At 40.0% G+C, this 72,089-nt stretch overlaps 2 protein-coding genes across 3 annotated transcripts; both read left to right on the top strand.

Annotated features, from left to right (window-relative positions):
- Nucleotides 1-19,556: 19,556 nt before the first annotated feature.
- On the top strand, nucleotides 19,557-26,065 carry LOC131524374 (extracellular calcium-sensing receptor-like). 2 transcript variants are annotated; one of them, XM_058751465.1, is made up of 7 exons: nucleotides 19,557-20,446; nucleotides 22,796-22,943; nucleotides 23,160-23,451; nucleotides 23,578-24,381; nucleotides 24,473-24,700; nucleotides 24,868-24,991; nucleotides 25,076-26,065. In XM_058751465.1, exons 2-7 carry the CDS (start codon nucleotides 22,834-22,836, stop codon nucleotides 25,987-25,989), a joined length of 2,472 nt encoding a protein of 823 aa, XP_058607448.1. In that variant the 5' UTR covers nucleotides 19,557-20,446; nucleotides 22,796-22,833; the 3' UTR covers nucleotides 25,990-26,065. The 2 variants fall into 2 exon arrangements, with proteins under 2 accessions (XP_058607448.1, XP_058607447.1); XM_058751464.1 differs by lacking the exon at nucleotides 19,557-20,446 and having other exon boundaries at nucleotides 21,799-22,943.
- Nucleotides 26,066-45,219: 19,154 nt separating this feature from the next.
- Nucleotides 45,220-49,341, top strand: LOC131524421 (extracellular calcium-sensing receptor-like). Its single transcript, XM_058751543.1, has 6 exons — nucleotides 45,220-45,937; nucleotides 46,303-46,594; nucleotides 46,841-47,668; nucleotides 47,803-48,030; nucleotides 48,191-48,314; nucleotides 48,405-49,341. Exons 1-6 carry the CDS (start codon nucleotides 45,720-45,722, stop codon nucleotides 49,316-49,318), a joined length of 2,604 nt encoding a protein of 867 aa, XP_058607526.1. The 5' UTR covers nucleotides 45,220-45,719; the 3' UTR covers nucleotides 49,319-49,341.
- The last annotated feature ends 22,748 nt before the right edge of the window (nucleotides 49,342-72,089 follow it).

Below are 72,089 nucleotides of genomic sequence, written 5' to 3'. Positions count from 1 at the left end.
AAATATATTTGTGTTGTTTTAACAAAAAATATCAGTGGCACAAAACCATTTTTTTGAGTGTGTGTGTCAGCCAGTGTTGGGTAAGTTACTTTAAAAAAGTAATTAATTACAGTTACTAATTACATCATCAATATTGTATTTAAATTACTTTACTGGTTACTCTGTCTGAAAAGTAACTTAGTTACTCAATAAGTAATTATTCAAATCGCTAATTAGGCTACATCTTAAAATCCCTATAAACCTTAATAGAAATTAAACTGTTTATTCTTTCAATTTGAGTAAAACATAGAATAGTTTAGCCTTTTAGCTTTAACACAACTTTAATACTTAAACATTTTTATAAAAAATGTTAACCTTCTTTGGTTAACAAATATAAATACTCTGCAAAATATCTGAATAACAAAAAAGCTTAAAAGTTAAACAATACATTTCAGTTTAGTAAGATGTTCATGAAAAGCCCAAAATGTCACGGTTCATAGATCCAATGTCTCTCTCTAGTCTCGTGCTTTGTTGTTTACATGTGAGTGGGTGTGTCCGGATCGTTACCGTTGATCAGTATCCAGCTGCAATCACTCTTCGTCACCAGCTGCCACTCATCTCACCTCCTATAAATACTTACCACCTTCTCATCTCCTTTGTCAGATCGTTTTCATGAAGTCTATGTTGTCTGAGCCTGTTTCCGTGCTTCGTGTCCCTCTTCAGTTCCTGTGTTCGGTTTCACGTCTTGTTGGATCGTCTATGTGTCTGGTTCCCGTCATCCGTCATCAGAGCACGCTGCACTTCATCCATCACGCCACGTCTGACCATCAAAGTCCCTGTGCCACCGCCTGCATCACCCGGATCTATCTCATTCCATTTTGACTTTCAATAAACAGTTTACTTGCAGATTGTATCCTCGTTCTTTACGTAACAGAACGATCTGACCAAGAATGGATACAGCGAGTACATCAGCGCCAACCATGGAGGACTGTTTGAGCAACAGCATGGCTCGTTTGGACATTCAAGAAAAGAATTTACACGATACTGGTCGCGCTGTTCAGGCGTTAGTGGCGCAGGTGTCCGAGCTCACCCAGCAGATCCAACAGCTACGAGTTCCCACTGCGCCGCCAACACCGGCCGCTCCCCCTACACCATCGGAGAGCCCATCCCAGTCGGAGCCACGCCTACCAACCCCAGAGCCCTATTCAGGTGATCCAAAATTTTGCAGAGCCTTTCTAACCCGGTGTTCCATGCATTTTTCTCTCCAACCCAAGACTTTCCAGACCGAGCGATCCAAAGTCGCTTTTGTACTCACCCTCCTGACTGGGAAAGCGGCGTTATGGGGAACGGCGGTGTGGGAGAATGAAGATCCGTGCTGCGTCTCGTTCCAGGAGCTCTCCGCTGAGATGAAAAGAGTTTTCGACCGGGCAGCCGGCGGAAGAGAAGCTGCAAGAATGCTGGCTGATTTACGGCAAGGAGAGAGGTCAGTGTCAGACTTTTCAATAGAGTTCCGGACCCTAGCAGCGGAGAGCAAATGGAACGAGGAGGCGCAGTGGGACATGTTCCTGCATGGGCTGGCTGACCGCGTCCAGAGAGAGATCTATGCTTTGGACCTGCCTCAATCTCTTAATGAACTCATTGCCTTAGCCCTCAGAGTTGATGCTCGACTAGCCCGAGTGGGAGGTCACGCTACGAGTAGACGCCTCTGGCAGGTGCCGAGGGTCCACGATTTGGAGGCGGGACGCGGTCAGCCCGTCGGCGATCACGAGCCCATGCAGGTTGGTCGAGCTCGGCTTTCCCGGGAGGAGAGGGAAAGGCGGAGGTCCCAGGGCCTTTGCTTATACTGTGGAGGGGCCGGACACTATGCTAACAACTGTCCGGTAAAAGGCCAAGCCCGATAGTAAGTATGAGGCTACTGTCGGGTGGGATCTCTGCTGAGAAGACCTCATCAACATCTACCCTTCTCCCGGTAAGACTGAGATGGTCAACACTCACTCACGACTGTCAAGCACTCTTGGACTCCGGGCAGAAGGTAATTTCATGGACCACTCATTCGCACGCCAATTCAAGATTCCCTCAAACCCCTCACACATCAGATTGCTGTACACGCACTCAATGGACAAGAACTTCCCACCATCACTTTTGCCACAGAAGACATCACCCTCATCACATCAGGCAACCACACTGAAATCATCTCTTTCTATATCCTGGACACTCCCCTTGCACCCATTGTCCTTGGTCACCCTTGGCTCACCCGTCACAACCCTAAAGTGGACTGGCAGCTTAAGTCTGTGTCTTCGTGGAGTAACCAGTGTCATAAGTCTTGTCTATTGTCTGCCTGTCCGTCTGTTTCTGTCCCTGTGTTGCAGGAGGAGGCAGTGGATCTGTCTAACGTGCCCACGGAGTACCTGGACCTGAAGGAGGTGTTCAGTAAGTCTCGGGCTGCTTCTCTCCCTCCGCATCGTCCCTATGACTGTGCCATAGATTTATTACCAGGTACGGCCCGCCCAAGGGCAAGTTATATTCACTCTCGACACCAGAGAGGGAGGCTATGGAGAAATATATTTCTGATTCTCTAGCAACAGGGTTCATTCGCCCTTCCTCTTCTCCAGCGGGGGCGGGGTTTTTTTTTGTGGGGAAGAAGGACGGATCTCTGCGACCTTGTATTGACTACCGGGGGTTGAACAACATCACGGTAAAGAATACTTATCCTTTGTCGTTGATGTCTTCAGCCTTGAGAGGTTGCAAGGAGCATCCATCTTCACAAAATTAGACTTACGTAATGCTTATCATTTGGTCCGCATCAGGGAGGGGATGAGTGGAAGACCGCGTTTAACACCCCAGAGGACATTTTGAATACTTGGTTATGCCTTCGGCTTTCCAATAGTCCAGCGGTCTTCCAGGCACTCGTCAATGATGTGCTGCGAGATATGATAGATCAGTTCATTTATGTCTACCTGGACGACATACTGATTTTTCTTCTTCTCTCCAGGAACACGTGCAGCACGTCCGACGAGTGCTTCAGAGGTTGCTAGAGAATGGGCTTTTGTCAAGGCGGAGAAATGCGATTTTCATGCACAGTCTGTTCCATTCCTAGGGTACATCGTGTCGGTTGAGGGAATGCGCATGGATCCTGAGAAGATCAAGGCTGTGGTAGAGTGGCCAAGTCCAGAGTCTCGTAAGGCCCTACTGAGATTTCTGGGGTTCGCCAATTTCTACCGGCGTTTATTCGCAACTTCAGCCAACTAGCCGCACCTCTGACCGCCTTGACCTCCCCAGAACGACGTTCAGGTGGTCAGACGCAGCCGAGGCTGCGTTTGCCAAACTGAAGGGTTGCTTCGTTTCAGCCCCCATTCTGATAACCCCTGATTCATCACGCCAGTTCGTGGTGGAGGTCGATGCATCAGAGGTGGGGGTAGGAGCAGTGTTATCCCAACGCCTCTCTCAGACGACAAGATGCATCCTTGTGCGTTTTGTCTCATCGTCTATCTCCTGCCGAGCATAATTATGACATTGGGAACAGAGAGTTGTTGGCAGTCAAGTTAGCATTGGAGGAGTGGCGGCACTGGTTAGAAGGGTCGGGGTACCTTTTATCGCTTGGACCGATCACAAGAACTTAGAATACATTCGGACGGCTAAAAGATTGAACTCCAGGCAGGCTCGGTGGGCACTTTTTTTTTCGGTCGTTTCGATTTTACTCTCTCGTACCGCCGGGCTCCAAAAACATCAAACCCGATTCTTTATCGCGCATTTTTGATCGTTCGAACGCCCGTCTACTCGAGTGCATTTTACCGGAGACTCTATTCATCTCCACACTTGTATGGGAGGTCGAATCGAAGGTCAAGAAGGCCTTAGAAGGGGTAACGCCCGGTCGGTTGCCCACCGAATCGCTTATTTGTGCCTGAGGGTCTGAGGTCCAGCGTCATTCAGTGGGGGCATTCTTCCAATGTGGCTTGTCATCCAGGAGTTACTCGCACTAGATTTTTAGTCAAGCAACGATTCTGGTGGCCGCTCATGGCTCGTGACATTCACAATTTTGTTTTGGCTTGCTCAGTTTGTGCCACTGGTAAGACTTCCAATCGACCCCAGATGGGGTACTCCAACCGCTGCCGGTCCCTTCGAGACCCTGGTCCCACATCGCGCTAGATTTTGTTACCGCCTCCCCTCTCAGGGTCACATGGTAGTTTTGACCGTGGTGGACCGGTTCTCGAAGGCGGCTCATTTCATTCCCTTGCCCAAATTACCCTCAGCCAAGGAGACAGCGATGATTGTCGTTGACCATGTCTTTCGGTTACATGGCCTCCCGACGGACGTGGTCTCTGACAGAGGACCCCAATTTGTGTCCAAATTTTGGCGAGAATTTTGTAAGCTTCTGGGGCGACTGTCAGTCTGTCCTCAGGGTTCCACCCCAGAGCAATGGCCAAACTGAGAGAGCCAACCAGGATTTGGAAAGAACGTTACGATGTTTGGTTTCCAAGAATCCTTCCTCATGGAGTCAACAACTTTCTATGGTGGAGTACGCCCACAACACGTTGCCAGTGTCATCTACGGGCCTATCTCCGTTTGAGTGTAGCGAGGGTACCAGCCACCAATTTTTCCTAGTCTGGAATCCGGTCGCGGTCCCTCCGCTCACGCCTTCGTCCAGAGGTGTCATCGCACATGGACTAGAGCCCGTGAGACTCTACTCCAGGTGGGGTTGCGCACCAAGGCCAAAGCCGATCGCCACCGGTCTAGGCCTCCCGTATCGTCGCTGGTCAAAAAGTGTGGCTTTCTACCAAGAACATTCCTCTCCGCTCCGTGTCTAATAAACTTGCTCCCAAATTCATTGGCCCATTTACTGTCACCAAGATCATTAGTCCGGTGGCAGTCCGCCTCAACCTGCCTCCAGTGTACAGGAGGATTCACCCCGTCTTTCATGTATCCAAAATTAAACCCGTATTTCATTCTCGTATTAATCCGCCAACACCGGTTCCTCCCCCGCCGCGACTCGTAGATGGAGAACCCACTTATTCGGTCAATCGTGTGCTGGACTCAAGGCGGAGGGGACGCGGATTCCAGTACTTGGTGGACTGGGAAGGTTACGGTCCAGAGGAGAGAAGTTGGGTACCCGCTAGAGACATTCTGGATCACTCCCTTATCGATGATTACAATCGACAGGTAAGGGGCCCTGGGAACGCCATGAGGCGTTCCTAGGGGGAGGGGTACTGTCACGGTTCATAGATCCAATGTCTCTCTCTAGTCTCGTGCTTTGTTGTTTACATGTGAGTGGGTGTGTCCGGATCGTTACCGTTGATCAGTATCCAGCTGCAATCACTCTTCGTCACCAGCTGCCACTCATCTCACCTCCTATAAATACTTACCACCTTCTCATCTCCTTTGTCAGATCGTTTTCATGAAGTCTATGTTGTCTGAGCCTGTTTCCGTGCTTCGTGTCCCGTCTTCAGTTCCTGTGTTCCGGTTTCACGTCTTGTTGGATCGTCTATGTGTCTGGTTCCCGTCATCCGTCATCAGAGCACGCTGCACTTCATCCATCACGCCACGGCTGACCATCAAAGTCCCTGTGCCACCGCCTGCATCACCCGGATCTATCTCATTCCATTTTGACTTTCAATAAACAGTTTACTTGCAGATTGTATCCTCGTTCTTTACGTAACACAAAATCCATACAGGTATGTAAAAAATAACACGTTAACTAATGTAGGTAAGAATAAATTACAGAAATTATATTCTTTTTTTTCATTAAGTTAATTTAGAAAAACTTTTGGAGTATTTTTGTTCGTTAAAGTTTTATATAATGTATAACGACCAAGCGGCCAGCAGCATACAGTGAGCTGATCATAGCCTATGTTTGATCAATTTAGCCTTCTCAAATCATCTCGACTTTCCTAAAATAAAATCTATAGATATACTAAAACAGTTCAAGCATATAACAATGTTTAAACATTAAACCTGCGCTATAATAATGATGTGTGCTAGCCTATATCCAAGTTTGTGCGGAGAGTGGAAGCTAAAGCGCGCTCTGCAGGACATGGAGGCACCAGTTCAAACACTTGCATTTTTTCAGTGGAAACAACTTAAAATAGCCTACGCGGTCTTTTTTTTTTTTTCTAATAAAGGTAAGAGTAATACATCATTCGGAACTGTAAAGGGTCTACTTTTATTTGTGTGCACTCACAATATCAACAAAAGGTTGTGCTTTTATTAAACAAAGAAAACAAACATGATGCGTTTTCTGCCGTCTCGTCTTGAACAGGAGCGCTTCACAAAAATGAACCGAAGTTGAGCGAATACATGCCTCACAGACATGATAAATATATCATTAGAAAGCTTTAAATTATCACGTAACGAAAAATAAAATAAAAAATAAAAAAACTAACTTTTATTATAATCTTAATCATAATCAATAAAGATGCATTTCTCTCTAAAGGCGCGTCTAATGAGGAGACTGCTAGTCAGGATCAGCAACTTCATCCTTGCGACACGGACTCAGAAAACATAGTTTATTAAATAATTAAAATATGTCCTTACTATTACCCGCGGACACATTCATGGTCATGTTTGCTGGGGCTTTGCGGCAAGCTGCAGCCTATTGCGTGCATTTGAACGCAGGTCACTTGCTCTCGCTGCTGCTGCGGGACACTAAACACCGCGGCAGCACGGTCTCGGCTAATACGGGGCGGTTGGCAACCCTACTTATATGTATCTGAGTATTTAAGGCTTCTTTGTGAATCAGGAAAATCTGAAAGTGAACGAACCGGCGAGCGGAGGGTTAACTCTGCTGCATTCAATTTTATCTTTAGATGGTAACTTTAGATTTCAAATTCAATATTGATTTTAGAACTGTTTAAATTATTTAGTGTATGTAACGCAAGTACTTTATAAGTAACTGTAATTAAATTACCTAAAAATGAACAGTAATCCCTTACTTTACTTCTTCAGTGGATAAGTAATTTAATTACAGTAACGCGTTACTTAGTAACGCATTACACCCAACACTGTTAGCCCTGCCTTGTCTTGCACTGTTTGAGTTTTATTAAAGACTGTTATCCTCATCTCCGTGTTCCTCGTTCCTCCCCGCTGTGTGCACTGTGACAGAAGACCAGACCAAATCCATAAGCGGCGCCCCTTTTCACCGTTTTGTTTTTCGTTTTTGAAAGTCTTTTGTTTTGTTCATATTTTGTTTGTGTTCCCCCGCGGCATGGAAATCGCCGCTCGTTTTCCTGCTCTAGCACGCGGATGATGCGTGGGAGTTCGGCCCCAGATAGCACACGTACGTTTGCAAGATGTCTGTTAAAGATCTCTTGATCTGGAAAGCATCTGCTGTCTACAAACGTCTGACAGACGTCTTTCAGATGTCAGTTTTACATACATTCTAAATCATAAACATCTTAAAGACATCTAATAGACGTCTATTTGGCATCTAAAAGGAAACGTCCTATAGACGTCCTGCAGATGAGCAAACACCCTAAAAAATACATCTTGCAGATGTAAATGCAAACATCAAATAGATGTCTCTGAGATGTACGTTTGCTATCAGGGGCGGGATCTCCGCGAGCGCTGCGAGTCCGCCGGCCGTTCGTCTGTCCAGCCTGCCAGCTGTGGCTAACCCAAGCCCGCCGGCCGTTCATCAGTCAAGTTCGCTGGCTGTTTTGATGAAAAGCCCGCCGGTCGCGGCTCTCTCCAGCCCGCCGCCATCCGCGGCTCCCTCAAGACCACTATCTGTGGGGAAATCGACGCCACCGACCGTGGCTCACCCAAGCCTGCCTGCAGTTCATGTGGCAAGCCCGCCTCAAGCCCGGCTTTCTCAAGCCCACCGGCCCCTGCCGTTGATAGTATAGTCTGAGGCAAACGCTCATTGATACCGTTCTCGCGGAGGTATTAACAAAGCGGATCTGTACGATCTATTCGTCACCCTGCAAATCAGCCAACCTCACTTCCAAATCCACTCCAGCCGCCAAGGTGGCCAATAGATCGAGCAAGCCCCGAACTCACCTCGCTCGACACCACCATTGTCAAGACCTGTCTCTCCGCGAGCATCGGGTCACAGCAGCAGGCCTTCAACGAGCCTGGGCCTCGCCCCCGTTCTCACCGCAGCAAATAAGCCTGACTCGCTTCCCAGTTCGGTTCAGCCTTTCATTGTGGCTTTTCCAGCCACAGCGCCATAAGCAGCCGGCCCTAACTTCTGTTTCCAGATGCTAACGCGAAGCTGCCTCCGCTAGCAGCGCAGGCCACCAGTGTTGCCAAATAATTTTCAGGTAAAAATCGCTAAAGGCAGATCACTTGTTGCTAAAAGTTGTTAAATGATGTCACGATATCATTGGATGTTGATGTCATTATGTAACCATGACGCAAGTGCTTAGAATACACACTGAAATCACTCAAACTTTCTGTATTTTTCACCAGCATTTTACCTGTATTTAATTTACACTTTGCATTTCGATGTAATGATAGATAAGTCGGATAAGATTAATTTTTGTTTCATGGTTAAGATCAACAGTGGAAGAGAAGTTTCACTGTTGATCACAGTGGACCAACAGTAAATGATTAACAATCATAAGTACAAACTTAAAAAAAATATATAATAATAAAATACAATGGGACAAAAAAATAAATAAATAAAGGCGTATCATAAATAAACAATTATTGAACAAGTACAACCTGAAACTTAATTCATATGTGAAGTGCTGCTAGGCACCTCTCAAAGTGACTTAACATTACCAGCCGATGTGCCGCTTGGCTAGCTAGCTGCTTCAATACTTTCTTCCTTTGTGGTTAAGAGAAAGATGCATGCCTTGTATCACTTTAAAGGTTGCCAATTAAATTTTTAAAATGGCTACATCTGTTGATAGTTGCTTTGAAAAACAAGTTGCTAGGGTAGTCTGAGAAACTGCTAAATCTAGCAACAAAATTACAGTTGGCAACACTGCAGGCTACCCGGACATTTCAGCATGTCCCGCCAAAGTCACAAACCACTCCCCATTTTTCTGCAGGCTACAGCTACAGCAGCAGAAGCAAGCATGTGGCTGCCTCTGCTTAAGTTCCTGTTCCTGTCTGTCGTGCTTCTGAGAGGTTTGCGATTGTAGCTCCATGTAGTTTTGCTTTTCTATTGAATCTCTCTTACTTTCACTCTCTGTTGTTTAAAGTGATAATATATAACTTAATTCCCACCGTATTTCTGGTGTTTTCTATCATACTAATTAGATCGTTTGCTTTTTAAAACCGCGAGTGCAGCGCGCGTTAGCATTCGTTAGCTGGTTAGCTTGTCACTTGCGGTTCCATTCGCGTTTCTATTTGCACCTATTATTGTTTTTTTTTTTTTTTCTTGCTCAGTTTAATTTCTCTCTCGCTCCGTTTTTCACGAGTTCATCAAACAACAGTGGTAAGTGAATCATTATTCAATCACGATGAGTAATGGCTTCTTCTCCTGCTATTGTTGTTTGCACTGTTTGCCACAGGTACAGTTTATCTCTCTCTGTCAGCAACTAGGGATTGACAAGTGATAAATGTAGGGAAATAGTTAGGCTGACAGAGAAGATTTCAGAATTAGAGACATGCATCCAGACTTTAGTTGAGGACAGTAAGAGTGTGAGGGCTGTAGATACTGCTTTGGATGCAACTAGCTCAGGGAGTCCTGTACATTGTTCGATTCCGGTATTAGAGCCCGTGCAGCAGGGTGAGGCAGCCTAGTGACTGTGAGGCGGCCTAGTCTTGGATCAAAACACCGCTCTTCCATTCCAATCAAAACATCAAACAGGTTCACCCCAATCAGTGATGCACCCACTGAGAAACCTGTTGAAAGTGCTCTAGTTATTGGCGATTATATTGTACGGAATGTGAAAATAGAGACACCAGCCACCATAGTCCAATGTTTACCGGGAGCCAGAGCGCCTGACGTCTTGGCAAATTTAAAAGTGCTGGCTAATGCTAAACGTAAATTCAGTAAAAATCACTAAAAATAATGTTAAAGAGGTGCGTGAACTTGCAAGTACGATGTCACACACTGTAATATCGTCACCTTGGAATTATAAGGTTCTATCTGACATTTTTGTCAAAATTGAGTTATTCACATATTCTTATTCTGTGACAACTTATTTACATTATGTGATGTTTTTTTTAAAGTTCTGTACATTTTAGGACTTTTTATTTAGAAAACAAAAAGGTTCTATCTACAAAGTCGAACTCTAACTTGGTTCTGTAAGGTTCTATCTGCGAATCAGCCAATCAGTACTTTGAATGCTCGCAAGAGGACCAATCAGGATCAACGTTCTTTGGCATGTCGCCGGACTGCTCCGTAACAGCAGGAAAGATTAAACATTAAACAACAATAATTACGTGTCTGCATAATCAATAAGTGCAATTCACCTTTATTCCACAAAGTGGCACTGTTTAAAACATAATGATGTGATTTTTCACTCATTATGATGCTGAAAACGATAGTTTTGAGAATATATTGAGATCGTGAATTTGAGCCAGATGTTGAATGGGGAAATGTGCTCTGACGATGGCAGTGATGGTAAAATCTGCTCAAATCGAACCCTTCTAAGTTTCAAAAGGTAAGGAAGTATGCTTATTTTATTCTTTTTATTGTTATTTTATGTTCTTAACATATCAGGAGAGTCTGCTATTGCAGCAATTAGAGATCCATCCGTGCTGGATAAGTCTGGGTTGCTAAAGACCCGAATATGTAATGATTGGCGAAATATTCATGCAGTTTAAAGTCTTAAAATATCTTAAATTTTAAAACAATAAGCCTTAAATATCAAATAGTCAACAATTTAAATGATGGGGTCTTAATTACAACAATAAACGTCAGCATGTTATCTCGGCCATACTGATTTAAAAAGAATACCATTTTCCCTGTCCTGCTTTCTGTGGAATAAAGTCTTGGTCAGATGGATTAGAGTAACTTTAGCTGTTCCCTCAATAATGTGTATAATTACCCACTATAATCCAGCTAAAATTAACATTAGCACTGGAATATTTAGTAAAAAATATTTAGTATTGCCCTTCTGTTACAGGTGCTAGCTAAATAAATGCACGATGAAGGAGTGTAAACCAAAACAGAGTATTTTAATAAAATTCCAAACAGAGATAATCCAGGAGCGTCCCAGCGCTGACAAAAACAGTGCAACAGAGGAGGGAGGGTGGGGGTTCTGGAGGTGGGCATGGAGCAGGAGAAGGGCAGGCAATGGGGAAGGGACAAAGTTCATAGGGACAGGGTGGAGTCGATGGAGGAAGGAGCCAGGGAGGAGCCCGGAGCAGGAGGAGCCAGGTGGCAATCCAGAGACCAGCTAGGATGGCGGCCCACGGTGGAGTTGACAGCAGGAGGACCAATGGTGGAGAAGGGGCCGACGACACCAGGAGGCCGACTGATGGAGAATGAGCTGTTGGAGGTAGAGACCCAGGTGGAACGGGGCAGACGGAGAGCCGGGGCGAAACTGAGCATCCGGAAGGCCAAGTCGGAGCTGAAGGCTCAGGCGGAGGTGGAGGCGGGGATCTGGAAGACTGCGGTGGAGCCGGTGCGACTGAGGATGAAGGTGGAGCTGGAGGGAAGGAGGAGCTTGACAGAGCCGGAGGGATGGGGTGACGAGGCAAAGCCAGAGGAGTGGAGTTCCGAGGCGGCGGATGGTCAACAGCTGACCAAGGCGGAGCCGGAGGGACGAGGGAGCCCAGTGGAGCCAGTGGGATGACGGTCAACGGTGGAGACGAGGGAGCTAGGAGCTGAGGCGGAGCTGATGGGTCGGAGGACCAAAGTGTAGTCCAAGGCTAGGAGGCTGGAAGTGGAGACAGGGGATCCACATGTCTGGGCGGAGCTGGAGACTGGAAGTCCCGAGGTGGCGGAACAGAGCGCATGGCAGGCGCTGACTGAGGGTGAGCTGAGGGACTGACAGGCATCAGCGGAGCTGGAGGCGAGGAACTAGCTGGTTTGAGGGGAGGCGGGAGAGGGAGGCTGGGAGGGACCACAGGAGGACTTGAGCTGGATGGAACCAGCGGAGACACAGGAGATTCAGGGCTGGATGGAACCAGCGGAGACGTAGGAGATTCAGGAGATTCTCCAAACCAGTCTATCAGGTCCATCTGGAAGATGTCCATCAGTTCCTCTTCATAACTCCCAGAAACTAGATGCAGCTCACCCTCAGTCATAGGAGTGTGGGCAGGGCTTCCCTCCCAGTCCTCGTACACCACCAAAACTCTCTCGAAGATGGACGATGTTGCCGGTTCACGCACTTGGTCAGAGGATGGTTGAGGCTCAGTCGCAGCGGGCTCAGGCTCTCCGTCTGCAGTGGCTCAGGCAGTATCTCCGTATAGCGGGGTGACGGCTGGCTGGTCTCTGGTTCGGGAGTGGGGCTGGAGATATCCTCCTCTGAGGGGCTGACGCAGAAAAACAGTCCATTATTCTCCAGCACCCACTCCACACAAGCAGCGAAATCCCTCTTTGGGACCGTTCGCTGGCAGGCGTGCCTTACACTGCTTGCTCAAGCTGGTGATGTAGAAGACGCATAGAGAGCGGTCAGGGAAGTGGAAGTGTAAACCAAAACAGTCTTTTAATAAAATTCCAAACAGAGATAATCCAGGAGCGAGGGGTAGCAAATAATCAAATAATAGCAGACAAATAAACAAGGATGAACACAGGCTTTAAATACAAAACGTAATCAAGGGGAAACAGAAACAGGTGAGGAGCTAATTAACTAATGAGGAGAACTAAGGAAACTGGGTCAACATGTGACACCTTCGTGCCTAACTTAACCAAGAAAAAATTATTTCTCCTAAAATATGGAATAAATGTGATAAAGCATTAAATTTACCTCTCTCATACATGTTGACACATTGTTACAACACTAATTTTATGTTTTAAAACAAATTATTAAAAAAAAAACAGTTTCTTTTTCTTGAAAATGATTGCTTCAGTTAATGTTTTGCCAGATAGAACCTTATAATTCCAAGCGGAAAATGACTTTTTAGAATTAGAAGGTTCTATCTGCATTTGACCTGTTCCAAAAATCCCCATTTAAAAATTTGAGAGGATTTTGATATTGTACATTTAGAATAAATTTAGAGTCTCTGTCATTTTCATGTAGGAAAGAGACTTGTTCCCCATATAATTTTTGCTATATGTAATGAAAAAACTTTGAAGCTCAATATCTCAAAACCACACAGAACGCAGATAGAACCTTATAATTCCAAGGCGACGATATGCTCTGGTCCCTTCTCTGCTTACCGGGGTGATGAGATTCTGTCGCCATTCAATGGCTGGATGTCTAAGTGGTGCCTGCAGAATAACATAGGTTTTATAGACAATTGGAAGAATTTTTGGGGCAGACCTGACCTGTTGAAAAGAGATGGTATTCATCCCTCCTGGGGTGGTGCCGCTCTTCTCTCTAGAAATATGGCACATAGTCTTAGAGTTCGTACTTGACTAACTGGGGACCAGGTCAGGAAGCAGACAGACTGGCTAAACCGACCATCTGCTAGCCGCCTCACGTCACAGAAGTCAGTTAATTCTCACCACATAGAGACTCCTTCACCTAGATATCACACTATAGAGACTATGTCTGTTCCCCGAACTAGAAAATACAGAAAACATCCAAACCAAAGTAAGAGTAACAATTTAATTGATGTTCAACTAATAAAAAAACATATAATACAAATAAACAATGATAAAGCTTGGCTTATTGAATATTAGATCCCTTTCTACAAAAGCACGTTTTGTAAATGATATGATCACTGACTGTAAACTAGATGTGCTTTGTTTGACAGAAACCTGGCTAAAACCAGATGATTACATTACTTTAAACGAGTCTACCCCCAAGATTACAGTTACAAACATGAACTGCATCCAAAAGGTAAAGGGGGAGGTGTTGCTACAATTTATAGCAATATTTTCAATATTTCTCAGAGGTCAAGTTTCAAGTATAATTTGTTCGAAGTAATGGTGCTTCATATAACATTATCTAAAGAAACAAGTGTCAATGATAAATTCCCTGTGATGTTTGTACTGGTTACTGTATACAGGCCACCAGGGCACCATACTGACTTTATTAAAGGATTTACTGACTTTCCATCTGAGTTAGTGCTGGCTGCAGATAAAATCCTAATTGCTGGTGATTTTAAATATCCATGTTGATAATGAAAAATATTTGTTGGATCAGCATTTATAGACATTCTAAACTCTATTGGTGTTAAACAACACGTGTCAGGACCTACTCATTGTCGGAATCATACTCTAGATTTAATACTGTCATATGGAATTGATGTTAGTGGTGTTGAAATTTTGCAGCAGAGCGACGATATCTCAGATCATTATCTAGTTCCATGTCTATTCCATATAGCTAAAGCTGTAAAGCCAACTCCTTGTTACAAATATGGTAGAACCCTCATTTCTACCACAAAACACTGCTTTATAAATAACCTTCCTGACTTATCTCAGTTCCTCAGCATATCCAATAGCTCAGAACAACTTGATGATGTAACAAACTATGGACTCTCTATTTTCTAGCACTTTAGATACTGTTGCTCCTTTACGCTTAAGGAAGATTAAGGAAAAGAGTCCAACACCGTGGTATAATGAGCACACTCGGGCCCTAAAGAGAGCAGGCCGGAAAATGGAGCGCAGCTGGAGAAAAACAAAATTAGAGGTATTTCGTATTGCTTGGCGGGAAAATACTCTCTCTTACAAGAAAGCCTTAAAAACTGCTAGATCTGATTACTTTACCTCTCTTTTAGAAAAAAACAAACACAACCCCAAGTATTTATTCAATACAGTGGTTAAATTAACAAAAAATATAACATCAGCAGGTGCAGACATTACCCAGCAGCACAGTAGTAATGACTTTATGAACTACTTTACTTCCAAGATCGAAACTATTAGAGATAAAATTGTAACCATGCAGCTGTCAGCCACAGTATCGCATCAGATTGTTACGAATCCTGGGCCTGCTCTTCTGTCCGACTGCCACAAGAGGTCGCCCTGCCATCATATTGACTATCACACGCACACAGCTGTATCCAATCAGACACTCTTTATAAGCCTTGGACTTTCTCTCCCTCTCTGCCGAGGACTGTATGCATTATCGCTGCCCTACAGAGCCTTGTTAGTTTCCCTAGTCTTGCCTTTTTCGGATTGTGTTTTCCCCTGCCTGGACTCTCGCTTACGTTTTGGATTACCTCTCTTGTCAAGCCCTTTTGATACTGTTCGCCGAACGTCGACCCACGCTTGTCTTTGTTTACTCTTTGTCTCGCCCATGTTATACCTGTTTGCCACTGTTCGACCCTGCCTTTTATGACAACGTCTCTGCTCATTAAAAAGCTTGCATATGGATCCGCACGTCTCATGTCTCGTCAGTCCCATAACACAGATAGATCCGCTGAGGAACAATTCCACTCATTCTTTTCTATTGGAAATTAAGAATTATATAAACTTGTTAAATCATCTAAACCAACAACCTGTATGTTAGACCCTATTCCATCTAAGCTCCTAAAAGTAATAGATGCTTCCAGAAGTAATCGATCCTCTTCTGAATATTAACTCATCATTGTCATTAGGATATGTCCCAAAAGCCTTCAAACTGGCTGTTATTAAGCCTCTCATTAAAAACCATAACTTGACCCCAAATAATTAATTAATTGCAGACCGATCTCGAATCTCCCTTTTCTGTCAAAGATATTAGAAAAGGTAGTATCATCACAACTATGTTCCTTCTTAGAGAAAAAATTATATATGTGAGGATTTCCAGTCAGGTTTTAGACCATATCATAGTACTGAGATTCCTCTCATTAGAGTTACAAACAATCTGATTTTATCATCTGATCGTGGTTGTATCTCTCTATTAGTGTTACTGGATATTAGTGCTGCGTTTGACACTATCGACCACAACATTCTTTTAAATAGACTAGAAAATGATGGTGGCATTAGAGGAAGTGCACTGGCATGGCTCAAATCATACTAATCTGACCGCCATCAATTTGTGGCAGTAAATAAAGAGGTATCATACCAATCATAAGTGCAGTATGGAGTACCTCAAGGCTCAGTACTTGGCCCCTTACTTTTCATACTTTACATGTTACCTTTGGGAGGTATCATTAGGAAACATGGTGTTAGCTTTCACTGTTATGCTGATGATACCCAGCTCTATATTTCTTCGCAACCTGATGAAACTTACCAATTTGCAAAACTAATGGAATGTATAGTTGATATCAAAAACTGAATGACTAGCAATTTCTTACTGCTAAAATCTGAAAAAAAACAGAGGTGTTAATTATTGGACCAAAAACTTTTGTATGTTATAACCTAGATGACTGTCTAATACATGGTGGCTGCTCTGTAAATTCTTCGTCATCAGCTAGGAACCTAGGCGTACTTTTTGATAGCAATATTTCCTTTGAAAAACATGTTTCAAGCATTTGTAAAACTGCATTTTTCCATCTTAAAAATATATCTAAATTATGACCTATGCTCTCAATGTCAAATGCAGAAACATTAATTCATGCATTCATGACCTCGAGACTAGATTATTGGGTAACACTTTATAATAACTACACGCTATGAATCATTAGGCAAGCATTAGTAAATAGTCAGTTCATCCATAAAGCATTGTCCCAACATTAATAGTCATTAGTAAGCAGTTTATAAATGCAGCTATAGATGCTTTATTCTTGATTTATAAGCATATCTATTACAAAGGAGATTTAAAGGCTCAGTTATCTTCCTAACGGAAAAAAAAAATAAAATAAACAAACACAACACAGAGGGATACAGAATTCAGAAATATTTATTTCAAGATGCAAAAAATGAAACTGTACAACTGTACACTCGGATTTTTATTTTATTAATTTTTTCTATGACTCTTGTACAGTTTCATTTTTTTTGCATCTTGAAAACATATTTCTGTGTTCTGTATCCCTCTGTGTTGTGTTTATTTAACTTTTCTGTTTGAAAGATAAATGAGCCTTTAAATATGCTTAGTAAATGCTTTATAAGGTATAAATAGTCCTCACTTTAGATGAGCTCACAAAAATAGATGACTGGCAACTACTAAATGTTTTATAACTACCTGACTTAATCATGAATTACAGCAGGAATATGTGTTAATAAGGCATTCATTAACACACTGAGCAACTATTACCATGTGTCTAAATAATAAGATTTATAAATGTACATTTAAATATTTTATTAATTATTTACTTACACTTTCTAAATGATCTTATGAACCACTGACAACTGCTAAATAACTGGTTTGTAATTAAAGTAATAATTTAGAAATGATAAATTGATCATTAATAAAGTATGAAAATACAATTATTAAACATTATACAGGTGCATCTCAATAAATTTGAATGTCGTGGAAAAGTTGATTTATTTCAGTAATTCAACTCAAATTGTGAAACTCGTGTATTAAATAAATTCAATGCACACAGACTGAAGTAGTTTAAGTCTTTGGTTCTTTTAATTGTGATGATCTTGGCTCACATTTAACAAACACCCACCAATTCACTATCTCAACAAATTAGAATACTTCATAAGACCAATAAAAAAAAAAAAAAATTAAAAAAAACATTTTTAGTGAATTGTTGGCCTTCTGGAAAGTATGTTAATTTACTGTATATGTACTCAATACTTGGTAGGGACTCATTTTGCTTTAATTACTGCCTCAGTTCAGCGTGGCATGGAGGTGATCAGTTTGTGGCACTGCTGAGGTGGTATGGAAGCCCTGGTTTCTTTGACAGTGGCCTCATCTGCATTTTTTGGTCTCTTGTTTCTCATTTTCCTCTTGACAAACCCCATAGATTCTCTATGGGGTTCAGGTCTGGTGAGTTTGCTGGCCAGTCAAGCACACCAACACCATGGTCATTTAACCAACTTTTGGTGATTTTGGCAGTGTGGGCAAAATTTGTGCCAAATCCTGCTGGAAGATGAAATCAGCATCTTTAAAAAGCTTGTCAGCAGAAGGAAGCATGAAGTGCTCCAAAATTTCTTGGTAAACGGGTGCAATGACTTTGGTTTTCAAAAAACACAATGGACCAACACCAGCAGATGACATTGCAACCCAAATCATCACAGACTGTGGAAAGTTAACACTGGACTTCAAGCAACTTGGGCTATGAGCTTCTCCACCCTTCCTCCAGACTCTAGGACCTTGGTTTCCAAATGAAATACAAAACTTGCTCTCATCTGAAAAGAGGACTTTGGACCACTGGGCAACAGTCCAGTTCTTCTTCTCCTTAGCCCAGGTAAGACGCCTCTGACGTTGTCTGTGGTTCAGGAGTGGCTTAACAAGAGGAATACGACAACTGTAGCCAAATTCCTTGACATGTCTGTGTGTGGTGGCTCTTGATGCCTTGTCCCCAGCCTCAGTCCATTCTTTGTGAAGTTCACCCAAATTCTTGAATCGATTTTGCTTGACAATCCTCATAAGGCTGCGGTTCTCTCGGTTGGTTGTGCATCTTTTTCTTCCACACTTTTTCCTTCCACTCAACTTTCTGTTAACATGCTTGGGTACAGCACTCTGTGAACAGCCAGCTTCTTTGGCAATGAATGTTTGTGGCTTACCCTCCTTGTGAAGGGTGTCAATGATTGTCTTCTGGACAATTGTCAGATCAGCAGTCTTCCCCATGATTGTGTAGCCTAGTGAACCTAACTGAGAGACCATTTTGAAGGCTCAGGAAACCTTTGCAGGTGTTTTGAGTTGATTAGCTGATTGGCATGCCACCATACTCTAATCTGTTGAGATAGTGAATTGGTGGGTTTTTGTTTAAGCCAAAATCATCACAATTAAAAGAACCAAAGACTTAAACTACTTCAGTCTGTGTGCATTGAATTTATTTAATACACAAGTTTCACAATTTGAGTTGAATTACTGAAATAAATGAACTTTTCCACGACATTCTAATTTATTGAGATGCACCTGTAGATATGCTCAAGAACAAAACATTTATAGCTGTATTTATAAACTGCTAACTAATGCCTATTAATGTTGGAACAATGCTTTATAAAGGATGAATTGACTAATTACTAATGCTTAACTAATGATTCATAGTGTGCAGTTATTATAAAGTGTTACCGATTATTGTAATGCTTTATTGAGTGGTTGCTCTGCATGTTTAATAAACAAACTCCAGGTGGTTCAAAATGCAGCAGCTAGAGTTCTTACTAGAACCAGGAAGTATGACCACATTAGCCCGGTTCTGTCAACACTGCACTGGGTCCCTATTAAACATCGTATACATTTTAAAATCTTGCTAATTACCTATAAGGCACTGAATGGTTTGGCACCTCAGTATTTGAGTGAGCTCTTATCGCATTATAGTCCTTTACATCCACTGCGATCTCAAAACTCTGGCCATTTGATAATACCTAGAATATCAAAATCAACTGCGGGCGGGAGATCGTTTTCCTATTCAGTTCCCAAACTCTGGAACAATCTACCTAACACTGTTCGGGAAGCAGACACGCTCTGTCAGTTTAAATCTAGATTAAAGACCCATCTCTTTAACCTGGCTTACACATAATACACTATCACATTTCTATAATTCAAATCCGTTAAAGTATTGTTAGGCTGCATAAATTAGGTCAACCAGAACCCGAACACTTCCCAAAACACCCGATGTACTTGTTACATCGTTAGAAGAATGGCATCTACACTAATATTAGTTTGTTTCTTATTCCGAGGTCACTGCAGCCAACCAGATCAAGTCCGTATCCAGATCAGATGGTGGATCAGCACCTAGAGATGACCTCTACAGCCCTGGACGTCAGCAGAGACGAGGACAACTAGATGAGCCCAAGAGACTGATCCCCAGTGAAGACCCTGTCTCCTAGATGGCCATCGGGACAAGACCACAGGAACCAGATGAGTCCTTTGCACAATCTGACTCTGCTTTAGCCTAGATTTAAACTGCTGATTTTGTCTGGCCAGAGGAGAATGACACTATTTCGACAAACTATTTCCCCGTCTAAATATTGTAAAGCTGATGTAATGCCACCCAGCTTTATATCAAACTGATTTAAAGATTCTTTGACACAATTTGCATTGTTAAAACGCTATACAAATAATAGTGACTTGACTTTGCTTACAATGCAGGCCCTCACATCCAAGACTTTTCTTCTACTTCCCCTAACCTCTTTCCTTTTCAGCGGCCTCCAGCTCCAGTAGTGGACACTAGCGTGAGAACGCCTCTGCTAGCAGTGCAGGATGCACAGGCTCTAAAGCTTTTTCCCCGAATGTCACAAACCCCGTGGCCTGCAGCTACAGCAGCTGAAGCAGCGCAAAGCTGCTTCCGTTTGCAACACAGGCCCTCACATGTCTTTTCGTCCTGTTACTTCTAACCCCTTTTCCTTTTCAGTTGCCTCTAGCTCCCATAGCAGACGTTAGCGTGAGGCTGCCTCCGCTAGCGGTGCAGACTACACAGGCTCTGCAGGATGTCACAAACCCCCACTCCCTTCCCATGACCTACAGCAGCTGAAGCAAGCGTAAGGCTGCCTCCACTTGCAACACAGGGCCTCGCATGTCTTTTCTTCCAGGATGTCGGGCCGTACAAGTCCTGCCAAAGGCCGTGGACGACGTGTAAGAGCCGCCGCTGTGATGAAGCCGCCGCCCTCGCGCCCCGGACCCGAGTGGGAGCGCGTGCGGCCGCCGGACTCCGCCCCTTCCCTGGACCCTTCCCCTCCTGGAACACTGCCCTCCTGCACAAGCCCCGCAGCACGACGAGGACACCAGACCCCCTGTTTATTTTGGACACTTCTTCCCCTGGACACTTTATTTTATCAATTTTGTGTAATAAAAGCCTCTCCGAGGCCTGACGCCACACCCACTGTGTCTGTCGTTGGCTCCTCCCGTCACACTTTTCAGTGACCTTCAGCTTCCATAGCAGACGTTAACGTGAGCATGCCTCCGCTAGCAGCGCAGACCCATCCACAGCCCTTGCCTCACCCCACTCCCAACGCCTTCCCCTACCCATGGCCTGCAGCCCCACCATCCATCTCTAGCGTGAGCATGCCTCCACTAACGGCACAGGCCTCCGCAAGCAGTTCTGCCACCTATCTTTCCTCCCCCTTGCATGCTCGCCCTTCCTTCTCTCTATCGTCCACCCGACCCTACCCATTTGTCCAAACGCTCTCGCCTTGGAACCAACCCACATAGCCAGCAGCACCAGGACACAGATTGTGTCAGAAGCCACAGGCCTTCAAGACCTACATCTGCTCAGACTGCTTCCATATCAAAGAAGCTCACCGAACCCTCATCAGCCAACCCCTTTAACGCCAGTCCATCCATGTTCACTCGAACCTCAGAATCGGCATAGCCATCCCCATTAACACCACCAAATCCACCCATAGCGGCCCATCTCCACTTCAACCATCCCAGCAGCACCCCGCTCCCACAGGAGCCTTATTTGCATTTCCCCACTGCTGCAGCAGTGACTGCTCCCGCAGGAGCCTTTTCTGTATTTCCCCACTGCTGCAGCAGTGTCTGCTCCCGCAGGAGCTCTATCTGTATTTCCCCACTGCCGCAGCAGTGACTGCTCCAGCAGGAGCCCTATCTGTATTTCCCTCTCATCTCTACTTTTCAGATGTTGCAGCAGTGCCTGCTTCCGCAGAAGCCATTTTCTCTTCTCTAAGGCCACAGCAGTGCCGTTACTCCAAGCGACATCCAGCACCCCACCAACCTTAAGCTCTGCAAATTTTGGGGGGATATCAACGCACCTCTCTGGCTGCTGTCCCGCACTTATTGCATCTTTGGGGGGAACGCTCTGGGTCCGGGCTAAAGGCAGAGCTCGGAGCCCTCTCCCTGGACAGCATGCCAAATATGCATAACGTTACGCATAATACGCATAAGTTTATTATATGTATGTGTGAACTCGTGAAATTAAGAATGGCAAAATAAGCACATAGTGGAAACGCATATATTTGTACTCTCATACAAATCAGTGCCTTTGATAACAATACAGTATGCCTTCGATAAAAGTGGCAAGTAGAATTATAAAATTTGTTTTACTGGGCACTGTTAGCGAAAGGCACTGATTTGTATGTGAATACAAATATACACTGTGGATCAGCTCTGTGTTAATTGGCATTGAGGAAAGAGACTTGTAGAAATTGGGAGTGATTAAAGCTCCTGTGATAAACACAACAAAATGGTGCATTACAAAAACTTAGTCCAGTGCATGACTGCCACCTAGAAGATATCCTGTGTAACGTACAGACAGTCTACAGTACCACAGGCTGGCTCACACCAGCTCAGATCTTCAAGACCAGCATCTATTAACCTAATAATTCTAAGCTGATCCGAGCTTATTAAACACATATTCAAAAGCAGATGCTTATTTAAACAGCACACGTTTTTAAACAGATTATAATGATATAAATAACAAATTTCAGATTTTACACTTTAATAGGTCTGTAAAAACAAGGCCCCAATTTACTGTTAATATGAAGGAATTTTCCATATTGATTTTTAATCAGTGTTTTACACATTTTGAATCACACATTATATTGTGTTGTGTTTTAGGATTAAAGGAAATGTCCATTAATTCTCTGGCAGAAAGTTACAGGTTTTTTGGGGGGGGGTTTTGCTAGCATTCATCGATATTATTTGAACACATGTTAAATGAACCCACAATGACGTATTCATTACCAGGGAGGTCCATGTGACACCACCTGTTCTGTAGAGAAAAAAAAGAAAAGAAACGGTGTGCAGTCCTTATAATAAATTAGGGAATCAATTGAGTGGATCATACAGAGATTAAGGAAGAGAAATGAGGATTACTCTAAACATCTGTCTGTATCTTTCCTGTACTTTTGTCTCTGCTACTTTTATTTCAGACTCCTGTCAAATCCAGGGACACTTCAAGCTGAATGGAATGTATCAGGATGGAGATTTTATCATTGGAGGCTTGTTTGAGGTTCAGCATCTCAAAGTCTTTCCAGAACTTAGTTTCAGAATGGAGCCGGAACAGCCCAAGTGTGAGGAGTGAGTGTGGAAAGCAGAGGATGAAAAGTTATTCTGATTGAAGTGTGTGGAAGACTGAAATTAGATTAAAGGAAATAACAAAAAAAATATTTAAAATTTTAAAATCAAATTTTATTTGATTACATGCAATGGGCTTTATTTAATTATTGATATGTATTAATAATTAATATATAAATGTTCATTGTCACTGTCTTTCTTTTTTTTTTTGCCTCCTAGATTCTATATGTCAAGTTTCCAGCAGGCACAAACCATGATTTTCGCTGTAGATGAGATCAATAAAAATCCAAACCTGCTGCCTAACATCACTCTTGGTTATCATCTTTATGACAACTGTTTGAAGCTTGTAGTTGCATTCAGGGCTGCTACAACTCTTATTAGTGGCACAGAAAAGACATTTTCAAACCTGAATTGTACTGGCCCACCACCAGTGATTGCTATTGTTGGGGATCCTGGATCCACTCACTCCATTGCAGTTTCTAGTGTACTGGGTCTATTTCACATTCCAATGGTAAGATATGATATGAATATACAAATAATCATAACAATGATTGTATGACTTTATAATGATGACAATTTATTTATTTCTCTTTTAGCCACCTTCACCTTTCTGCTTTTTACTGTCTCTCCTAATTAGATTAGCTACTATGCCACCTGCTCCTGTTTGAGTGACAGGAACAAGTACCCCTCTTTCTTCAGAACAATCCCCAGTGATGCCTTCCAGGTGCGGGCTATGGTTCACATCTTAAAATATTTTGGATGGACATGGGTTGGGGTTCTCTATAGTGATGATGACTATGGAATCTATGCTGCTCAGTCTTTCCATCAGGAAATGCAGCGATTTGGAGGTTGTGTAGCTTTTTCTGAAATAATGCCCTATGATAATCACAGGGACATTCAGCGCATAGTGGCAGTGATTAAGGCCTCTACAGCCAGAGTAGTGGTGGCATTCTCAACTGATCTGTTACCCCTGATGGACGAATTGTTACTTCAAAATGTGACAGGCAGGCAGTGGATTGCAAGTGAGGCATGGACCACCTCACCTGTGCTCCACCTTCCACGTTTCGTACCCCTCGTTGGGGGCACACTGGGCATTGCCATCCGTCGAGGAGAGATCAAGGGACTTAATGACTTTCTTCTACGTCTTCAACCTGACAGCGATCCAAGAAATAATATGGTGAGAATCTTCTGGGAGAACATGTTTGGGTGCAGTTTTGAGAATGGAAGCAGAGATGGAAAAAAAATGTGTACAGCGGAAGAGGATCTGAACAGCACAGTTAATGAATATAATGATGTATCAGAGCTAAGGGCCTCTTATAATGTGTATAAAGGAGTTTATGCCCTGGCACATGCACTACATGACCTGATGCAGTGTGAGGAGGGAAGAGGACCATTCATTGGGAACAGATGTGCTGACATAACTAACCTACAGCCATGGCAGGTAAAACCCACAGTCTCATAAATTAGAGATCACTTAATGGAAAAAAAAGACATAAATGGATGACTAATATTTGTTTTTATAACCTGTGCAGATGATTCACTACCTACAGAAAGTGAACTTCACCACAGGCTTTGGGGATCATGTATCATTTGATGAGAATGGAGATGCTCTGGCAATCTATGATGTAATGAACTGGCAGCCAAGCGCTGATGGATCGATCGTTGTCCGCACAGTTGGTGTGGTAGATGAAGGGGCGACATCAGGGAAAGTGCTCATACTTGATGAGGATGCATTATACTGGAACTCTGAGACAAAAAAAGTAAATTAAAACTTAAAACTATCCCTTTTGCAGATATATAGTCTTAATACTGTACAAAGTTATGATAAGACAAATACGAATAAATTAATGAAAAGGCTGAAATTAATGAAAAGTTTGTCATTGTGATATACAAAAACATGATTAATAACAGATGATGTATCCTTCAGCCCCCACGGTCTGTGTGCAGTGAGAGTTGCCCCCCAGGAACCAGACGAGCCACGAGGAAGGGCCTTCCTGTCTGCTGTTTTGATTGCTTGCCGTGTGCAGATGGAGAGATTTCTAATGCATCAGGTGAGAAGCAGTATTAAAATTATGTTTTGTGCATGATTCTGCAAATGTTACACAAATATTGTTTTCTTTATTCATCTTTTACAGACTCTACTGAATGCACAGTGTGTCCAAAAGAGTTATGGTCCAGTCCAGAAAAAAATCACTGTGTACCTAAAGAAGTAGAGTTTCTGTCCTATGAAGATCCTCTGGGCATCTCTCTGACCACTGCTTCCCTGCTTGGCACCTGCTTCTGCGCCCTTGTGATGGTCATCTTTGCTCATCAACGTAACACTCCTGTGGTACGCTCCAACAATTCAGAGCTCAGCTTCCTGCTGCTGGTTTCACTCAAACTGTGTTTCCTGTGTGTGCTGCTGTTCATTGGCCGGCCACATATGTGGACGTGTCAATTAAGACATGCCATGTTTGGTATTAGTTTTGTACTTTGTGTCTCCAGCATCCTGGTCAAGACTATGGTGGTAATAGCCGTGTTCAAGTCATCTCGACCAGAGGGTAAAAGTACGATGAAATTGTTTGGAGCAGCTCAACAAAGAGGCACTGTCCTAGTTCTCACTGCTGTCCAGGTTGTGATATGTGCAGTCTGGCTATCAACTGCCTCTCCAACACCCCATAAAAACATTCAGTATATCAGGTCTAAAATAGTATTTGAATGTGCCATTGGTTCAGTGGCTGGTTTTGCCATTCTGCTTGGGTACATTGGCCTCCTGGCAGCAGTAAGCTTCTTGTTAGCTTTTCTTGCAAGAAATCTTCCAGATAATTTTAATGAAGCCAAATTTATTACCTTCAGTATGATTATCTTCTGTGCTGTGTGGATTGCATTTGTTCCAGCATATGTGAGCTCACCAGGGAAATATGCAGTTGCTGTTGAGATATTTGCCATTTTAGCTTCTAGTTTTGGATTACTGGTGTCCATATTTGCCCCAAAGTGCTACATCATCCTATTACACCCAGAGAGAAACACTAAAAAAGCCATCATGGGAAGAACCGCTGAAAATAAATAATTTGGGAAATTGGGAACTGGGAAATTTTCTTAAAATTGTATTTCTGTATTTGACACTAGTTCATTGTCCAACTTGTAGCAGCTTTAATATTCAGATATGCATCATTATATGCTTTATACGTTCATTATGTCTTGTATGTTTTCTTATATAATGCAATATTAATGTAAATAATAAAATGTATATTACAATAAAAATTATCACCATATTAAAACCTACTAATGCTTAATTTTTCAATATTTCAATATTCAATATTCATAAATAAGAAAAAATGTTTTCAAATGAAAAACGGCTTTCAAGAAATGTGAATTGTCTTAATTAAAATACAGAAAATATTCCACCAAAACAGATTTAAAGCAACCATTGCATAGTTGTCAATATGCCATAATAAATGTGGGTAACACTGTATCTTAAGGTGTCCTTGTTACACACCTTACATGTACTTACTATTATAATAACAATAAATCATGCATAATTACATGCAAGTATTCCAAAATCAAACCCTAATCCTGACCTTATGAATATTATGAAGTACATGTAGTTAATTAAAATTACTCAATACTTAAATGTATAATTTCACTGTAAAAAGGACACCTTAAATACAGTGTAACCAACAAATTTCTGGAAAAAAAAACAAAAAAACATTTAAATTAAAACCATGGCCAAAAACACAGAAAAGTACACTGTACAAAAAGCTTATTAATAGCTCATTAATAATGACATAACCTTATCATCAGGGCTTGCCATTAACACCCACCAAATGCGGGTGGATTTCAGCTGTGGCGGCTAACACGGTCACTCCTACTAACCACTTTGGTGGGTTGAATTTTATATAGCTACAGTAACAAAGCTCGACATTAATGTTTGTCTGGGACAAGTAGATTTTTTGAAGGTGCAAGTAAAAGAAGAGAATTTCACTTGCCCGTCCGGACAACTAATCCGATTAAAACATCTAATTAGGGAAGCACCGAAATGTCGGTGTAAACGGCGATTGATAATGGATAATCAGTAACAACGTCACGCCAGTCGAAGCTCACGCAGCCTATCTATGTGAGAGAATCTCGTAGAGAAATCAAAACGAACGCAACTGCATACAGAAGAAACATAAAAATGTTACTTATATTTATAACATACAGCCTAGTTAAGCAACATGACACGACCAAGAGAGTGAAGATTTCCCTGAAAACCACAATTGCAAATTTGACATTTTAAAGAGTTAAAACGTGTAGCTAATATACATTTTAGTTCAATATTTGAATTTGATATATAGTGAACGTTGAATGTTTTTGCTCCATTTGGTTAATGAAAATAGTTCCAAACAAAGATCACAGCAGTAGAACTACAGTCGCGCATATCTGTGCAACACACAGCAGTTTTTTGTTACTGAATGATTCGTGTTTTTTAATTTTGAATCACTTGAGTCAATGATTCAGTGATTCATTAATAAAGACAGACACTTGCTTCATTCTTGAATGAATCAGCCGTCTGAATGAATCGTTTGAAGGCATGCTTCAAAGACTCATTAATTAAGATAGTCACTTGCTGCCACCTACTGGCGGTTTACTTTCTTAGTAGCTTATCTTTGCATTTTTTCCAACATTTCATATTTGTATATTAAAAAAGAAAATACATATTTTAAAAACCACCCTCACAACATTATGCTGTGTTGGATTACAAATTTATAAAATGTTAAATCTAGGTTCCAATGTAATAGTAAACAAACTGAAGAAGTTATATACATTGTATTTAGCATTTATGGTGAAGATGATGACATCAGATGAACAATTCTGTTAAACAAAGTTTGTAGCAAGAGGTTCCTGCCAGTTCCTGTTCTCGTATTGTAAGTCAAATGAGACAGATGACAGAGACTCTCAACTTTTGTTTGTAATGGCTCTTGGTGCCCCTGCCTCAATCTTTGGGCAGTTATGCTGATTGGATTAGGAGTGGTTAAATGGGGCAGGTTGCTATACCTGAATACTTCATTTGCATGCTTTGTTTAAGGTCATCACCCAGGTGCTTTGTTTCCATTCCTAAGCACTGCCCCCTAAATGTATATAAACTACAATTTATCACTGCTTTAGTTAGACTTGGATGACTACAGCGACGCTCAGCGAGTTCTCAATAAAGAGTAACTTCTGTATGAAAGATATCCCAACGTCTCCTGGTTTCTGCTTCGACGAGGAAAAAAGTTTCCTACAGCTGTTATAGTTTTACATCAGATTAATGCGTGAATGCATTTGTGCTATATTTCAGCTACATTGAACTGTCTGTGTAAATGCATCTGAATGCCGCTCCAGTCACTTCTGTTTCTTCTGCAGTGGAAAGATCGATTTTGTAGATACTAATTTCATATAATTGATAACAGCCCTATATTGTCTTATTATATTAAGTTAAATTATTAATAAAATGTAAGAATTTGATATGAAAGATGATGCTTGCATTTATACGGTTATGGAAAAATGCCCTTTAAATAGGTCAAAAATTACCTGGAAATCAATTTGAATAAAATTTTTTATGCAGTATTAAGTCATATAAAACGTAATTTCCCAACAACAAAATTGTAGCCAGTGAAAAAAAAAAAAAATGGAAAACCACTAGCCACAGTGGCCGGTGAGCAAAAAAGTTAATGTCAAGCCCTACTTATCACTATCATTAAAATAAATCACATGCCTTTCTTGAGTGAGGTTGAACTATTGAGGTTGAACTATACCGCAAAACTGGTGACCTTGAACTGATCATCTGAGTACAAGCTTTCAACATAGAAATGAAACAAACTGTGAATGGGGAATGCTTACTGTATTAACCACATAGGAATAAAGTTCAAGTTCAGGTTTATTTATAAAGCACATAAAAAAAAAGAAAAAAAGTTGTATCACAGTTGTGGCAGGTCTGCATGATGGACCAAAGGTGCCCAGCTGATATGTAAACAACAGATTAAAGACTTTTGGGAATTTATATAAAGACATAACTGTCTCAGAGATACAAATACATATCCATAAAACATGACTCACAAATGAATTCACAAAACAAGATTCACAGGTGCAATATGTGATTTATAAATACACAGGTGTGTTCACAAATATCACATAAATCACATATTTGTTTTTATTTATTTATTTAACCTTCATTTTGTTCCAGTTATTTTGACTAGGAGAGCTTTTTTTTTCTTTTTTTCCTGAAAATTCTAGTTAATGAAAGCATATTGGATTAAAACTTATTGACCTTTTTTTGAATATGTTGTCATTTGTATTTTGCTAGACACTATCAAGAAGAAGAAGAAGAAGAAGAATGATAATTGCAACAAACCGTCAATCGGTTACGATCCATGTGCAGCTTAGCTTGGGGCAGGTTAATCAGAGTGCAAACAGGCAAAAAACACGACCCCCAGAGCGAGACATCAACATAGGCCTCGCCCACTGTTAACAGCTGACATGGTCATTCTGAATGCAAGTGTCGCATCGTGTCAAAAACAAGTAGAAATTACAATCACTGCTGCTATCTTGTCTACACTGGATACACAGTATACGGATGCATTTTCACTTTCGGATATAGTTCACTCGCTCAAGTCTGTCGTCGTGACACAGAGTGAAAAACATTCACTTTGATGCATTTGGTTTAAACAGCTCTGATAGGATCCCAACGTAAGGAACAAGTGGATAGTTTATTTTTAATGGCATCCCGGATCATGTCAGAGGATTAATCTGAGGATTTTGTTTTGTAAACAAGGCACAGTGTCATGGAGAGTTCACAAAGAAAAATTTTTGAAAGATGAAACAGTACCTGACTGCATCAACCGCAAGTAAAAGATTTCATATCGCTTTGTCTGGAAATGACCGTTATATTTTGATTATGTTGTCAAAACACTCAAGGAACATATTAAAATGATAAAAAAATTTAAATAAAATAATAAATCCATGTCATGACCCCTTAAAGGGGTCACCGGATGCAAAATTCACTTTACAAGTTGTTTGAACAAAAATGTGTGTTGGAAGTGTGTGTATCCTATAATGATAAAAATCCACCCAGTTTTTTTTTTTTTTTTTTTTAATCCCTATTTTAAAATCCCCTCTCTCAAATCAGGCTGTTCTGAGGTTCCTGTCAGAATGACGTAATTCTGTACAGACCGCTCCCACGATAGTTGACTGACAAAACCATCTTACCTTAGACCCGACCTCATTTAGCTGAGAGCTGTCTGCCTCCGGTGCAGGGGAAGACAATATGTCTCAGATTAAGCGATTGAAGTGTTTAGTTGTTGGATGTAATAATGAATTATAGCATTCTCCTAGAATATACCTGTTAGCTCGTGAACAAACGTGGATTACTCTTACTCTACTTCGTTTCACTTATATCCTATACGTTTGTTACTCCCTCTAGTGGTGACACCAAGCAAAGCGAATTTAAAGGAGAAGGTCATTACACCAACAGATATATTGACAAACTTACAAACTAACCTGCTTTGGAGCGGCATTCAGAGGAGTCTGATGAGGAAGTGTCGAGATCTCAAGAGGGAGCCAGATGAGGAACCTGTGAAAGAAAGGGAAAAAGAAGATAGTGAATAAGCATTAGAGCAAGGGAGAAAAAGATTCAGCTAACAGCAGACATTGAAGGACCATCTATACATACGACACCCTGGATGAGCCATCACTCCAACCTGTGAGATTGAGTACTGTTGGTGCAAACACTGATGCAGAAACTATGGAAGCAGAATAATGACAATAGTTTTTGAAACATAAAGCATGCTGAATTCCACAAATCGAAAAAAAAAGATGCATTGCAATTAACAGTGCTTGCATTTGAATGCCTTGTATTTCCAGGGCTTGCATTTTTAGGTCCTGAAATTTAACATAGTTGTTTATTTAAGCTGTGAATATTTCAATTCAAAATATTTCACACACATTTTCATAATTAAAAATTCAATAATTCATATTCACCTTCCAGAATTCACTTCCAAAATATTCAATCTGTTTAAAAGTACGATGTATAATATTCGACAGGCAAATTTCAGTCATTTTATTTCACTTTCCAAATTCGCTGCCACAAATTTAGTGGTTAAAATTCGACAGAAAATTCAGCATTGCACATCCGGGAATCGCAGGAATAGCAGTAGAGCGCCGATGCATGATCTCCAGCTGCTGTCAGCCGCTCACCAGCAGGTGGCGCATGCGGCTGTTGATGAAGGCCATATGTGGATCAAGTCACTCATTTACAAAAACTGATTTGCAGAAATGGAGCTAGCGCTAGAAGTTTTGATTATCGGGGCCAGTATAAACATGTGGAAACGCTGATTGTGTGTATGTTTAATTCAACATTTTCGCTGTTTCCCGAAGCCTACATATAAGCAGCTTTCTCTACCAGAAAGGAGATTATAATGCTCTTTTACCCAACGCTGAAGTACAGAACTAACATTACATCTGAGGAAGACATATATTGCTTTCGGTTGCTTAGTTTCTGTAACTCTGTATCATGGCTTGTGTGACGCTGTGCTGTAATACTGGGGTTCCCCTCATACGTCACACTCCAGGATTCCCCAACGATGCATAACGCACCTCAGTGAACTAATACAGTGATATAAGACCTTAGATCTCAGAATACACTTTATTGATGATTATGCAAACTATATACAGGCATGCAAATGAGGTCAGAAGAAAGAAACGCGCTGCATTTTCTTTGCTTTCCCTTACCACTGATCTATAGTCGACAGTCCTACAAAGATATCAATACCACGATTAGTTTTAACAGTAAGCAACCACTTTATATCAACATAAGAAAGGAGTTCAAAACCGCCTAGGTGTATTTGTGCAGCAAATGTAAACCTGAGAAAGCATTGTCGCGCTATCGCACCCAAGGGGCCATCAGACAATTACACCAACTGGGTTAAAACGTCCAATGTATTTAAATGTATGTACAGTACACAATTATTTACATATAAAAGATCCCTGGAAAGGTTTTTTTTTCATGTTCCAATGGTTGTGGTACATTGCTAGATACAAAACAACTGTGTGATCGTTATTATTGATGTTGGTAATTGTTGGTATACTACAGTAATTCACCAAAAGGGTTTTTCATGTTCCACAGGTTGTAGTACGTTGTGAAATTTTGCCAATATCTCCCTTACTGTATGTACAATTCACTTTTTTCATTTTTAAAACAAAAACAAAAAATCTGTAAGACCTCAAAAGGAATTGTTCATTTTCCAGAGGTTGTAGTATAAAATATTGATGTACTTTATGTACATTAAGGCATGGCCGCGGGAACTAGGGGTGCTGAGGGTGCTGCAGCACCCACCGCCGCAGGGCCGGGCCTGAGATTTTCCTTGTGCCCTTCGATCATCTCCAATATACTTGATTTTTGTGATAGTTTTGTGATTATATTAAACTGACCAGAAATATGCGGCTGTATTTTTCTTGCACGCCTTACGCCGCGCGTCCCTACATCTACCTCTCACTGACAGAATTTCATGTGAAATGTTCACGCAATTAATTTTAGATTCCAACTTGTAAAAACTATTTACGTCTTTTTCTTTTTTATGAGCTGTGTTCCGAAGCTTTTGCGCTTCTCAAGACGGCCACCGACAATCACATAAGCACAGCTCTTTAATTGCGCTCTAGTTTCTGGTCAAACACGCTCAAACCACTGTACTGTAGCCTAATCTTAACCACGCAAATGTCATAAAATATTTTAATAAAACTGAATTTGTATTTCACCTGATCACATGTGTAAGAATTATAGAACCTCAGACACTTTGAACTTCTGAGATGGACAACACCAACACGGTGTATTAACATACAGACATCTGTCTCCACATCCCACTGAGAGAAAATGCCAGAAAACGCCTCTCTCACATATGCATCAGTTCCTTTTCATCCCCTTCCTTCCCCTCACCCATCCTTCCCTTCACTCAGCTCAAAATGGTCAATAGTAGATTGTAATGTTCTACATGAATGCAAGTGATATTTACAGTCTTGTTTGGTATCATTTTAATTGTCTCAGGGCGTCTGGTACAATGGGCTCATTCTTACAAGAAGTAAACTAAAAGGTAATACAGATCCTAAGAGTTTAGATATATTTTGCACACTGTAGAGGGCGGGTCAGTTTCCAGTGGTTTCTATGCAAAATTATTTTTTTACTGTCTGCAGTGTATGACTAATTAATCTCTTATTTGCATCGCATGTACATCTGCAAGTGCACTGACCAACTTTGGCATATCAACGATGTTAATATTTAGTAAAATCCCCTTAAATAGTAGAAATATTTAAGAAATGATTAAATAAATGATATAGCTAAAATCACAAAAGTTGGTTTGCATATAGCCTAACTCTTCATTCATTTGTGTGTTAATCTATAAGAGTTTGGGTTGTTTAATATTAGGATTTTGTCTAAAATCCCCCACCGTGGCCCCGCCCTGCAACATCAAACCCCACCCCCCAGCACCCCCCAGATAAAATAGGTGTGTTCGACTTCATGCGACGCCGCACAGACCTATCGGCGAGAGTAGCCGCTTGCAGTCGGGGGCGGAATTGAAAGCGGAGACGTGAAGTCGGACACTTTCTGCTCCCGGTAGTGATGCTCTCGCGGTGTTTGGATACTCTTTATCACAGATGAAGTGAATAACATGCAATATTTGTCAAATGCACGGATGTTTCAGAAATGTTTTCATGAGCAACAGAAACACTTTTTATATACTGCTTAATATGTAGGGCCATCTGTTCAAGAATAAAGTTCAACATAAACATATACTATATTAAATAAGCGTTTATCAGTGTTTTTAATTTTTTATTAAATGTGACTCAATATAACATTGTGACTATACAGTAAAAAAAAAAGCTGTTCTAAAAACAGATTTGTGGGCAGTATTTTTTTTTTATTATTGTGCAAAAATTATACAAAGGTTTGCACAAGCATATAGCTACAACTCACAACAAGTACAAAAACAAATAAACATTCATAAGAATATGTAAAGTGAATTCATGCCAGGGGTAAAATTACAACAATTTAAAGTAACAAAAAGCTTCATACAGGTCTTTCTTGCTTTTTTGTTCTTAATTTTATCTAATGAAGTAGTACCATTTGTTTAATCTCTTTTTATAAAATGTTCAAAGTTTGACTTAGCTTCCATTTTTTCACACGATTGTGATATTTTCCTAGTAAAATAGTATTTGTGAGCTGTATTGGAATTGAAGATGTTAGAAACACAAGTCATTGTTGTCATGTGGTGAATTTGGCCAATCGTGAAACAGCTGTGTGGTCATCAGCGCTCCCGCAGTCGCTCTGGAGAAACTGCGCTGGCTGAGTCAGCCGGCTGCTCTCAAAACGCTCTCGTGGTACTTTGATGCCACACGTGACAGTGACGTAGCGTCGGCGCCGGTTCAGGTTGGACAAATTTTCTAACCGGCAGGCACTTCTTCAAGTCAGCTGCCGATCGTTTTTCATGGCGCCGCATGAAGTTGAACAAACTATTATGTTCCTGCGGCTATGCATTAAGGGAGTTATTAGCAAAATTTCACCTATAAGTGAGTCTAGTCACTAGGAATGTACTACAAACTTTTGGAACATGAAAAATCCCCCCCCCCCCCAAAAAAAAAAAACTTTGTGAATTAATTTCTTAAGAATAATTATATACTGTATGTACAATGAGGAAGATATTGGCAAAATTTCAACTGTAGTAAGTCAGTCTGGTCACTAGTAACATACAACATTTGGAACACGAAAAATCCCATTTTGGTGAATTAAAAATTCTTAAAAGATATTTGTGTAGTGTATATACTTAGGGAAATTATTGTCTAAGGTGAGTTATTGGCAATATATATTTAGTCAGTTTGAGTAAATTATTAATTTACTGTAAACATTAATTTTAATAAATTATTTTAATTTAATAATTACATTTAAATAATTTAGTAAATTATTACTTCGTTTTGTACTGTGAGGTAAATTTGCAGACGGTCCCTAAAGCCTAGGCGAATATGCAGTGAATATCAAACCTAAAACCTATAATATCGCGCTTGGTTTTCTATGGGAGAAAAAAATGGTTTGGTGAAACTTGTTGGTTGTGGGCTCATCTTAAATGTACATAATATACAGTAATATATTTTATTAATTAGATGCTGAATTTAATCATTTATTATCACTGAGGCAAACTGTGTTAAGTGTTTTGTTTATGGGAAATGTTTAACGTGCAGTTTTGCGCGTTCCGTAACTTGTGTTCATATCTGCATCTGTTTGCATCATCAGTAAGATCTGAGTTTGGTCTTTTAATAGGCTTGTTTGAGATGAGCAAAATCTGCGCAGAACCGATCACCGGTGATCACCGCGAGATGCATGCTGGTTAGAAAAGCGTTCTGATTTCATGTGATTGTGTATTTAAATTATGCTTGAATATTCCCAAACACCATGACAGTGTGATCTCTGTGTGAGATATGTGATTGTTGTCATATTTCTATAAAAATCTAAAATACATGTTTGTATTAAAGTAGAATGGATGATAAATACGCCTTTCATATGGGATTAAATAGGAAGCACTTTGAGTGTCCTGTTCATCATATTTATATTCATATAAAAGCAACAGAACTGAAATTATATCACATTTATTTGCAGAACAGCACATGAGTGAGAATAACGCGATATCCGCCTTTGATCTCGTATAGTCTATCTGTTCCACTTTGAGAGGTCAGAACTGTCCGTCTTGACTGCGCTTATTTCACTCCTCCCCTCACTGCAGCCGCCTACTCTCGCCTACATTTAAGGCGAGGCGCATCTCAAACAAGCCTAATAGCTGTCATTGTGTTAGTGCACTACTGAGCCACGTAATGTGTTTTCTTTAACCGATTTCTGAGGGAAACAGCGTGAAACCTTGCGCGTTCGTTCATATTCTACATCTGCTTAACCCTTTCGCACTTGAGTTTAAAATATTCTAGCTGGGCCCCTGGCTGAGTTTTTTTAGGCGACAGTTATTTTAGAACTTATAGCTTTATTGTTTCAATGGCGACGCGTCATGCTTGTCATATGACACACCGCAGCCCTAATAGCGCTGTATGACACATGGATTGCTTTTATTTAGTTTTTCCTTTTTTTAATATTAATATTCACAAACATACTCGCTATATTATGAAATATCTGATATTCCGATTCTGAAATATGTGCAAGTAAATGTATTTGGTTGTTTAAACACTTTTATAATGACCGTGTTAGTTGATCTATACCGGGTGATGGGCGCTGCCATGTTTGTTCGCGCTGAATCCCAGCTGTGGGATTTACAACACGTAAATTCATCCTCTCCTCCCGAAACACGTTAAAGTAAGTCTCCAGTAAACTGGAAGAAGAGCAGAGTAAACTTTAAAGTTATCTACACAATCTTTATATGATATCAATAAAACATGTCGTCAGATTATATTTGTAAGGATCATTATTGCTGCTTCCATAGACATCAGTGCATATTTTACAAACTATAAATGTATGGTTTTGCTAGTACTTATGTTTATTTAAATGTCTGAAATCTAAAATAAGCATTATATGGTTGAAAACACTGAATAAGTGATAATATGACAAGCGCTCGAACGTCTGATCTGGCTCCGCGCCAGAAAGCAGATTTGAATTCAGCAGTTGATGACGTGACGCACTGAACGTTCTAATCACACAGGTGTGATCGTACGCTTCAGGGACCAGCCAAGACTGATCACACCAGTGTGATCGTACGCGTTAAAGGGTTAACTGTCCATTTAGTTTGCATAATCATCAATAAAGTGTATTCTGAGATTTGAGGTCTTATATCACTGTATTAGTTCACTGAGGCGCGTTATGCATCGTTGGGGAATCCTGGAGTGTGACGTATGAGGGGAACCCCAGTATTACAGCACAGTGTCACACAAGCCATGATACAAAGTTACAGAAATAAGCAACCAAAAGCAATATATGTCTTCCTCAGATGTAATGTTAGTTCTGTACTTCAGCGTTGGGTAAAAGAGCATTATAATCTCCTTTGTGGTAGAGAAAGCTGCTTATATGTAGGCTACGGGAAACAGCGAAAATGTTGAATTAAACATAAACAAAATCAGCGTTTCCACATGTTTATACTGGCCCCGATAATCAAAACTTCTAGCGCTAGCTCCATTTCTGCAAATCAGTTTTTGTAAATGAATGACTTGATCCACATATGGCTTTCATCAACAGCCGCATGCGCCACCTGCTGGTGAGCGGCTGACAGCAGCTGGAGATCATGCATCGGCGCTCTACTGCTATTCCTGCGGTTCTCGGATGTGCAACACTGAATTTTCTGCCGAATTTTAACCACTAAATTTGTGGCAGCGAATTTGGAAAGTGAAATAAAATGACTGAAATTTGCCTGTCAAATATTATACATAGTATTTTTAAACAGATTGAATATTTTGGAAGTGAATTCTGGAAGGTGAATATGAATTATTTAATTTTTAATTATGAAAATGTGTGTGAAATATTTTGAATTGAAATATTCACAGCTTAAATAAACAACTATGTTAAATTTCAGGACCTAAAAATGCAAGCACTGTTAATTGTAATGCATCTTTTTTTTTTTCGATTTGTGGAATTCAGCATGCTTTATGTTTCAAAAACTATTGTCATTATTCTGCTTCCATAAGAAACTTGCTGTGCACAATTTCAGCTGAGCATCGGTCCTCTGAATCCCCACCTCCCCCTCCCTCCGGCCCGCAACTGATATCAAAAATATAACGCAATCCGGCCCCCAAAAATATTATTATTTTTAAAATGATGATTATTATTATTATTTGTAGTTGTTTTATAGCAATTTAAACTACCCATTCAATATGTACTAGAAATAAAAACTAATAAAATAAATAATAAAATAGTGATAGCGTAAAATAACCCGCGCTTGCCGGCAGACTTGATAAGACGTTAGCTGGTTTCTGGGCTTTAGCAGTTTATTTTTTGTTTGGCTGTGAAAGAAAATATGTCTAATTCCAAACCGAAAAGGTAGGTGGATGATGAACACAGACTGTTTCAAGAAAGATGGATTTGTCGAGTTTAATGGAAATGCCACCTGTCTGATATGCAAAGAAAAAATTGCCGTTCTGAAGGAATACAATCTCAAGCGTCATTATTTGACTAAACACAGAGACCAATATGAGAAGTACCAGGAAGACGAGAGAAAAAAACGAGCCACACAGTTGCAGAGAGAGCTAACGTCCCAGCAAAGCCTTTTCCACAGAGACAAAAAGGATACTGATGCTGCCGTTGAAGCGAATTATGTTGTGAGTGAAATGATCGCTAAAGCAGGAAAGCCATTCACTGAAGGGCAGTTTATGAAGGACTGCATGTTGAAGGTCGCTGATATTCTATGTCCAGAAAAGAAGAACATGTTCAACAATCTCTCTCTATCGGCCAATACAGTGGCAGAGCGGATTACCGAGTTATCGAGTGACATTTATGATCAGCTACGGGAAAGCTAGAGTTTTCACTGCATACTCTGTGGCGCTTGACCATAGGCGTAAATCCCGGGAGGGACGGGGGGGACAGGACCCCTCCTATCTGAGGCTTGTCCCCCCTAAAAATATCATTACAAGCGACTCTGTGTATTGAAAATAATATAATGGACATATACTTAAAATAATTGTGTGATTAGTAAAACAAAATAAACGCAAAAAAAGTTTTAAGTTCCGAAATGTTTTGATTCCCCCCCTCCCTTTCCTCACAGTGGTTTGGTCCACTGCCTGCTTTCCTTCTTTACCGATACACACACGCATCCGGTGAGAGAGAGCAAGTTAGTTATGTGTAAGTAGGCTGTCAAGGCTGTTTTATTCTCTTTAAACATCGGGTGAAATGATTCTTTCTCTTTAATACAGATGATGCTGGATTATTAATAAATTAGTCATGACAAAAAAATTATGACATCGGATGTATTTTCTATGACCGATTATAAGGTTAACAAGCTTAATACTGTAGCTTGTCACCCACTACAACTAACACGGCGATAAGCCTGTGTGTGAACTGATATTAGGCTAATATTGTAGACCTACGTGTTGGGTTTCCTTCAATATGATGTTAAGTGGCAGATCAGTGGGTTTAATGCGGTTGAATTAATGCAAAAGAGACATACTAGGTTTCAGACGAAAATAATAATTATAAGCCGCTTTTCCACTATCGGGCCGAACGGTTCTAAGAACGGTCAGGTACGGTTCCAGTTGTTTTTCCACGTGAGCCTGGTACGGCGCGGCATGATTACAAACCGTTCTCGGCCCGGAATTCTCGACACGGTTAGACAACCGTGCTGAACCGTGCTGTACAGCCGCTTTTCCACTATCGGGCTGAACGCTTCTCTTTGCTTAACCGTTCCGTTCCGTGCCGATCCGGGCCAGTCAGCACGGATACGGTTTCGTTTTCCACTGCGGGGCTGATAACGGATCTCTGTGGAATGCGTCAGTCGTTGCCGTGGTCACACAAGTGTTTACATATGATATGAGGTGTAAAAATAACCACCGCGTTATGGAGGATGATCAGAAATTTCTTCAGATTTTATTACTAATTTGTGTTTACATTGCTCAAAATAGCGCGCTTAGCAAGCTACGGAAAAACTAGCAGCCAGGCAACAGACAAGTGACAGATCCTGAGTGGCGACGTCATGCACACGCACTCTACCAGCACGGTTCAGCACGGTTGTCTAACCGTGCCGAGAATTCCGGGCCGAGAACGGTTTGTAATCGTGCCGCGCCGTACCAGGCTCACGTGGAAAAACAACTGGAACCATACCTGACCAAAACCGTTCGGCCCGATATGACCGTGTGTTGAACCATGAACTCATATTTAAACACGGTCTCCATGCTATGTGCATGCTGTTTACACATATCTATCCTTACAAGTACAATTTTGGCTGTATTATTTGTGTCCCCTTCAAAAATTGCTCTTGAGAAATTTTACGTTTATTGTCCCCCCCTACTGTCAGATGAAATTTACGCCCCTGCGCTTGACGAAAGTACAAACAAAACTGACAGTGCTCAGCTAGCTATTTTCATCAGAGGTATTAATGACCAGTTTGAGGTGATGGAAGAATTGCTGAGTTTGTGTCAAATGCACGGCCGTACAACAGCCAAAGATATATTTCAGCAGCTGTGCGACGCGATTGAACGTGTTGGTTTGCCATGGAGCAGACTAGTAGGCATTACCACCGATGGCGCTCCATCTATGACAGGTAAAAAAAAAATGGACTGGTAGCGTTGGTACAAAGAAAGTTGGAAGAGGAAAATGCAGATCCAGCAGTTGTTCTGCACTGCATTATACACCAGCAGGCACTGTGCAGCAATGCTTAAAATATGAACACGTCATGTCTGTTGTCCTAAGATGCATCAATTACATCAGGTCAAGAAGTTTACAGCACCGCCAGTTTCGAGCCTTTTTAGGAGAAATTGAGGCAACATATGGTGATGTATTTTACTTTACTGAGGTGTGCTGGCTCAGCAGGGGAAATGTCTTGAAGAGCTTTTTTAAGTTAAGAACAGAGGTGAAGAGATTTATGGAAGATGGCAGAATGGATGTTCCTGAATTTGATGATCCTAAATGGGTCATGGACCTTGCATTCCTAGTGGACATTACACAAGAGCTGAACATCCTTAACCTGAAGTTCCAGGGCCCTGGTCAGCTCATCACAGCAGCGTATGAAAGTGTGAAAGCCTTCTCCACAAAATTGAGATTGTGGAAAACTCAGCTTTCTGCAAAAAATCTCAGTCATTTCACAACATGCAGATCTCTTGCGGAGGAGGGCATAGCATTCAATGGTGATGAATATGCCTCTGCTGTTGAAAACCTACTTCAGGAATTTGATCAGCATTTTGCTGACTTCAAGGCACACCGTGACACTTTCCAGCTGTTTGCAGACCCCTTCTCAGCTGATGTGGAGAGTGTTGCAAATGGAACTTATTGACTTGCAGTGCAACAGTGAGCTAAAAACTAAATTCAGAGAGGCACAAGAAAATGCAGACAAGACTGCACAGTTTCTGAGAGAATTACCTCCATGCTTCCCAGAGCTTTCCAAAGTGTTCAGTCGGTTAATGTGAGTTTTTGGAAGCACATACCTGTGTGAGAAACTTTTCTCAACTATGAACTTCAATAAATGCAAGTTCAGGTCCAGTCTTAGTGATGCTCACCTTGAAGCTGTACTCAGGGTTTCAACTGTGAACACCATCAGGGCAAACGTGGCTCAGTTGTGTGAGCAGAAGCGCTCTGTCTATGTGTGAGCAAGTGTCTGGTAAGAAATAGAATAGTTTGCAAATGTATTCAGAGATCGCAGTTGTTCAGTGTAAGATTCAGCACAGTTTTGATAAGTTACTTAAGTTAAAATAAAGTAGGTAACTGTTAAACATGTTATATAACAATTCACAGACACTGTTGTTTATATTTTTGTTAAGCATGACAAAAATATCTCAGTAATGTAATTTAAAAGAAATGTGAGCTAACATCTCAGCAATTAAAGTAAATTTCCAGAACTTTTGTGCTTTCTTCTTGTGCTTCAATGTTAAAACGGCCTTCCTATGAGATGTCAGTCACAGCAATGGCCCCCAGCCAATTTGAGTTTGAGACCCCTGCTCTAAAGCATAATTATAGTTGGAAAGCAGCAGTAAATGTCAGGAGATTAATGTGTTGTTTAAAAAAAAAAGTGTTTATACATTGTTGAGGTGTATTTGGTCATGTCCACTTGTCATTACAGGACGTTCTGGGGGGCCCACTAGCGAATCTAAAGACAAGACACCTCTCAACATTAACCCAATCTAAAAACTTAGATGATTGTTGTAATGTCACAGTTGTATTGAAACATTTATAGATTGCATAGAAACATAATATCTACCTTCTTTTTTTTTTTTTTGAGAACATGTGAGAACAAATCTGTTCTCAGATACTAATGATAGCAAGCATCCACTTTCTTCTCTCTTCCGGGATACTCTTCTTCTGTGTTTACATTTACATTTAATCATTTAGCAGACGCTTTTATCCAAAGCGACGTACAATATGAGAACAATAGAAGCAATAAGACCATCGAGAGTGCAGCAGTATACAAGTGCCATGACAAGTTTCAGTTAGCCCAGCACAGTACACGTAGCTAGGGTTTTTTTTTTTTTTTTTAAATAGATAGAATAGGTAAGTGTTAGTATTAGTTGGTCAGGTGCTGGCGAAAAAGATGCGTCTTTAGATGTTTCTTGAAAATGGATAAAGATTCAGCTGTTCGAATTGTGATTGGGAGGTCATTCCACCAGCTGGGCACAGTCCAGGAAAAGGTCCGTGAGAGGGATTTGGTACCTCTTTGTGATGGCACCACAAGGCGTCGTTCACTTGCAGAACACAAGCTTCTGGAGGGTGCATAAGTTAGTGAGTTTAGATATATTGGTGCAGTGCTAGTTGTTGTCTTGTAGGCAAACATCAGTACCTTGAATTTGATGCGAGCGGCTATTGGTAGCCAGTGTAATGTGATGAAGAGAGGGGTAACGTGAGCTTTCTTTGGTTCATTAAAGACCACTCTGGCTGCTGAATTCTGGATCAGTTGCAGAGGCTTGATAGTACATGTGGGAAGGCCCGCCAAGAGAGCATTACAATAGTCCAGTCTGGAGAGAACAAGAGCTTGGACGAGGAGTTGTGCGGCATGCTCGGACAGGAAGGGTATAATCTTCCTAATGTTGTATAAGGCGAATCTGCAGGAACGGGCCGTTGTAGCAATATGGTCTGTGAAGCTTAACTGATCATCGATCACAACTCCAAGGTTCCTGGCCGTCCTGGAAGGAGTTATGGTTGACGAACCCAGCTGTATAGAGACGTTGTGGTGAAGTGATGGATTGGCTGAGACCACGAGCAGTTCTGTCGTGGCAAGGTTGAGCTGAAGGTGATGGTCTTTCATCCATTTAGAGATGTCACTCAAACAGGCTGCAATGCGGGCAGCTACCGTCGGATCATCTGGTTGGAATGAGAAGTAGAGTTGAGTGTCATCAGCATAGCAGTGATAAGAAAAGCCATGCTTCTGAATGACCGATCCTAATGGCGACATGTAGATGGAGAAGAGAAGTGGCCCAAGCACTGAGCCTTGAGGAACCCCAGTAGCAAGAATTTGTGACTTTGAAACCTCACCCCTCCAAGACACCCTGAAGGACCTATCTGAGAGGTAAGATTCGAACCACAGGAGCGCGGTTCCGGAGATGCCCATCCTTCTGAGAGTGGACAGGAGGATCTGATGGTTAACTGTGTCAAAAGCAGCAGACAGGTCCAGTAAGATGAGTACAGAGGATTTGGAAGCCGCTCTTGCCAGTCTCAGGGCCTCTGTAACCGAGAGTAAGGCAGTCTCGGTAGAGTGGCCGCTTCTGAAACCAGATTGGTTGTTGTCCAGAAGATTGTTCTGCGCAAGAAACAAAGAGAGTTGGTTGAAAACAACTCGCTCAAGAGTCTTTGCAATGAATGGAAGAAGGGATACCGGTCTGTAGTGTTCTAAAAGTGCTGGATTTAGAGAGGGTTTTTTAAGCAGTGGGGTTACCCGAGCCTGCTTAAATGCTGTTGGAAATGTACCAGTGTGAAGAGAGGTGTTGATAATAAGTAAGCACAGGTATGACCGAAGAAGAAATGGCCTGAAGGAGGTGAGTGGGGATAGGATCTAGTGGACAAGTAGTGGGATGATTGGAAAGGATGAGTTTTGAAACTTCCGTCTCCGAGAGAGGAGAGAAGGAGGTGAGAGAGTGTGTGTTAGTCAGTATGAAGTTATCAGTTTGTGGTGTGAGGAATTGGTCACTGCAATTTTCTTCACAAATAAAACAAGAAGCATCAAAGTCATCAGCTGTAAGAGTTGATGAAGGAGGAGGGAGGACAGAGAAGAGAAGAGAAAGTGTTAAAAAGTGTGTGAGAGTCAGAACAGTTGTTGATTTTGTTGTGGTAGTATGTCGATTTAGCCGAGGAGACGTTTGCAGAGAAGGAAGAGAGGAGTGACTTATACGCACTAAGGTCAGCAGAGTTTTTTGATTTGTGCCATTTCCTCTCTGCAGCCCTTAGTTTAGCGCGATGTTCACAAAGAACATCAGACAGCCAGGGGGCAGAGGGGGTAGAGCGTGCTGGTCTGGATGAAAGGGGGCAAAAGTTGTCTAAGCAAGATGTTAGAGTGGAGCAAAGAGTGTCAGTAGCACTGTTTGTGTCCAGTGCTGAAAACTGAGAGGGCGAAGGAAGTGCAGATGTAACCATTGAGGAAAGGCAAGAGGGAGAGAGCGAGCGTAGGTTATGGCGAAAGGTGACCTGTGGGGGAGTATGTGCTGTGTCCGGAGTTAGTGTGAGGTTAGAAGTGATGAGGAAGTTGTTTGAGGTGTGCAGTGGAGTAACTAGTGTGTTGGCAGTGGAGCAGTAGCGTTTGTAGATGAGGTCCAGTTGGTTACCTGATTTATGAGTAGCCATAGTAGACACTCGCTTGAGGTCAAATGAAGTGAGAAGAGTGTTGAAGTCAGCAGCCTGGGGTTTTTCTAGGTGGATGTTGAAGTCACCGAGCAGTACCAGAGGAGTACCATCCTCAGGAAAGTTGGACAGTAATACATCCAGCTCCTCCAAGAAGTTACCCAGTTGACCTGGGGGACGATACACAACTACAAAGTGGATTTTAACAGGGTAGGTAATAGTAATTGCATGAGATTCAAATGAGCTGTTGCCTTTAAGAGATGGTAGAAGCTCAAATTTCCATTCATTTGAAATAAGGAGGCCCGTACCTCCACCCCTCCCAAGTGTTTGTTTACACTGGTTTTGGAGATCGTGTCCCTGTTCTCGCCCTTGATCGATACACAGGATGGAGAAAATCCTTAACCCTAAAAAATCCTTTTAAAAAAAACCTTAATAATGGGGTTTCCCTTGTACATCATACTCCAGGATTCCCCTAGTGAAAAATACTTACTTTGGCTTAATGGACTATAATGATATAAAAAGACCAAACTCAGTGTACACCTTATTGTGGTGCTCAGAGATAAGCAGAAATTCTGCTGTGGAAACAATAATAATTGTCATTCAGACAAATATCACTGACACTATGTGAGAAAATGGATGTGTGGCATGGGAGTATGAGAACGTTGTCAGTTGTGTGAGTCCAGTGCCGAACTTAGACTTCTGGGGCCCTGAGAAAACATGTTTGTGCATAGAAAAACAAGTTATAAAAAAGTAAAAAAACAAATTCATAGATACATACATACATACATACATACATACATACACATAGCCAGCATTGTATAATGTGCAGCACATATTGTATAAGGCTGTTATCTTAAAAATTATATTATATTGTTAACGTTCTGTTTATACTCTGTTTTATAATACTGTTAATACTACTGTTATACATAATGACAACTCTGTCTTTATTCAACAGTGATAGTCGCACTCTCGCTATCTCTCTAGTTAAAAAAAAAAAAAAGGCCATTCTGTATGATTTATAAATTGTTTTCCTCATAAGGAAAAAAAAAAAACAAATGTCCCTACAAGGTCAAAGTTTACTGGAACACAATAGTGATATTCAAAATATAAAATGTATATGGTTAATTATCTGTAATAATAATTGTCATGTTTGGTAGAGGTTAGCGGTAAAGGTTTACAAAATGGAAAAGGAAAAATAAAGAAAAAAATATGACGTCATTATTTCCAGAGAGGCCAGTGGCTCCGCCTGCGGCGCTATAAAGAAAAAGAGGAAAAAAAAGTACCACATAAAATAGGATAAATCAGTGAGCTGAGTGAAGAGTGACATAAATAAAGAGGGAAGGATGTGGGTAATTCTGTATGTGTTCCTGTCTTGTAACTATATATATGTAGCTTTAATGGCCACTTCAGGTACTTGTAAGCTAAAGGGACACTTCACATTGAATGGGATGTACCAGGATGGAGACCTTCTAATTGGTGGTCTGTTTGAGATTCAGAGGTACCTCAAAGTATTCCCTGAGCTGAGCTTCAGAACGGAGCCAAAACTACCACGCTGTGAGCTGTGAGTCTGTGAGCTGTGAGACCACACCAACTGAAGAACACTTCAAGATAACAAATGGGAAAATTTTGTATATACACTGTAACTTGTCAAATATAATTTAGTCTAAGCAACTGATATCATGTTACATGATGGATTACATGAATTAAATCATTAACTATATCATTAACTATAATATATATATATATATATATATATTTATTTTTATTTTTTATTTATAAAATTTATATTTGAACAGAATGTAAAATGTCTCGTATTAAATTTAAATGTTGTGTAAGCTTTATTTAATATTTTGTTATTTTTTCTACTGTTACTGTTAGTATTATTGTGGTTAATGATCAAATTTTCCTTTGTATTGTTTTCTCCAGCTTCTATATGACAAGCTTCCAGCAGGCACTAACAATGGTTTTTGCTATCAATGAGATTAATAACAATCCCAACCTGCTGCCTAACATCACGCTTGGTTACCAAATCTATGATAACTGTTTAAGGCTTGGAGTGGCATTCCGTGGTGCTACAGCTCTAGTTAGTGGGACAGAGGAGACCGTCTCTGACCTCAACTGCAAAGGCGCACCACCAGTGATTGGAATCATAGGTGATCCAGGTTCTACCCATTCTATTGCAATTTCCAGTGTCCTGGGGCTCTTTCGACTGCCTATGGTATGAGATAGACATTTTAAACCCTTTTTTTTTCTGTTAAAAAAATCCATTTTACCCTTTTTTGTCTATCACATTTGTCAGATTTGTTTCTATCACAATTTGGATATCAATTAAGCCATTATCATATTTTCAATTAAAATAGCAGACCATTGTATGCAAATATCAAAAAACTTGCTTCACACACACACTTTATTTGTTCATCTTCCTCTCACCGTTCTGTCTCTGTCTCTGCTCTCTTCTAATTAGATTAGCTACTACGCCACCTGCTCCTGTTTGAGTGACAGGAAAAAGTACCCTTCTTTTTTCAGAACAATCCCCAGTGATGCCTTCCAAGTTCGGGCTATGGTTCAGATCTTGAAGCATTTTGGATGGACCTGGGTTGGTCTCATCTACAGTGATAATGACTACGGCATATATGCTGCTCAGTCATTCCATCAGGAAATGGAGCTATTTGGATATTGTGTTGCTTTTTCTGAAATCCTGCCCAATGATAACAACCCCATAGATATTCAGCACATAACGCGAGTGATTCAGTCCTCTACAGCTAGAGTGGTAGTTGTTTTTTCTGCTTCATCCTTACTGATACCTTTGATGAATGAGGTGGTGTTGCAGAACATAACAGGCAGGCAGTGGATTGCAAGTGAAGCTTGGGCCACTTCACCTGTATTTCGTACACCACGTTTCCAGCCATTCCTGGGGGGCACAATGGGCATTGCTATCAGGCGTGGAGATATCCAGGGGCTTCATGACTTTCTGTTATGTATTCGTCCCAACAATGATCAAAGAAATGATATAGTGAGGATATTCTGGGAGAACATCTTTGGGTGCAGTTTTGAAACTGAGGGTAAAGGAACTGATGGAGAGCAAGTCAAAAAGGTGTGTACAGGACAAGAGGATCTGAGCACAACAAACACACCATTCACTGATGTTTCAGGATTGAGGGCATCGTATAATGTGTATAAGGCAATTTATGCCCTGGCACATGCACTTCATGACCTAATGCAGTGTGAGGAGGGGAGAGGACCATTCAGTGGGAACAGATGTGCCGATTTAACCAACCTGAAACCCTGGCAGGTAAGACCCACATGTATAGTGCATTCTCTTCAGGCATATAGAAGAGCTGAATGTGAAAAAGAAAAATATGTGCTATATATTAATTCAAATTTCAGATAAAAATATAAAACCTGTCCTGTCTACAAACTGTACAGCTGGTTCACTACCTACAGAAAGTGAACTTCACCACAGGCTTTGGGGATCATGTGTCATTTGACAAGAATGGAGATGCTCTGGCCATCTATGATGTGTTGAACTGGCAGCCGAGCGCTGATGGATCGATTAAACTCCACAATGTCGGTGTAGTAAATGAAGGAGCAGCAACAGGGATGGTTCTCACACTCGACGAGGATGCATTTTACTGGAATTTTGAAACAACAAAAGTAATTACCTATGAATGTTAAAATGTCATCCTTTTTGCAGGTATAAAGTCTAAATAGTAGTTGAGATATAAAACAATTGCAAATAAATTAATGGACAATCCAAGCTAGTCATTATGTAAAAGACGAACACATGACTGATAGCAGTTGATGTATCTTTTAGCCCCCACAGTCAGTATGCAGTGAGAGTTGTCCCCCAGGAACCAGACGAGCCACAAGAAAGGGCCTTCCTGTCTGCTGTTTTGACTGCTTGCCATGTGGAGATGGAGAGATTTCTAATACAACAGGTGAGGAGGTTATTGTTGGCAAAATTTGAATCAAATTTGAAAGTAATTTCCTCTTCAAAATCTCACCTTCTGTCTTTTGCTTACTCAAAGATGCTATTGAGTGCACAACATGTCCAGATGAATTCTGGTCCAATCCAGATAAGGATCAATGTGTCCCCAAAGAAATAGAGTTTCTATCCTATGAGGATCCTCTGGGCATCTCTCTCACCACTGCTTCCCTGCTTGGCACCTTCATCTGTGCTCTTGTGATGATCGTCTTCGCTCTTCACCGTAACACTCCCATAGTACGGGCCAACAATTCAGAGCTCAGCTTCCTGCTGCTGTTGTCACTCAAACTGTGTTTTCTGTGTGTACTGTTGTTCATTGGCCAGCCGCAGTTGTGGACATGTCAGTTAAGACATGCTGTGTTTGGTATAAGCTTTGTCCTGTGCATCTCCAGCATCCTGGTCAAGACTATGGTGGTAATAGCCGTATTCAAGTCATCTCGACCAGAGGGTAAAGGAGCAATGAAATGGTTTGGAGCAGCTCAACAAAGATGCACAGTTCTGGTCCTAACAGCCCTCCAGGTTGTGATATGTGCAGTTTGGCTATCAACTGCCTCTCCAACACCCCATAAAAACAACCAGTATACTCGCTCTAAAATAGTCTATGAATGTGCCGTTGGCTCAGTGGCTGGTTTTTCTATGCTGCTGGGATACATTGGACTGTTGGCAGCAGTAAGCTTCCTGTTAGCCTTCCTTTCGAGAAATCTTCCAGATAATTTTAATGAAGCCAAGTTCATCACTTTTAGCATGCTGATCTTCTGTGCTGTGTGGATTGCATTTGTTCCAGCATATGTGAGTTCACCAGGGAAATATGCAGTTGCTGTGGAGATATTTGCCATCCTGGCTTCAAGTTTTGGATTACTGGTGGCTATATTTGTCCCAAAGTGCTACATCATCCTTTTACATCCAGAGAAAAACACTAAAAAAGCCATCATGAGAAGAGAAGCACAAAATAAATAGTTTTACATTATTGTGGTCAACCATTTACAGACACATTGGTGACATTTTGATTTGTATTTTACTTTAAATTTGAAATCTGAATTAAGTTGATATTGTTAAAATTGTATTATTACATTTTTTGTGTGGAAACAATTCAAACTTCATCAGCCTCTTTACAATGTGATATAATTTAAAAGCATAACAAATAAACCTTTAAAAAACATCACCGAATTAAGCATTTTTTAACAGAACATTAATAGTTAGAACTGTAACGGAGATAAAAACAGAGAGGAAAAACATAACATTATTGGGAGCAATCAGCTGATATTTATCCATTATATATATGCATGTTGTTGATCTTATCTCATCCATGCATGTGTTTCAGAATTTTTAATCAAAATGTCATAACTTAGTCTTCTGATGAAATGACAGATTTATCTTGGTTGACATATTCCTTGCATTCAGATGTCCCTATATATTGTTGAATGTCACACCCACATCTCAAAATCCAACTATTTTTATTCTTTGATCAGAATTTCTCAACAGGGCATTCAGAGAACAATGATACGTCTTGCAGCAACATTTTGAAAAGGGTTTGTTCACAGTTCACTGCAAAATGAGCTGAAACTTGTAACTAAAACTCAGAATATAAATAGGCAAACAAGTGATTTACAACTAATTTTAATGGGAAACAAAATGACAGATAGTGATAGTGTTGCCAGATCTTGCTAAAAGAAAAACAACAAACCAAACAGCTCCGCCACTTGCTGTCTGCAGCTTGGCCTAGGCACCTGAATTTCCAAGCTCCACCTTGGACACTCCTTCTCAGCCTGCGGACCCATTGGCTCCACCTTGGCTCCTCACTCTTTTGTCTCCACCATGGATTGTCATCCCTCAGCCTCTGCCAGGATTCCTCGTCTCTCTGGTTCTGCCTTGGTTGGTCATCACCCTAATTTTGCCACAGGCTTCCGGACCTCTCACTGCTCCTCAGCCCTTCACACCTTCGGCTCCACTCCACTCCTCCTTCCCTATGGCTACACCTTTGTGAAAGTATACTTTATTGCCCCCGAAAGGAAAATTGTTATAGACTTCATGATGCTGCACAGACCAAAAAATATTATCACATCACCACATATCTTCAATGCTAACATACCATCAAGCTAAACTGCTATTAAACATTTACAAAGATACAGCTACAAAATAATTAACATATATATTTAATTTACAGACTAGTACTCCATATCTTCTCCCAGAGAGAAGCAATTCATAATGTAATTTCTAAAAATGAGATTGATTGAGATTATTGAAAATATTCTGCACCTAATTTAGCATCTCTTAATAGCTGATTCTATTCATTCTGGACAGATTTTGGTTCTGAAAACATCAGATGACAAATGATCTTATTTGTTATATATAGTAAGGTTTATTGTTGGGGTTAGTGATCACCTAAAATTTTCTGTACAGGACTCCACATTTTCTGTACAAAATATAATGTTCGCCATCATTACTACGTTTGCTTCAACAATATTGTTGCTATGGAAAACTTCCCAGTTGGTGCAAATAAAACATCATTTTAGAGATTCAAACATTTTGATCTCTGGTTTGTGTCTTTTCAGAAGTGCATTGTATGTTGGGATTGAATGCACAATATTATGATCAACGTCTTTAACAAACATGCAGATGCCACCACCTCTTTTCCCTTAATTTTCCTTGAGGTGACAGATCTATCTGCTTGAACAAGACAGAAGCATTTTACTTTAATTTGCGAGCTGAGGATCTCAGAATGAAGCCAACATTTTGTGAGGACACTGAGACTTGCATCTTGATACTCAAATGCTTAGTTATTTTATTTTAGGTTTGTAACATTGCTCAGGATTATTGCAGGTCTATATCCACATTGTCGAAGACAGCGTAGGACTGCACCTCAATATAAACCTAAATCTTTTTAATTGAAATTATAATAAAGTCTAATATGTAATGTCAGAAAGGTTTTCAAGTGTTTGGACGATTCTGAGAGGGGGATTCCCTAGGTGGAAACGCAATTTCTACCAAACCATCCCCCGGAATGTGATCACAATTTTTACAGAGTGGGACCTCAACCCTATCCCCATCCCCCCACCGAAGGGGACCCTGGGGGAAAGTAATTTGGCTGTGTCTGTGTTCTTTAATGTGCGCAATGTCAGTAAATCACCCGCAGAATTTTCCCCTCCCATCAGCACTTTTATGGAATTACGCTTTAACACCAATTTGCCCTGTTTAGTAAATCTGGCCCTTAGCCTCTAAAAGTCATTGTAAAACCAGCTGCTGCTGGGGTTGCTGAGAATCGATTAAATGTTCCCTGTATAAAAGAAGTCAGTTCAACTGGTTAAAATGGGAATCAAATCCTAAAAACTTGGAATCAACTTGGTTAATAATCAATTCAGAATTAATATTTTACACTTTATTAACTATTCGTCCAGCTTGAAGTTGACAGTGTATGTTACCAATTCTGGATTTATATTATTTATGTGGCCAATGCTAATAATAGAATGATAAACACTAAGCAAGTTAACAAGATTGGCAGCACAAGACAATAACTTAAGCATATAACACAAGACTGCTCTTTGTAACTTCATGTACCTTCACAGTGTTCCTAGTGATAAGCATTGCTATGGATGATGGGTTGTGAGCAAGCAGTACCTCATCAATTCACTCCGCAACTGAGTTCATGACCTGGCTCTGTGGATTTCCTGTTACAGTTGTAAAAATGTACATTTTCCTAATGAATTTTGCACAATGTTTTTTTTTTTTTTTTTTTTTCCAACAAGTATGAACAAGTATCCAAATAATTAATTTAACTTGAGAAATATTTTAGCAACTGAGGCACTTTTCATTATATATATATATATATATATATATATATATATATAGTCATTTAGCAGTCCTCCATTGAGGACAATGGAAACAATCAAAATCAACAAAAGAGCAATGATATGCAAGTGCTACAACAAGTCTCAGTTAGCTGAATGCAGTACATGTAACAAGGTTTTTTATTATTATTTTTTTTTTAATATAATGAAAAGGAAACAGGATAGAATAGAAAAATAATAGAGCAAGCTAGTGTTACGGACCTTTTTTTTTTAAAGGGATCATATGATGTTGCTAAAAAGAACATTATTTTGTGTATTTGCTGTAATGCAATGTGTTTATGCGGTTTAAGGTTAAAAAATACATTATTTTCCACATACTGTACATTATTGTTGCTCCTCTAAGCCCCGCCTTTCTGAAACACGTCTAGTTTTACAAAGCTCATCGTTCTGAGAAGCGAGGCGTGCTCTGATTGGCCAGCTATCCAGTGCATTGTGATTGGCCGACTATCTGAAGCATGAGACGGAAATGTTACGCCCCTTACCGTATTGTGATGCCGTGTTATTGTAACTGCTCTGTGGGCTTCATGTTCACATATGGCTTCCTTTTTGCATGATAGAGCTTTAGTTGGCATTTGCAGATGCCACGGCGGATTGTGTTTACCGACAGTGGTTTCTGGATACTTCTCCAGAAAGCTCTATCATGCAAAAAGGAAGCCATATGTGAACATGAAGCCCACAGAGCAGTTAAGAAGAGCATTAGGAAGGACAATAAAGACTACATAGATGGAATAGCAGCTGAGGTGGAGCAGGCTACACTCAAAGGCAACATGAAACAGCTGTACGACACAACAAAGAAATCGTCTGGGAAGTATAGCAAGCCAGAACGACCTGTCAAGGACAAGGAGGGAAAGACCATTGGCATTCCTGACAAGACCGTGGCATTCCTGGGCCCATTTAGTAATATCAATGACAGAATCATGCCGATGAGTGATGTAGTGTCACCTGAGGGCCTGAAGACAACGGGCATCCAACAAAGGTCTTCGGTCTTGTCCCTTACGCACAGAGATTTCTCCAGTTTCTCTAAATCTTTTGATGATGTTATGCACTGTAGATGATGAGAGTTGCAAAGCCTAACCCTAACATTGAGGAACGTTGTTTTTAAAGTATTCCATATCTTTTTACACACTCTTTCACAGATTAGAGAGCCTCTGTCCATCTTTACTTCTGAGAGACTCTGCCTCTCTAAGACATCCCTTTTATAGCTAAGCATGTTACAGACCTGAAGTCAATTAACTTAATTAGTTGCTAGATGTTCTCCCAGCTGCATTTTTTTAAACATTTCTTGCTTTTTCAACCCTTTGTTGCCCCCATGCCAACTTTTTTGAGACCTGTAGCAGGCATCAAATTTTAAATTAGCATATTTAGTGGATAAAAGTGTACAATTTCTCCGTTTAAACATTTGTTATATTCTCTATGTTCTATTGTGAATAAAATATTGGCTCATGTGATTTGAAAGTCTTTTAGTTTTCATTTTATTCAAATTTAAAAAACGTCCCAACATTTCTGGAATTCGGGTTGAAAATTAATAGAGTGCATAGAATAATTTTTTGTTGTTGTTGTTTTTAAGAACAGAATTAGAGTAGAGAGTGCTAGAGTTAGAGGGTCAAATAAAGATGGAAGAGATTTAGCCGATTCTTGAAGATGTCTAAGGACTCAACTGCTTGGATTGAGTTGGGCAGGTCATTCCACCAGAAGGGAACATTTAATTTAAAAGTCTGTGAAAGTGATTTTGTACCTCTTTGGGATGGCACAATAAAGTGACGTCCACTTGCAGAACGCAAGCTTCTAGAGGGCACATAAGTCTGAAGTAATGCATTTAGGTAAAGTGGTGCAAAGCCAGTGGTGGTTTTGTAGGCAAATATTAATGTCTTTAATCTTACGGAGTGTCTATTTACACTAAGTGCAAATAGCCTGCCTTTCTTGGCAGAGGTTTTTTACACTAACTCCGCCCACCAATGTGTGATTGGGCTAGTCAACAATACAAAAGATTGTTATCAATCATCAGCTCGAGTGGTGCAGAGGATATAGCACATGTATCCTCTTTTCGACGCGATTGACCCGGGTTCTAATTTTTTTCTCCCTTTTCATGTATCATATCATATCAGAAAGGCATTTATTTTCAATAAAAATGAAGGCAATAATTAAGTTCAAAGTTCAAAATAAAGTATCGGTTATAGGTAAGTGTAGGGAGGGCTTATTGTCCCAAAAAGGCAGCATACATTTAATAAATTGAATTAAAACTATAATTTACACTCGATACGTAATTACTGCATACTGTTTTAATGTACTACAATACTGATGTGCAGATAGTTGTGTCTATTTGTAATAAGTATTATAAATAGAAGAAAGTCCTGCTATCTTAACAGTGTAAATAGAATATGTAGAAGTGTTAATTTCGTCAGCGAAGACGAAAAATATTCGTTAACTAACCTTTTTTCTACGACTAAGACGAGACATTGACGAACTAAAACTAATATCTGATGATAAAAACTATGACGAAATTTATGCGCATCTTCATTAACAAGACAAGACAGGATCCACACACAGGTTCTTGCGTTATTTCCTTATCACTTCTCGCGTGGGTTTTGTTGTGAAACGTAGTTTGCGGATCAGACAGAGTTGTCGGCGATTCTTCCTATTGTGAAATCGTGCAATGGGAAAGCCCCTGTCGCCCATCCATCATGCAATGTGAACACAGCAGCGACTGAATGCTACCCCAGATAGTCACGCAGTGTGAAAACAACAGCGATCCGACGAGTTTGAAAATCGTGCAGTGTGAACTCGGCATTAGTGAAGGCGCGATAGGTGGAATTGCGCTAATAGAAGTGCTCTCTCTTGCGCATGCTCCACTTCTTCAGTTCTCATACAGCGCGCGATCAGTTCTCAGTGCTCAAATACACACACAGCAGTCCAGATGTCTATCGTGTGTAGACAGAGTATCTCATGTAAAAACAGTCGGTTATGGCTTAAGTGAACGTAAACAGGTGGGTGAAAACTGAATGTGTATCAGTATTATATGCTTTCCGTCTTAAAGGGACATCATTCCTAAATACCTATCTGTGTCAGCAATGTTAACCAACAAAAGATGTTAAATAAATGTATATGTGTTAAGTAAACCTACTGTATCTGAAAAAATGAGTTTAATTTGTATCTCTACCAAAAAATGAAAATGTATTCCAGTTTTTCCAAATTCAATCCTTGATTAAAATTTCTCATAAGCTTAATTGATTTGGTCTAAAGAGATAAGAATTAATGACTATTTTTGTTTGAAGACTACATATAAAATAGCTACCAAAATAAATGATGGTAACTACAGTTTGACTAAAAGTAATGGCTAAAAGTTGACAAAAATGCAATTAATTTTTATTGACTAAAACTATGAAAGACTCAAATGACTAAAATGTGACTAAGACTATTAAGCATTTTCGTCTCAAGATAAAGACTAAGACTAAATCAAAAATGCCTGCCAAAATCAACACTGATCTATCGCTATTTGCACTTAGTGTAAATAGAACACATTGTTATTTGCACTTAAGTGTAAATAGCATCAATCGTCAAGAAAATATGCTATTTTCACTTAGTGTAAATAACATCTATTGCTATTTTCACTTGGTGTAAATAGCATCTAATTACTATTTTCATTTAGTGTAAATAACATCTATTGCTATTTGCACTTAGTGTAAATAGTGTGACGACCCCTGTTGTCTGTTCATGGAACTGCCGCTGAGCCCGCAAATTACCTTGATTGGCAGCCGCTTGAAACACCTGTTCTCTATCAGACGCTTTGTTAAAAGAGGCCTCCGCTTGGGTCCGGGAGGTGGCATTGGTTTTGGATATTTGGTTTGGCTGTTTTTGCGTTTGTCCTCTGTTTGTTGCTTCCCTTGAGCCATGGGTCGTAAACAAATTGATATCTTTAATTTGCCCTCTTGTAACCTTTTGGAAAAATGTACAAAAAAACAGCTATTAAAAATTGCGGATAAGTATGAAATTGTAATTTCTGATAAGAGACTCAAAGAAAATATTAAAGTAATTTTAAGGACAAATTTGATTGAAAAAGGCATTTTGAAAATGGAAGAGTCCGTATCGGTTGTGTCTTCCTTGCAGACTAATCTGTCACTTGAACAACAAAATGAATTATTACTTTTACAGATGGAGCATGAGAAATTGAAACATCGTTCTGAACAGGGTAAGATCGAGTTGGAAAAAGCAAAGTTGGAATTAGAAGCTCTACTACAGAAAAACAACAAACTCGACATGTCTCAAAAGAAACGTGCTGCTATGCCTAACAGGGAAAATCTAATTCAAACAACATTGCACAACATAATTACTCACCACCTGGTGACTTTCCATGGCGATTAATTTACTTCGGCACAAACTAACTCACGCTTGTCTCAAATTACCAGACACACTTAACGAAATAAATTAAACAAAAGGATGAGCCCCCAATTTGTTACAACCCATGGCTCAAGGGAAGCAACAAACAGAGGACACATGCGAAAACCAAGATGTTGACTCAAAATATAATTTATTTAAGGACTGGAGTCACATAGAAATAATAAAGAAACCATAAAAAAACAACTATAAATTGGAAAACGTTAGTAATGTCAGAGTGTAATGTAAAATGCATGGATGTAAGGAAATGTAGTGTACTGCAGTGTTGAAGGTACGAAAGCAAAAGCCAACCAAACCAAAAGTCCAAAACCAATGCCACCTCCCGGACCCAAGCGGAGGCCTCTTTTAACAAAGCGTCTGATAGAGAACAGGTGTTTCAAGCGGCTGCCAATCAAGGTAATTTGCGGGCTCAGCGGCAGTTCCATGAACAGATGACAGGGGTCATCACACCCCTCCCCAAAGACAGGGACTCCCACAAGATCCCTGTAATGGAATATCAAAACAAATCAGCCAAACAGCATACCTGAATCAAAACCAAGGACGGCTCCTACAAAAACACCAAAAGAAAACATCCAAATTAGCACAAAACCATGGCTACATTATACGTGCGGAGCACGAGACAGCGCATCGGCTACCACATTGTCCAAACCTCGGACATGTCGAATATCCAGGCAGAATGACTGTAAAAATAGAGACCAGCGAATCAGCTGCTGATTCGGACACTGTAAAGAATTCAGAAAAGTCAATGGATTATGATCCGTGTATATCACAATAGGGGCACTTGAGTTTAAATACACGGCAAAACCGAATTTCTCTTTCCATCAATTCCCGTTTCTCAGGTGAGACACGATAAAAACGTTGTTTAATTGGCTTTGCATCCCCACATCAATATCATGTTCAACCCAATCAGTACGAGAGGGCACATCGCCAAACAATTCAGGAAAACTACATAATAATTCACATAACTCCTGACCTCTTTCAGAAGGCAATGACGGAGAGTGAATTCTAAATTCTGTAATGACTACAAATTTTGTAACCTCCCACTAAACACGCAATCATCCGGCGAGAGGGTCTCCTCTTCCTCTCCCACAAAACTCGCATTACCCCTACCCACAGAAAAAAACAGAAAGGGCAGGATGCGAAGGTATTAACTTTCCCAAAGGCTTCCTTTCGATTTCATAATAAGGTTTTAATATATTTACATGACAACGTTTAACAGATTTTCTTCGTGATGGCATTATAACTTCATAATTTTTGTCACTCAATTTACGTTGTACTACGAAAGGACCATCAAATTTAGCCTCAAAAGGAGAAGATACAATAGGTCGTAAAACAAGCACTTGATCGCCTGGATTAAAAATTCAATGCTCAACTGTGCGGTCGTATAATCGCTTCATATTCCCCTGATGTTTCTTAAGATTCTCCTTAGCTCGCTCCCTCACTTGGAGAAGTCGGTTCTTTAAACCCAAAACATACGACGCCAAGTTTTCAGGAGGTTTGGCAATTCTACCAACCTCCTGAAATGTGGACAACAACCCACGCACTTTATGGCCAAAAACCAAATCATTAGGGCTAAAACCCATACTTTCCTGCACCATTTCACGTGCTGCTAACATCATCCATGGCAAACCCTCCTCCCAATCCCTATCCTGCTGCACACAGTACGCACGAAGTAGTGACTTTAACGACTGGTGGAATCTCTCTACAGCACCCTGGCTTAGAGCGTGATACGCGGTAGACTGATTGTGTTTAATGCGCAACTGTTTCATCACTTGCTGGAAAAAGTGAGAAGTAAGGTTTGAGCCTTGGTCGCTTTGAATGATCTTTGGAATTCCAAAGACTGATATAAATTGGGTTAAAGCTTTGACAATAGAACGAGAAGTAATAATGCGCAATGGATACGCCGCAGGGAAGCATGTATTTAAACTCAAGTGCCCCTATTGTGATATACGTCTCCGTATCCATTGCGCAGTATTACTTCTCGTTCACTACATTTCCTTACATCCATGCATTTTACATTACACTCTGACATTACTGACATTTTCCCATTCATAGTTGTTTTCTTATGGTTTCAGATTTATTATGGTTATGCAGATTTCACTTTTGTGTGTGTTCACCTGTTCGGGAAGTTGCAGTGAGTTGTAATTGCAGATACAGTGGCATTCCAGATAAAGTTTGAATGGAGTAAAGCATGTGTTTATGCTATTAAGAAAGTGTAGACTATAATCTGGCCAAAGAAGAACTTTTGTTTTTTTCATTTAAAAGCAGCCTATTATCATTGTATTAGCATGTTACCCCTTACGGCTCCGACGACGTTTTGTTCTGTCCTTCACGCGGTGCCAAATCACATCAGGAGCAGAGCAACTGGATTCGTGAGACCACGAGATTCTGGGATGCTTCTGAAACGTGCCGCGGCGTGGCTGGTATAATATATATACATATCTATGGTAGAGCGACAGTGATCAGCTCCGGTGGCCGCGTCGGAGCTGTAATGCGCGGCAGACGTGATGTGCAGATCAGCTCTCACATCACTGAATCTGCTGTTAAAAATCATCCATTCATCACATCATTGTGCAAAACTAAGAATTAGTCTAATTAGAATCACTGTAATGTGACGATCGGGAGTGGGTCGGGTTGGAAAAATGTAGGTGCGGGTGGGTGGCAGGCGGATAATTTATTTGAAGCAGCGGATTCGGGTGACGTTTGAGCCCATCCGTGCATCTCTAATACACACACATACACATACACACACACACCATTAAAGGTGTATTTACCTTGGAATAGTTAAATAATAACTGTTCTGTACATGGAAATGACATACCGTGAGCCTCAAACACCATAGTTTCCTCCTTCTTATGTAAATCTTGTGAATAAAAAAGGACCACTGAAAAATAGGCTAATCAGGACATAACACCGACTGTGACGTAACAGTCGGGATCACTGCGCCCCTAACATTTGCATATACTCGCCCATGTTCTAGGCCAGCCACCAGCCAAACCTACACAGCCGAATCATCAGAAGTTCTGCAGGTATTGTAAAGAAACAAGCAAGGACAACAGCGAAAATGGCAGATCATGGAAATAAATGTTATGTTCCAGGCTGTGCAGGGGATGGGAAGTGCAGGGATGGGTTGGTGTCTGTATTCAGAAAGGCACTGGAAGCAATTAATGTGTTCTAATAAAATAACGTGAGCCACTAAAGGGACATGGTTAGCTTGCTAGCAGTTGTAACGGAGCTGACAAGACGAGAGGCGTGCGGATCCATTTGCAAAGCTTTATTAGACAGAGACATGGTCATAACAGGCATGGTGCAAACAGGTATATTGAGGGCAAGACAGATGATTACTCAAGAAAATGGGCATGGTCTTCGATCAGCGAACAATATCCAGAGGGCTAGACAAGAGAGGTAATCCAGGTAAACGAGCAGTGGTCCAGGCAGGGGCAAACACAGTCCAAGTGGAAGGCAAAGGGTTAATCCAAGATACAAAGGCAGGAGAACAGCAAACAGGAAAAGGCAACACAAAATGACTAGACTAGACTAGACTAGAACCAGACACTGAGACTAGAAACTAAGACAGGGAAATAGCTCTGTAGAGTGCTATCACTAGGAGAGCGATAAACGCAGATAATACAGGAACTAAACAGAAAACACAGAATGGCTCGGTAAGGCAGCTAACACTAGGGGAGTGCTAAATGCAGAACAATACTCGGCGATCTGTGAAAGGAAGTCCATGGTTTATGTAGGGTGTGTGATTGTGTCATAGTTCTCAGGTGTGAGCGTGTGATTGAGACAACTGTGTGATGATGACAGTTGTGTGCTCAGTGCAGTGGATGATGGGAAATGCAGTCCAGTGTAATGGGCAACAGTCTGTGTGGTGCGAGAATCAATATGAAGGAAGGGCGACCTCTGATGGTGAGTGGACGGAAGACCATGAACAAATATATCCCAGCGACTTAAGACTGGTTTTGTGGTCCAGGGTCACGTATATATTTTCCTCCCTGTGTCTCCTTCCTGCTGTGAGCTACTGAAATGAGCCACACAGTGAAACAGCCAATCAGAGCAGAGCTCAACATTGAGCCACACTGAGAAACAGCCAATCAGAACAGAGCTCATTATTCTTGACCCTTCCAAATAAGCCAATAACAAACCATTTCATTCTAGGGAGAAATCCTAGGGTTGTAAATGCACATGTAAAACCGTCTCTGGAGATTTTTTGCCTTTACCTAAACCACATACCTTATATGTAGATATCAGAGAACAATTTAAAATACTGTATCAATGCATTCTATGGCACCTTTAACAACAATATTGAAATGTTATTACTAGTTTAAGGACTACAGACTGGACAGCTAAGGTAAAATTAATTGAACACTTCATCATCATAGTTAGGGTAGCTAAATTCAGCAAGGCCATATAAGGGACACCCATTGGACACTGTAGGGAGTGAAATTATTTCCTTTATGAAATGAACTCCTCATGAAGCCAAAACTCAGGAACGCACAGATGCCATGTAATAAGGCCATAAAACTAATCTGGAGAAGAGATCTCCAAAGAGAACAGACAACACCACCCTGACCAAACTTATCTTCTTTGATTATTTACGACCCCTTCTTCACCCCGCCATCTCTGCATCTCCCTCTTTCTCCCCAAAAGAGTTCACTCAAAGTTAATTAAGAATATGCAAATACCACATATCATGTATCTTGTGAACCTGTTGTTTCCCCCCCTCATGTTTGGTATCATTTTAAAGGTCTCTGGGCGATTGGTAAAATGGTCTCAGTTTCACAGTAGTCACTTGTATTATGAGTAAAACTTAATGATAAAGCTTAAGATAAAATTTTTGTAGAATCGTGTTCTGCTGAGGAGGGGGTGTGTACCTCTTTAGGGGTCTGCGGGAATGTTTATCCATCTTCATCCAGGTGCGACCCTGGAGCACTATAACCAAAAACACCAAAAGGTCTTTTATGTTTTTACAACTGATCTGAAGATTTTTTGTTTTTCTTTTTTGGGTATATAAGGGAAGTAACAAAACACTACTTTAGAATTTCTGTAGTCAGAAAACCCCATGCAGTGTGTGAGGGTCTCTGGAGCTCTGCTCCAGAACTCTCGCTGCTGTGTGTCTCTCTGCTGTCAGGTATGATTCAAAAATGTAATTGTGTTAAACACATTGTGCCCATAGAGCACACTATATAGTTGTTTGTGCTACTACATGGGCACATAGGTTAGTTAAGTGTTTGCTATGCATTTTAGACCGTGTGTCTTGTGTTAAATTAGGATAACTGTTACATGTGTGCAGAGGTGGACAGTAACAAAGTAAATTTACTTGAGTATTGTACTTAAGTACACTTTTTGAGTATCTGTACTTTACTTGAGTATTATTTTTTTCTGGAAACTTGCGACTTTAACTTCACTACATTTGAAAGACAAATATCGTACTTTTTACTCAACTACATTTATATCAAGGTCCCCAAGAAGAAAGTCGTTATATTTAGCAGATTTTACAGTGTGTGCATTTTCAGATTCACTTAACCCTTTTTTCTGCGAAAATCCGGCCTGCGATCTGCCAGGACCTTCCTGTGTTGCCAAGTGTTACAGTATTTCTAAGCCTGCGGTTTTCCGCCTAGCTTTAAATTGACATTTGGCAGATATTTTTGCGCAAATCTGGCAACCTCAGGATCTTCCCTGCTAAACTAATGTAAACGTCCGCACTACTGCACAGCTAAAAGCGCTCTAAAAAGGCATTTGTTATCTCTTTAAAGCCCTTTGGAAAATTAACCATGTTTTTACTATAGTAACCATAACTATGTTATTTGCAGTAAAATCACAGTATCCACAAATTTACTATTATCTCACTATAGTAACCATATGCTATTTATAGTAAAACTTCAGTAACCACAAATTTACCATAGTTTCATTATATTAACTATAGTTTGAGTTTTGTAGTTGAACTATCCCAGGTAACATAAGACCAGGGGGCCACTGGCGGCCCACTGGTGGCAGAGTCAGCGGCCCACCGGTTCACCGGCGTTTTGCTTATTTGCTTATTATTGCGGACCACCAGCCGCTGGTTTATAATTACTGTTTGCTGGCGGTCCACGGTCGGTCCGTGGTTCATAATCAGTTCGATTACACTAACCAAAATTTCCTAGCACACAATAATGGATCAAAAACAATGTACAATAGCAATTGCAAATTTATTTTCAGTGAACAGATTAAACATACAAATGCATACAGTATATTTATCAGATGGTTTTATCCAATGTGACTTTCAAATAGAAGCATTCAATTCACATATTTGTACCCTTACAAAAGTCAACCACAAAATTAACCATGGTTTAACTATGATTGTTGTAGTAAATTCACAGTAACTACCATAACCATGGTCTTACTACAGCATAGTAGTAAACCTATAGTAACTACAAACTTCACCATGGTTTCAAAAACTATGGTTACCACAGTTTTACTCCAGCATTACTAAAATATTACTATTGTAGAACCATGATATCAAAACCTACAGTTATGATTACTAGTTTTACCATAGTAAAAACATGGTTAACTGTTGTAAGGGTACAATGCTTTTCACAATCAAAGCAGCTTTAGAAAATTTCAAAGTTTCAAAAAAAAAAAAAATCCTATCAACAGCCTGAGGTGACTGTGACTCGATGGGGAGCATCTTCTGGCAACAAATTAATGTCTATATGTCAATAACTCTAAGATAATACCAGTTATGTGTTCAAAGTCATGTTCAGTTAAACAGACAAACATTAAAGGGTAAGTTTGGTGAATTTAAATCCACTTTATACGGTCACAAAGTCTGTAATATGTAAATAAACAATATTCGGATAATGCAAAATATTATTTGGCTGACAAATAAATGTGAATATCTCATGGAACTCAGAGAAAGATTAAACATTGTTCGTTCACATATATTACCATCATAGTAAAAATACAAAGTGGGTCGAAAATCACTCAATGAATGCTTTAAGGCAATGATTGCAATACGTAACATTTGTCAGGTTGGTATGTTCATCTATAGTTGCCATCATCTGGAGTCTTCATCTGAAGCAACCACAAGTGAGGCTGGGTCCAAGCTGTAGTAACACTGGGATGGGAAACCTGAGAGATAGAAACAGGAAAACAAAAGGAGAAGAATTAGCATAGATGCTGTACATATTATTTGAGGCAAAAGATGATCACGTGCATTTATTACTAGAGTACAAAGTTATGAGTTTTTATGTGAACGCTTGGCTAAAAGATGTATTTTTAATCTAGATTTAAACAGAGAGAGTGTGTCTGAGCCCCAAACATTATCAGAAGGCTATTTGAGAGTTTAAGAGTAAAATGCGAAAAAGCTCTGCCTCCTTTACTGGACTTTGATATTCTGGGTAATTTGTGACATTATTTAGCTTACTTTGCTATAATTTGGTTAAATCGCAATCGCTGATTTTATTGTATATCCCTTGGTAAGCATATAATTTGTCCTCAGTATTCAGGGAACAGACACAGTCTACACTCTAAAAAGTAGTTTTATAGTCCATTCAAATAAAATGTTTTAATTGGTCAAACATTTAGAAGACTACAGGAAGTTATGTCATTTAAAATTTAACCATTTACTCCATGTGTTTTATATGTTACCTCAACTAAGATTTATTATTTGGGCATCATAAGAAATTGCGGGGGAACTAAAACATATTTTTATAGTTTAACAAAAAATGAGTTTATTAAAAATGATTAACTGGTGTTTATCAAGCACTAAAAACACACAATTTACAACACATAATAGCCATTGTTATGATCTTGAGATATACTATGTATCTGAATTGTTTTTGTATTTGAGCTCTCTGCTCAGGTGTGTAGACATGTTTGTGTTCTAGGTGGGCGTGGTCTCTGTTAACCAGCTGGAGATGGTGATTGGTCCCACTATGCACCTTCCCCAGAGATAAGGACCACCTCAAACACTCGTCTAGGGCCTTCGAGCCTCGCTGACTTCGTACCGTTGTGCCAGAGAGAGATATTTTGAGTAGACCTATAGTAAATCTGTTGAATTCTGATTACCTATTGTTCTGTGGATTGTTGTGCCAGAGAGAGATATTCTGAGTAGATTTATAGTAAATCTGTTGAGTGTTAGTTATTCTGAGATCAAATATTACATTTCCCGTTTATCTGAACATTGCCTGTTTGACTATGACTTGGATTCTGATTCTGCTTTGTGTACGCCCTGGAACTTTGTAAATACTACTTTATTACACGTTTGCCGAATTAAGGGATGTAGGGGGCTAGACGCCGTTTTATTTTGTGTATAGCCTATTTTTCACTTTGTTTATGGTTGAGGGAGGTAGGGAAGTTGGTTTGTAGTTTGTTTTCTTTATTTTTCTTTGAGGTTATTTAGTTATCAAAAATAAGTTCGTTTTGTTTATTGTTTTGGCTTTGTCTGCCCCTGAAGATATTCCCTTATAAAAAAAAATAAAACTCGTTTTCTCGGCAGCTCTCTGGTGTTTTTCTATTTCTGTTACGTCTGTTAAGTCTAACCCCTAGAGGTCGTAACAGCCATTATTTAATAACAATCTCCATTTATAACATTTGTCATACAGACTAAGCATACAGTCTTAAAGAAAAAATGTCACCTACATCTCGGATGACCTAAGGGTCAGTAAATTAACAGCACATTTTCATTTTTGAGTGAACTATCCCTTTAAAGCTCCAGCTGACACACATTACATCTGTAATATAACTGCAAAATTCAGTTTAAACTTTAATGAACAAAAGTTTTTGTGAAGAAAAACCTAAACAAGCTAAACAAAATGTTAGCAAACAAACATTTACAAATATCACTACTGTTCACAATTACATCTTTAAAATGAGGCAGAAGTCACAAAAAAAAATGAACCAGGTGTTACAGTAGGGCTGGGCGGTATATCGAGTTTGTACGATATATCGATATAATCTTTATAAGCGATACAGTATGAAGCAATACCGTTAATATCGATATAAGTAGTTTGATATGAGCGCATCTGAAAAAAATATCTAGGGAGGACACAGACTGAACTGCTGCGGATAAAGTGCATAATACAATTTGTTCTACATGTATCAGGCTTTATATGAAAGGCTTTAAAAAAAAAAATAGTAAGATATAGTAGCCTATAGTTTATAGTTTCAGTTTAAAGCAGCTTTTTACATCTTTGAAAGAAGTCTCTTATACTCACAACTCAAACAACAGTTAAAACAATAACATTGTGAAATGATATTACAATTCAAGAGAACTTTTTTTTTTTTTATTATTATTATTTGATTATGTTAAAATTGTAATGCATTGCTGTGATCAAAGCTGAATTTAACATCATTACTCCAGTCTTCAGTGTCACATGATATTTCAAAAATAAATCTGATTTGCTGCTCAAGAAACATTTCTGATTATTAACAATATTTTTAAAAATGTGCTGAAAAAAAAAAAAGTTTACACTAAAATGTTTTTTTCAGGATTCATTGTTAAATAGACTCCAGACCTTTAAATGGTATTGTACAATACTGTATAAAAAAGTTTATAGTCAGTGAGGTTTTTTAATAAATTCATTTTTTATTCAACAAGGATGTATTTGATTGGTGAGAAGTGAGAGTAAATATTTTTGTTTCAAATAAACACTGTTCATTTTAAACTTTGTTCATTAAGGAATCCTGAATAATACACACAAAACACAAAACAGCAAATCAGCATATTAGAATGATTTCTGAATAATCATCATGTAAAACTGAAGAGTAATGATGCTGAAAATTCATCTTTGATCACAGAAATAAAATACATTTTAACATCACTCACTCATGTTTGGATGTCAAAACCTTCTTAAAATAACTGTAATAAAGAATTGTAAAATATGCATGGTGATATGCATTTTTTCACTACATATTTGCATATATGAAGTGATTTAATGAGCTTTCTCATGCAGCTTACCTATGTTTCCCACATCTCTGTCAGCAGCTTCCTTCAGAAATTTAGATATCTTGGAGATTCTCTTCTGTTGTAGAAGTGTTACTCCTGAAACCACAGAACAATTTTTATCAATAATTGTTTGCCATTAAATATCAAATCACGTTTTAACTAGATTCAGTTAATAAATGCTCCTTTAAGTGACGTCACCGATTAACAGTAAAGTTACAGCACATATTTTAGGCTAAATAAATTAGTCTAATTCCAATAACCCATTGACAAAACCTTTACAAAGCTATTAAAATCTCCCAACTACACATAAATATGTGATGAAAAGTCAAAACTTTGATGAATCAGAGCTTAGCATACATTGTCTGAAAACAGTTGAGATGCTAACAGACTTTTTCGAAGACACTAAACCGTCTTTATGAAGTAAATATTCAACAGAAGCGTATCAATTACAAGAAAGAAAAGTGTCAGGAACAGTTGTATGTAATATCTGTGTGATTTTAGGGACTAAACTCACCTGAAAACGATGAAAACAGCAGCAAGAGACGCAGTGTTGCAGCTGTCAGCAGTGTTGCCAAACCCTTCCCTCAGAAAATCTCGAGAACCACCCTCAAAATCTCCATTTTTCAAAAAAAGTCGCCAAATATGAAAAGAAAGTAAATACAGGTAAATTTGGTAAAGGTAAAGGAAAGTAAATATATATCTACTTTACAAATGATGACAGTATAAAAAAATATAACAAAAGATGAAGTAGGCCTATAACAAAAAAAAATCTGAAGTGAAATTAGGAAATGCTTAGGCCTACTTGTAACTCTACAGGACGCATTTGAATCAGTAAATTCTGAATCACAAATTCCAAGTATGGGTCACTTTCTTTTCTTTCTTTCTTCTTTTCTATTACTACAAAGTAAGAACAAAATACTGCATCCCAGCACACATGACACGATGATGCACTGTGTCTCTCAGTATCTGGCTGACATGATTGTGCATGAATTGTGGCATAACTTTTGTGACTGTGGTTAAAACAAGATGTTCATGCACTGATGTAATCATATTTTTTCTCCACCATCTTGATGCTTATAATGAAATGGTATTGTGTCATCATGTCTGAATGGCAGATGTACTGATGTGTGTTCACTGCGCAGACTCATTAGGCGCGTTCCACTTTAAGCGGCGCTGCGCAGAATGGTCAGTGTATGACATCAAAGTACCGCGAGAGCGATAAGAGAGCAGACGGATCCTATGCATTCAAATCGCTTTCGCAGTACTTTGTCACTGACCATTCTGTGCAGTGCCGCTTAAAGTCGAATGCACCTATTGGAATGATTGAGAGCAAACGTGAGATGTCACGGGCCTAAGGTGTGGCCAAGTAAAAAAAAAAAAGCTATTTTTATTTTAATATAGCTAAAATAGCTCCTTGTCGCAAAAAAATCAGTACAAGTCGCAGCAACAATGAGAAAGTAGCTAAATTTGGCGACAAAATCCCCAAATTGGCAACACTGGCTGTCAGTTGGAGAGTTGCCCCCGTTTCCATGGTAACTCCCTCACTGCAGTGTTTGAAAAATACTCAGAGAGCGCGTCCATCAAAACACGTCACAGTCACGGACCATTTAAATAAACATATTATATAGGACATAAACAACAACAACAAAATTTGAATTTTAATCGTTTTGTAGTTATATGACCCATTCATACATAGGTGTAAACTGCAACCCGCACGTGACAGTGGGACAAAGTAGCACTTTTATCTTTATTTAATTTTTATAGATTTTTTTTTTTTTTTTTTTTATTAGATTTTGTATTGTTTTTACGATCATTCAAATTATTTATTTCATTTAAAAATGTGCTTGCAGTTTTTATACTAAACTTTTGTTAATTATAACTCACTATTTTTATTCAGTGCTTCAGATTCCTTTTAACTGTAAAATGTAATGCAATACATAAATGTAAAAAATATATATATATATATATATATATATATATATATATATATATATATATATATATATATATATATATATAATTTATAAAACAAAGATGTCATGTAAGAGCTCAGTAGAAACACAGGACAGACCCTCTGCTTTTCTTTTTTTTTAAATATGAAATAACAGTAGGGGAATACAAAGTCATACAAAAATATAAGTCTAACGCCAACAGCGTTTTTAGATTGGTCCGATGGTGGTCCGACCGTATTAAGCCGCCCAAAGAACACTGGTGGCCTAACAGGTCATTGTTTGCTGAGATGGCAATACAAATGGTAGGCTAATATATCGGTCAAAAATCGTTGCCCTCACTTTACTTATATATATATATATATATATATATATATATATACAGTGTGTGTGTGTATGTGTATATATATATATATATATATATATATATATATATATATATATATATATATATATATATATATATACACACACACGGGCGTAAATTTAGTCTAACAGTAGGGGGGAGGGACAATAAACATAAAATTTCTCAAGATAAATTTCTGAAAGGGACACAAATAATACAGCCAAAATTGTACTTGTAAGGATAGCTATGCCTACACAGCATGTGTACATAGCATGGACCGTGTTTAAATAATTATGTTAGGTTCATATGGTTCACCACTGGGTCATATTACAATTATTATTTTGCGTCATCCATAGTATTTTAGGTTTTGTCTGAAACAGTACTTCTCTTTAGATATTCAACCGCATTAAGCCCACTGTTCTGCCACTTAACATCATATTGAGCAAAACCCAACACATCGGTAAGTCTACAATATTAGCCTAATATCAGTTCACACACAGGATTATCGCTGTGTTAGCTGTAGTGGGTGACAAGCTACGGTATTAAGCTTGTTAACCTTATAATCGCTTGTAGAAAAAACATGGGATATCATAATTTTTTTGTCATGACTAATTTATTAATGATCCAGCATCATCTGTATTAAAGAGAAAGAATCATTTCACCCGATGTTTAAAGAGAATAAAATAGCCTTACTTACACACAACTAACTGTTACTGAGGAACTTGCTCTCTCTCAGCGGACTCATGTGTGTATCAGTAAAAGAGGAAAGCAGGCAGTGGACCAAACCACTGTGAGGCAAGGGAGGGGGGAATCAAAACATTTCTGAACTTAAAACGTTTTTTTTGGAATCTAAACTGGAAATCAATAAGAATTGAAATCAATAAGCAGAATCAGAATGGATAAAATTCAAACAATTCCCAACCCTAGCCACATGTTGTGAAGTTCACTGATATCTGTGCATTACACTGATCAGTTGATGGCAAAATTTGGCGCAACCTGCACACCCATGGCCTTACTGAGAGAGTATGTTCCAGTTTTCTGAAGAGACTAAAGGTTTGTTTTCTTTTCAATGTTTGCTTTGTTTGCCTAAAATGAACCATATCATATACTTCAATATCTCCTTGAAAAAGAACTTTGTAACTTTTAAACAAGTATTAAAATGAGTTCAATGTAGTTAACACTCCTGGTGTTAAATAAAAAAAAATAAAGATGATTATCTTCATTCAGTTGTTCCATTTCTATAGGTTTGGTAACATAACATAGTACTTTATCTTTTGGAAATCATGTGAACAATATTACTCGGTCTGCATATTTCCATTTAAGGAACATTAGTCGTCTTCGTCCATTTCTCACACCAAATTCAGCAGCTACTCTTGTACATGCTCTAGTTACCTCACGCATTGACTATTGTAACTCCCTTGTCTTTAGGCTACCCCATAAACTTCTTCATAAGCTTCAATTGGTCCAGAATTCAGCTGCACGTATAATTACTAGAACCTCTTCCACCGAGCATATCACTCCAGTTCTCTACTACCTTCACTGGCTACCTGTTAAACATCGTATAAGATATCGTACAAGATTCTACTTCTCACCTTCAAAGCTCTTCATAGTTCTGCTCCACCTTATCTTGCTGATTTGCTTCATATTTACATTCCGAAACGTACTCTCAGATCTTCTTCATCTGTTTCCTTGTTGTACCTTCTGTCTGCCTAGCCACTATGGGGTCTAGGGCTTTCAGTTGTGCTGCTCCTAATCTCTGGAATTCTCTTCCACAATCTATTCGAGAAAGTGACTGCCTGACTACTTTTAAATCATGCCTTAAAACTTACCTGTTTAGATTTGCTTTTTCTGATCAATTTTAAATGATTTATTGTTATAATTGTTATTTGCTGTATTGCCGTCAGGATTTTGTGTTATGTTATCATTTTACTGTACGGTGTCCTTGAGTGCTCTGAAAGGCGCCTTTAAATAAAATGTATTATTATTATTATTATTATTATAAAAGCTCTTAATTCCAAAGATAATACAAGCTAATCAGTGTATTCAGTAAGTTGCATTAGTGGCATAAGGTATTGTAAGTATACAACAATGCGACAATAAAACAATGCATTTACTTTTTACTTTTGATACTTAAGTACTTTTAAAAACATGTACTTCCGTACTTTTACTTAAGTAAAAATTTGTCTTTACAACTTTCACTTGTAGTGGAGTAGTATTTGACCACTGGTATCTGTACTTTCACTCAAGTAAGGAAGTTGTGTACTTTGTCTGCCTCTGCATGTGTGACTATATTAAATTTGTTCGTCTCCTGCGTAGGTCACTTGGCTATTTTCCATATAGCCACAGTATCTATGTACAGGAGCAGGGTTGCCACATGGTTACAAAGTGATTCACAATTGCATTATCCTTTCTAAATTGGCTTCTAATTGTTTCATTATGTAATTGGCATGATACAACTTTACCTGACTAATAATAAATTGTTATATTTGTGTCGGACCAAACACTGACACTGACAGGATGAGCACCACGGATCTATTCCAGGAGCTGGTGGATTCACTGAAGAAGTTGTTGTTACAAGCGCCCACGCCAACGGCACCACCAGCTCCGCCACCACCACCACAATCACCGAACACCACCATGAACATTTCCTCACCGATCGTCTTCGCCAGTCCCATGGCCCGACCAGCGCCCTTCTCTGGTTTGGCGGAGGAGTGCGATGGCTTCATTCTTCAATGCACCCTGACGATCAATTTACATCCCCACGTCATCACCACCGATCAAGCCAAGATTGCGTACGTTGTCACCTCTCTCACCGGACCTGCATTAAAGTGGGCTGAGACGATCCTGAATCAGGCTGGACCAGCGACTCACACTTATGCTAACTTCATCCACCATTTCAAGGAGGTATTCAGTGTATCACCTGCAGATTCGACAGTGGGTGAGCAACTTTTCAAACTTCGTCAGGGTGCAAATTCTATTCACCAATATGCTTTGCAGTTCAGGACACTAGCAGCCGCCAGCGGGTGGAATGAGCCCTCGCTCATCACGGCTTTCCGCCAAGGATTGAACCCCCGCTTACGGTTACATCTCAGTGCTTATGATGACAACTATGGTCTGGAGAAGTTCATACAACTAGCCATTCGCTGTGCTAACCGCATTCAGTCTTGAAATCCGGATCCATCACCAGCCATCGCTACTCCTCCTCTTCCACCACGCCGACCAGAGACTCTTGACCCTCCAGAACCCATGCAGACCAACTCTA

Source organism: Onychostoma macrolepis, chromosome 18 (assembly GCF_012432095.1).
Source record: "Onychostoma macrolepis isolate SWU-2019 chromosome 18, ASM1243209v1, whole genome shotgun sequence".
Lineage (NCBI taxonomy): Eukaryota > Metazoa > Chordata > Actinopteri > Cypriniformes > Cyprinidae > Onychostoma > Onychostoma macrolepis.
Note: the sequence above shows the minus strand (reverse complement) of the source record. Positions and strands in the feature narration are given on the sequence as shown.

Coding starts and splice junctions, on each gene's coding strand:
- LOC131524374 (XM_058751464.1), top strand. CDS start 22,729: ATGAGGATTACTCTAAACATCTGTCTGTATCTTTCCTGTACTTTTGTC. Junction 22,944..23,159: donor GAACAGCCCAAGTGTGAGGA/GTGAGTGTGGAA, acceptor TTTGCCTCCTAG/ATTCTATATGTCAAGTTTCC. Junction 24,382..24,472: donor CTAACCTACAGCCATGGCAG/GTAAAACCCACA, acceptor TAACCTGTGCAG/ATGATTCACTACCTACAGAA.
- LOC131524421 (XM_058751543.1), top strand. CDS start 45,720: ATGTGGGTAATTCTGTATGTGTTCCTGTCTTGTAACTATATATATGTA. Junction 45,938..46,302: donor AAACTACCACGCTGTGAGCT/GTGAGTCTGTGA, acceptor TGTTTTCTCCAG/CTTCTATATGACAAGCTTCC. Junction 48,315..48,404: donor AGAGATTTCTAATACAACAG/GTGAGGAGGTTA, acceptor GCTTACTCAAAG/ATGCTATTGAGTGCACAACA.